We start from the raw sequence: 71,307 nt of genomic DNA, 5'->3' as shown, positions 1-71,307 counted from the left end.
ATTTAAAAATATTTACTTGGGTTGATTTAGTCTTTCACCAACTAACTTCATTCCAATATTAAATTAAAAAAAATGCCAAAAATGATGAAGAGAATTTAGATAAATCCTGGTTAATTGACTTCCATAACACTACGTGGTCTATTAAATATAGAAATATCAGTTTTGATTTGGTCTGCACAGTCACTATTCATAGCCAATACCCTTCAAACAGAGCAAAACAAAACAAAAACAAAAGTATACTAAAACCAGTAATTGAATTGAAATCCTTAGTTGTTTATTGGGAGCCACATTTCATGATCCAAGAAATTTGATCAATTCTTTATATTTCTTTCCCTATATAATCTAACTCTTAAGTCAAACGTTTTCTGTTTATATAATTAGTTAACAAAGGCGAAGCAATGTGGCTCACCTGATTTTGTTCCCTTCATTTGGTCGGTCTTTTATAATTATCACTCGGTTCCGTGAATAACAAGAGAATATTAATGTAGTATATCTTTATAGAATTTCCTATTTAGGCAACCAACTATTTGATATTCTGTATTTGTTTTGTTTAACATATCTTGTCTCTGAAGTTGAATGAAAATCAGTGACACTGTAATTGGATCTGATGAAACAGTTCATTCATATCATTGATTAATTAATTTATAATAAATACATGAGTACTTCTGTAGTCATGCATGTGCAACCTCCCCTGTCCTCCGAATTAACAAAACAAAATCTTTTATTAATATAATGACGGTGTCAATAATGTAATCTCTTCCATAATTCAGATTAAAATATGAAAGCATGAATCAATGTGTCATCTTTAACCATGTAATCTTCCTAGTTGACTTATTGTGGTCTGTCATTTCCACAAAGGGATGGGGAAAACGACATTATAACTAGTAAAAATGTACAATAAAAACTAAGATAGTGTATTACATATTTTTTAGTATTTCATTGATCTGAAGAAACTTTCTATTGTTCGAATGAGTTAGAGACTTGGCACCTTGGTAGTTTTAGTTACATTTGCATACATCCAAATATATAATTACTTTATCAGCAACTGGTTTATGTGTGTTTGACTTCACAAAATAATTTGCTGTTTATTTTCTTTTCCTAATCAATTAATGTTGTTTATTTTAAAATATATATCATCATGTAATTGTGGATAACATGGGTCCCCTTTCCTAACATGGACCACCCCTCTGTATTTCTTTCATAAATGTTCTCCAATCTGTTACTCGAATTAAAAACTCTAGCCTAGAGGAATATATACGAACAATTGATCTATATAATAATATCTTTGTCAACTCTCCTAGTAGTAGTAGGGTAGGGACAACCTTCATTTCCAATTGTCTTGCCCGTGTATGTGTCCCATTTATTTATAACCAATCAATCGATCATATAAATATTATCTATTTAAGATTGATGGATTTTAAAACCTATTTTTCTTTAAAAAGTCAGAACACACATCTTTCATAATAATGACGCTGACTTTTCTTTCTCGTTACAGACTCTGAAGGCAATGTACCACTATGGGAAGCAATACAAGGAGGGCATGACCATGTAGCCAAGCTATTACTAGAAAACGGAGCTGTTTTGAACGAAGGTGATGTGGGGCATTATGCATGCATTTCGGCCGAGCAAAACAACTTAAACTTGCTCAAGGAAATAGTTCGATATGGTGGTAATGTCACAGCTGCTCGAGCTAATGGCACTACTGCCCTCCACGTGGCAGTTAGTGAAGACAATATTGAAATAGTCAAGTTCCTTTTGGAACAAGGTGCTGATGTTGACAAAGCAGACCATGATGGTTGGACCCCAAGAGCACTAGCTGACCAACAAGGTCATGAAGAGATCAAGTCCCTTTTCTTGTACAAGAAAGAGCAGCCTAAAACTCAATCTATAATTCTCATTCCTGAGGGTGAGAGAGACAACAAGGTTCGGTTTTTGGGCAGATTTACAAGCGAGCCTACCATCCGGCCTGTGGTTCAGGAGGGCTCATTCCCTGGCTCGGAAGGTTCATGGGGCCGTAGCCGGCCAAGGAGGAGGACTAATAACTTTCACAACTCATTGTTTGGTATAATGTCTGCTGCTCACAATGTAGATAAAGGGCCATTATACTCAGTTAGCATGACAAAGAGTCCCAGAAACACAAATGGGATTACTAACCCTCCTAGAGTGACCATTAGTTGCCCCGAAAAGGGTGAATATAAAGGCAAGCTTGTTCTTCTTCCACCAACATTTCAGGATCTACTTGAATTCGGTGCCAAGAAATTTGGTTTCTCCACAGCTAAAGTGGAAAGTAAAGAAGGAGCTGAAATTGATAACATAGAGGTAATTAGAGATGGTGATCATCTCGTTTTTGTTAAAGGTGATGACAAGGAAAGTGGACTTGAAAATCAAAATCCTCCGACGGAAGGAGATTTGTAGTACATACAGGCTGGATTGGATGTTGTTTAATTTTTTCAACAAGTTACTGCCACATGCCAGATCAATCAAAGTGTTGGGAAGAGATGTGGTTGAAAAGATACTAACATTTTTTTTTCTTCTTATTATTATTAATATTTCTTTTGAGGAAGGAAATATGTGTCCTTTTTTTTTTGTTCAATTCAAAAATGAAGGATGAAACGAACATAAAGATGAAGATAATAGAGGGTTTTATGTACATGCGAAAAATGTGAAAGCAATGCACAAGATTCCGTGAAAAGAAATATACGAAAAGCTTACTCCATTACCAAATCCAATGGAATGTATGTTATGATACGAGTACATAATTTAATGTGTACATAAATTTATTATTACTATTTTCGTATTTTCTCTCTTCTATGCCATATTATCTTATTCTAATTTTACTATTACATACCGAATTGCCGATGGTTCTATCAATCAAAAATAATAATTACGCAGCTAAACCAATTCCATTCAACTACATAATATATATATATATATATATGTGTGTGTACATTTATATATCTCTGGTAACTCATGACTATAATTATGTAAATTCAATCTTTTAATCACCTTCCTAAAGTTCCTAGTCATGCATCATCAACATAGATTTTACTCACTACTCACCTCATTCTCTTGGTTCATACTGGCAAAACATTTATGCAACAAAGACCACTGAAGCTTTTAAATCTACTCTTCTGAAAGCATCATATGTTCTCTACCTCACTTTCTTTATCCTGACTGATGTTCCATGTCTTGCTTTAGAACTGAATGCCACAATTGTAAGGTGGAGCTGTTGAGATTCATAACATATTAATCCATGTTGTACAAATCACACCAAATAATTGCTGTAAAACTAAACTCTTTTAGGCCTACTTCAATCTTCAGCTAAAATATATATATAAGAGGACTGCAATAATAACATCCTATCATAATTTCTTTCTCAACTTCTATTTTTGAAAATAAATACTGAAATATTTTTTTAAAATTTTTTTCACAGTAATATTTGTCATAATTACGACATCGTTCTGCTTATAAATTTTTGAAAAATTCTAAATAGTTTACAGTGTCCATAACAGATTTGAAGTATTTTGAACACGCGTGGTAAACTGAAATATTAAAAACTTTGTTTTTGACACTGTAAACTATTCAGAATGATTCAAAAATTTACAAGGATAAAATTGTAATTATAATGAACATCATCATGAAAAAAAAAATCACATATATTTTTGAAGATGGAAGTTGAAAAAAATTGTTATTATTAACACTCCTTTATAATCATATACATAAAATTATACTATACTATGTAAAAAAAAAAAGAATATATTAATTTATTGATTTAATCCAAATATTAGAAAAAAAAAATATTTTCTTTTTTCTTTTTCAAACAAAAATAAAATTTTTTGAAAGACTAATTAAAATTTGTGTCCTCGAACTTTGATATATACGAAATTATGGCCCGTAAAATTTAAATTGATAAAATCATGCCTCAAAGCAACATAGTAAATTGTATATAATAAAATGATTATGACTTTGTTTGAAGCTAGCATGGAAAGAGTTGGATAATCTTTGGATACTCTCAGCCTCAGCCATCCCATGCATCCAGGAATCAAATCACACTGAAAACAAAGGAAAGCCCAAGCCTCAAATGTATAATTGATGTCTAAAACACAAGATGAGAAACAGACCTTGTTTAACAAGAGAATCATATTTTTGTGTTAGCAATGCCATTTCAAATGATTTCCCAAGTGATAACATCTTGTACCTTGTGGGTCCTCGCATCCAACTCTTGTATTAACAATTATTTAACATCATAAGATATGGTATGGTAAGACAACAGAAAACTAGCTATATACTATACTAGAAGATTTAATGATTTACTGAGAATGCTTCTATATCACCGATAAGTAAGAACCGGTTACTATATTTACTGACAAGGCTTCTTCATTACTGATAAATAAGAACACTCTCAACAATATCTAGGTGGATGAAGAAATGAAATTGATAGGAATTTCTTCTCTACCCAAGATGAATCTTGAATCAAATCTCAAATTACTTCTCTTATTGCTTATAAATATCTTAAAATACAAATAAAGTTCCAAACTTTCAACGGTTCGGAAATCTCTCCCAACTAGTGCTAGAACTATTGCTCCTAACTAAAATAACAGCCATAACTGCTCAACTACTAATCTCCCTACACATACCAATATGCCCCAACACTACATCTTATTCTAACAATATCCTATTTTACCCTATTGAGGATGCCTTGTCAGAAATTTAGAGGAAGAGTGATTGAAAAAAAAAAAAAAAACATTCAATAGTTTACTGACAATTATTAAGCATGATCATACATGGTAAGACAACAAAAACCTATTTGAACCTACCCTTTTAAGAAAGCGGATATAACACTCTATTTAGTGATTTACTGATAGTGGTATTCACTCATAAGTGGGAACTGTGACTGTAGAGTTTGTAGATAAATGAAGAAAGATTCTAGAATATCAGTGCCCATTTAATAGGAGAATTGGCTTTAAATTACATGATCGCTATATGAAATTCCTGAATCCTATATAACCATTCCAGGATGTATCATACAAAACAAAACAAAAAGGTAAAAAAGAAAGAATGAAAAATTGGCATACAAGCAATTGAGACGATATTTATTTGAAGATGAGCAAAAGTCCAACTTCAATAAAATTGAAGTAAAACCTATTCAAATAATGGACCTAGAGAAAACAGACCTGGACAACAACATCTGAAGAATCTATTACTTTGTAGAATTCGCCCTAAAATAATACATTTACTTCAACCGACCGTTCTCAAACATATTATGTCAAACCAGGTCTCTCAATCAGTCCCCTTCATTTCCTTCAACATTGACATCACCGAAATGCTTCTCCTCAAATGCATCTACACATTACCACAAAAGATTATTTTCCAAAGCAAAAATAATCTTATTCAGAAAAGTCATCGGTATTAAATAGAATCTAACATAAGAAGTCCAATGTTTATATCACGTTGTTGACTAATGAATTTGACACTAAATTGAAAGCCTAATTTGTCTCTACCGATTAAAATTTATCTAAAAATCCACAAAAACTTATTTGGCCATAGCAATGGGTTCAAAAATTTATAATTCTTGCGATTTTTAGGTATTGTGAATAGCTCTTTTTCACCATAGAGCCATAGAGGATGAAGTGAAAAGTTTCCTCCCAACAGTTTCTTTTATATCAAAGACTTCTTAAACAGTAATAGAGTTTAAGGGTTTCTTGTTTACTGAGTTAACTACAGATGGAGTTTTTTCAGACTTGTATTTACTTATAGACATTAATACAACTACAGCTTCTTATCAGACCAAAAAATAAAAAAGATGTACGCTTCACTACAGCACATACACCAGCAGTCTTTGATACAAAAGTAGCACAATAATATGAATGCCATAAAAACTGAATCAACTAGTTAGTTTACAAAGGCACGAGGAAAATTCACGATGAGTGTTCACTTATAGACTTTAACCTCCTATGACGTATTTTGTTCAGCTTAGTATATTATTAGGTAACTAATCAGCTAATCATACATGAAAAGTTGTCAATGAAATAAATATTTTGGTTGCAATGTCTAACAAATAGTCATAAGGAAGACCGTTGGTCACCTGACACAAACTATCCTTTGGATCTCTAATCATCCAGCTGTAAAAATCACTTTAATGTGAGGTTGTGAATTGTGACTCTGCAAGTATTCAAAAAGTAGTAGTACTGCCATTCTTAACAGTATCAGGTGCAAAATATATGTGGAAGACAATCTAAAGAACGCATTAAAAGATAACGACCAAATGAAATACAAAACTATTTATTAAACGGATGTATAACATTCCAATACAAACTTATATAACACAGTAACAGACATTCTTTTCTTTTTCATTTTTTTTTTCTTAAACACTCGAAAGGCATAAATTCATGTTCTTATACATAATTACAACAACTTAAGCATTTTCAAACGTTCTTCATTTTCTGGATCCAACTTCGGTGGGGTATAACATCCATGAAGATCCTCCACTATGTACTCCTGCAAAATTTCAGAAACAACCCCATTATGTGCAAGTATTCTTAGCCACAAAATCAAAAAAACAACCATGCAGAAGTAAACAGAAATAGAAAACCTTCAGAACCTACCCTAGTGAGTTCCCTCTTCGTAAGGATGTGGTAATGTCTCTGCCAAATCCTCTGTATAGCCATGGTGGCAGCAAGAAATCCATAAGCTATGCCAAGAATCGCAAACACCACAACAAATACAATAACAAGAGCAAAACATGCTTCCATGGATGCTGGAAAGCAATCCAAGATTCCCCAACCATAACAACAGTTCTGGCAGCCAGCCATTCGTGGATCGTTGCTATTAAGTGATGAGCAATGCAGTATAAGCCCGAAAAATCCAAGCATCACAAAAAAGGCCAGTACCCCTGAAAGTTTCAAGAACACAGCACACCATTTCAACAAAAGATCCAATGCGAGAAATTGAATGTGAATTGAAACACTTCTACAGCATTTTCCTTTTCTGGCTCTTTTTTGTCTTTTAAGAGAGAGAGGGAGAAACAAAAAAAATTATTATTACTGCGATTTTCCTCTTCCTTATAATGTAGTAAGTGATAGACCTGTAATATCCTAAAAGCCCAGAAAAAGACATAAGACATGGCCTACTGCCTATGATAACAATTATAGTAAGATAGCAATCACAAGTGCAGCATAATCCCTCAATGCAAGCAGGAATAATTAATAAGACTGTATAACATGGTTTGAAGGAAATAGTTTACCTATACAATAATAAAAAGGTATAGGATGTTTTGACAGAATGCGATCCCAGCCATCGCTAAATGAATTTCTGAATGCTCCATCTTTATCCATTAGATATGCGAAGCCAGCCATGGCAGCAATTACCTAGAATTACATGTGCCACATTATGCATACTTCTGTTATATAAAAAATGGGGGGAATGAAGAACTAAATTTCAACTGAAACAATAATGCATAATCAATATAGAAGGCACTAACATTTTTATCAAACCTACATTTGGCTATGAAGCACAAACCTTGAAATCAAGCGCTAAGTTAATAATTGTACCTCATAAAACAACCAACATATCACACACAGTACCTTATTCCATTAACAATATCAACATAATATACCAAACGACTCTGTCCACATTCTGAACAATATACAAGAAGCTCACTTATAATAATTCTGAACAGATGACATAATTCATTAAAGATCTCTTTCACATATTAACAATATAAATGTCCTATCTACTAGAGGTCAAAATAATATACATTAACATGCTTCAACAAGTTAAACCGCAGTCAAGTTCAAACAAATAAATTAAAAATATGAAAGAACAGATGTGTACTTTATTAGCAAATTAAGTTGTATGATCAAAATTCAAAACTATAGAACTAGTGCCTTTTGTAGTAAATAAATGAAACTATAGAATTTACACAAACAGTTCCATGATTCATGAAAATTCAAATAGTATAATATCTTACAGTTTGTACAGCCAAAAACACAAGAACAACATCTCTTGCAACAAACAGTCGAAATTTAACTTTACGCCATGAATTGTCCTCAAATGATTCAACTCGTAGGTGAAATTGAGCTTTACAAGTTGTGCAATGAGAGAAAGCGAATCCTTCCTAAAATAAAAATAAAAATACTCAGAATGTTGCCAGATTTAGATTACCGCTGAAGCTTAGCAACACAACATTAGTAATAAGTGTCAAAAAAGAATTACCTTAACAGAACGCCAATGGTCAAGACATGATCGATGAACAAATTGCTGGGTGCCTTTGCACATGCAAGGAGAAATCATTTCGTCCTCTATAAGATTGAACAACAGGATTTTAGGCTGAGAATATGGACATGTGTTTTAGTAGCAATTACATTTTCCATAACCTAAATGGACATATTAATTATTGACATGTAATGGGTATGATGGATACAAAGGTAAAACAACAACACTAGAATGAACATACCCTTATGAATACATTTTAAATTTTTAGAAAGGACACTTCCTAACGAACATACCCTTTATTTGGGGGATGCAAAAAGTTAGCAACTAACTGTTTAAAATGCCTAGCTTTTAATTTATGTGGTTTGCTACCATCTCAGAAACTGATAAAAAGCTAAGGAAAATTGATACCTGAAACAAATAAGAAAAAAAATTAAACAAGAGCAAGTGAGCTCGACCAATCTATACCAATTTTACATCTCAAGGTTCACATTATTGAAGTATACTGTATACCCAAGTTTTGCTATTAATAGCAAGATAAGTCCAAATTCTACTTGTTCCCCATTAAAACTTCCGTAACTCCTACTGAGCTATTCTAACATTTTACAAGCTAACAGCCAAATTTCAGCCTCAGATACAGGAGCAAGAAAATATCAAGAATCTCCATGCTTCTGTTAATAGACATAAATACAAAAGATCAAATAATACAATTTGTTTTTTTAATGTAACATGAGGTTCAAATCACCTGGTTCAGCATCACTTTCAAGACAAATGCGGCAACAAGGAATAGAGCCAGCCTCAATATCATCTTCATCCTTTATTTCATTTGAGCTCCCTGAGGAGGAAGAAATAGAATCAACCTGCTTCCCCAGCAAAGGGTCTGAATCATCATGTTCCTGAGCCCCCATTGGCTCTAGCTGTACTTCCCCTCTCATTGATCGCAACCTAATACAAGTTTTAAACAAGCAAAGAAATAAAACACACCACTCAAAACCCTGGAGTGAAAAAAAAAATAAAAAAATCTAATTTAATCACGAAACTCCCAGAATATCAACACGAACAACTGCAGAGTCTAAAATCAAAATCCATAATTGAGTATTCCGTTATGTAAATTTTATCTATGTGAGGTTTTCCAAGCGACCAAACAGACCGATTAACGAACAGTGACAGACTCGTATTCATGTATCAGATGAATATATTGATCATGTAAAATTGAGAAAGAGTACCTGGATTTTTCAATCTTGGGACAATTGAGAGATAATTTGGTGAGTGTAGAACGGTGGAAGCGAAGAAAAAAATTGGATAAACTTTTTGGTGAGAATGGGATGTGATGCAACGAGGAGAGAAATGGGAGAAAAAGAAAAGAAGAGGACTATGCGCTCAGTCGTACGACGCACGATCATGATTCACCTTCATAATTCATCTATTGCACGTCCGTTTTTGGGCTTGGGTAGCTGGGCTTCGAGCTCCACAAAATTTTTCATGGGCACACTTCCCAATATTGATCTGGGCCTAAGCATATTGGACCCAATTCAGGTAGTTGAAATTCTGTTTTATTATGAATTTTTCTAATTTTTTTACATATATATGTGGAATTTTATTTAGTTTTTTTGTAATAACGAGTTGGAGATGGAAATTTACAAAATAGATCTAAAAATAATTTTCTTTTACATTTAATGAACTTTTATTTTATTTTATTTACATTTTTGACAGTTTTGTATTATTGTAACATTATATTGATGTTGTCGCATCGTTATGGTAAATTTTCACAACGTATAACAACAGACTGAAAAAAAAATCCGTAAAAATATATAAAAAAAATTAAAATTCCTTAAAAACATATACTTTTGGCTGTTTGTGGGTATTTCTAAAATAATTCCTATAAAATATATATTTCCCGTAGTTTTGTATATGTTTTTTAATTTATTTTTATTTTGATTATCAATTTAGTATTATTAGCTTTTATATTTTATGTAGGGTATTTTTGTCAATTTGATCTAAAGTATTAAGAATGTATGTTTACTTTTTATTTACTCCCAGCTGCATTAGATAATTGATTTATTTTAATTTTTTTAATGAAATTCATCTTCCTTTAATAGCTAATCACTCAAAATGATGGCATACAGTTCACAAGGAATATCCCTTCTCTGTTTATGACCAATATAACATCGAGATTGTCTCATAAAAAAGAGAAATGCTAAAGGGCACTACTGGTGCTTAGCACCCTCCTACGTGTCAATATCGCTATTGGTGCAATTAAGTATCGGGTCCCATATAGTTTAATATAATAATTTTTATAGAGTATCGCTAGCCAATTGTAAGTCGACACATTTAGAAGGTGCTAGGCACCACTGGTGCCCAATAGCAATGCTCCATAAAAAATAGGCAAGTCAATTAGTATACCATTTAAAAAATATATAAAACAACATTAGTTAAAGAACACAATAAATATTTACAATCTTAAACCATTAAACTAAAACCATTTCAAAAAAAAAAAAACCATTAAACTAATACTATAAAGCATTACAAAAGAACTACGAATAGTTCGAATCGTAGCAAGACTATCTAATTCAACCTCTACTCTCGAATAACTCTTAGTTTTCAACTAACTAAGAACCTCACTGATCTCCGTTCTGCCAAAGAAACATACACAACCCCTTGCGAACAAGAATTGTAGTTGCTATCAATTCTCGAACCACAAAAGCAGGACCAAACTGCCTATCTTCTTCAAAAATAGTTGTATATAAAACTGTATGATTTTTCTCTTCTCACTACTGTAGCTCTCCTATTTTTGTTATGTTTTCATATGTATTTATATTATGTATGAAAAACAAAATTATATATGATTATTATTAATTTCCTTTCCTCCCCCAATTTTATTTTTTTTCTTCATAATTTACCCTCAGTCAGTGGATAATAATTAATTTTGTAGAAAAGACTTGTAATTAAGTTTTAGAAAATGAGATGAGTATTAGAGACGGACGAGTATGCGATGCGTGTTGACTGCAAGCTAGAATGTACCACTTTTTTTTTAATTTGTATTTTTTGGGATATATATATGTATCGACGTGACTGCATGCATTATCAATGCATTGTTAGATTGTTTGCAGATTAAGTTCATGCATTCACACTCATGATGCAGACATGCATGGTTATAATTATAAACATATCCTACATGCCATGTGGGAGTGGCAGGTTGTGGGCTCGGTCAACTCCACCCATAACACATGTATCATGTATATATATAAAAAAGTTTGATATACTATATCAATAAATTGGTAGTTATTATCACCAAAAAAGGGTTAAAAATTAAAAATTAATTATACAATATATATAATTTTAAAATGAATGGTAATTCATTACTCAATAAACAATTAACTATTATAATAGATAAAAAAAAGTTCAATAAAAGCAATTCTCCAAATTAAAATTTACTATCTGAATTATAAATAAGAATCATGAACAATACAATGAACAATCTGCAATACAATGAACAATCTTGTTAGCAGAACGTTTAACAAAATATAAATTGATAAAATATAAAAAAGCTAACAGAAACTTACATTCATGAACTATTTGACCAAAAAAAAAAAAAAACAGCATATTCAACGAACTAAAAATAATTATTTGAAATGCTACCAACGAATTTGTTTCATGCTTCACACTCGGCCACCATTTCGTCTTAATTCAACTAAGATCACTTCTTTGATCCTCACTACCTCTGCTAAAGCTAGTTCCACATGACCGGTTCTACACAACAAGGTATCTTCCACCAATTGGCCAGCACTATCCCAAGCCACTATTCTGACACCAAAATTGCTTTTCGACATAAAAATTACTCCATCAACATTCACCTTAATCATATTAATATCTGATTTAGTCGAACGCTCAAGGTCTTTATCCAAACCCATAAGTGAAAATAAAGAACTCCTCATTTCAATTAAGTTGACGTCCATTGATTAAGGGCTACACGAGCCAAGAGAACCACTTCAGTCGCTGGAGTACTTTTGTTCTGCCAAAACCAAAGTGTTACGGGCTTGCCACACTGCCCAAGAAACCATGTCCACTAGCCTCCTCTCGAACCCCAGAACCAACAACATGTTAATGCATTAAATTACCAAACTAGGCCCAAAAATCAACCCCCTCCCCTCCCGCACCACTAGCATTCACAGAAGACCAAGTCCAACATGCTTTAGCAAATAGACATCCACCTAACAAAATGAAAAATAGATTCATCCACTTGATTGCACATATGACAACACAAATCAAAAGGAACATGTTTAAACACTAGTTGTACTTTGGTGGCTAAATAACCACTAAGAGCACGCCAAAGGAATTGGTGCACCTTAGAAGGAATATAAAGGCTCCAAGAAATCTTTCAAGTCCTACCATCATCACTACATAACCCAAAATAATTAGCCTTATGGTGAAACTAATAGGCTTCGTTAACATAATATAAAGCTTTGATATCCAAAGATCAATACCAAAGATCTTTAGCTGCCAAAGAATTGAGTTGAATACTAAAAATGAGCTCTTTATCCCTTTCATTAAAAGGATCTTCAATAATCTCCAAATCCCACTCTCTTGAACCCACCACCATGAGATCTACCACCTTACAACCATCCAGCCCCATTAGTGTAGACGGGATATAAGGAGACGTAGCATCTGGCAGCCATAGATCCTTAACCACGAAAAATATTAGTACCATGACCAACCGACCGCCTAGTCCCAACCTTTATCAAATCTTGGGTTTTAAAAATACTCTTCCAAATAAAACTAGTATTGGGACCAAAAGAAGCTTCTATTGATTTTTATGGTCCATATAAAAGTTAGAAAAGCGGAAGCGGATTGGATTAAAAATAATTTAATCCAATATGAACCATAAGGCCAAGGATCTCAACATAACGTATATAGATAAATCTAGACTAATGAAAAGAGAGACAATACCTCTTGTAGCCTATCGAGAAATTTTTACTATCTTTTTGTATTTTATCAAACATCCAATCTAAGAACTTGTTGAAGAGTTCACACCACAATCCCAGGCCAACCTCAACACTCAGGAATAAAGGGCTATTAAATTCTATTGGTATTGGATGAGTATAATTATGAAATCACACTATGCTCAGCTCATGAGATACTGTGAAGAGATAAGAATGAACAAAGCTCACACCACACTACAGTGTGTGTGGCGTGTGAGTAGAGGAGAGAGAGAGAGTGAAAAACAATATTATCTTTCAATTATATTCTCTCTCTTAAAAGTATCGCTCTATCTATACTGATATATATCATATATATAAAATTATAAACAAACTTTTTATGTAATTTTGTAAAATAAAAGATAATATTTAATTTAATTCAAATTAAAAATTCAAATATAAATATCATTAACAAAAATTAGTTAAATCTTTTTATTTTATTATTATCCTTTTAATTAAATAGATCATCCAATAATTTATATAATTTAATAATTAAAAGATAATTAATTAATTTAATTTGAATTATTTTAATAATAAAATAATCAAATAAAATTAACATGGGCCTTTATATTTCACCCTAGACGTGTGGGCCTTTATATGCCACCATCCCCCACCGAAATCACCACTTCATTATCTATTCACCAAATCGTACCAAAAACATAAAAAAAAAAAAAAAAAAAAAACAACCTAATTTCCAAACCACCTTTATTTCTTCACCTTCTTTATCTTCTTTCCAACCACCACCAGTACCCACCACGCAAGAGAGAGATTGAGACCGAGAAAGCAAATCTGAGAGAGAGTCGATGAGACCAACGACAGTCTCGGGTCATTTTGTAGGCAAAGAGAGTGAATCGTGCGAGAGAAGAGGACCGCTTGAGAGAGAATTGTTCTCTGGATTGTTAGAGTTTTGTGGTTCTCGAAGGTTTTGGTGTTCTCATAGGGTTTTTGGGGTTCTGTGGTCGGTCTAGTTTCTCTCATCCGGTCAGAGATGGCTATTGCAGCCGGACGGTTGAGAGGGTGAGATAATCAACCTGGTGTCGTGTTTAGGGTTTACAAAAAAGAAATGGATAGAGCGCAAAAAAATAAGGAAAGGAAAGAGAAAATATATTAAAAAATCTTTTGTAATTTATTATTTATTTATACATTTTTATATTTAAAATAATTTTAATAATAAATAAATAATTTTATGTGGACTAGTGCTGTAAATATAAGTTGGGCTTTTTGACACGGCACGAAACCAACATGAGTCCGATAGCTAGGCACGAGCACGACTAGGTACGAAAAAATATGGATTAGGTATGATACGGCACGATGCTACAAATTGGCACAACACAGCACGAAAAATATATCCTTAAGCACGACACGACACAACACGAGAAACACGAAAGGCACAACACGTAAGCACGAGACCAGCCTAAAAGCACGACACGCGACAAATCTGAAAAGCACGACACGACATATTAAAAATCTTATAATAACAAATTATGAATTTATCAATTATAAATAAGTTAAAATAATCATAAAACTTAAATATAATACTGAATTTATAATTATATAACTAAAACTATTAAAACATAAAAAATTAAAATTATATATTAATTTATTTATAGAGTGTGATAAAAATTTGAGTATTTATAATTATATACTCAATTTCTAATAATTTTTCAGTATGATTATCTTTAAAATATTGTTCAAAATTTATATAAATATAACTAAATCTATAAATATACATATAATTTAACAATTGTAAAAAAAATATATGAAAAAATAAAGCACGAATTTAAGTTCAGATATAAAAGCGTACTGACCTATTTAAGAAATACGTGTCGGCACGAGCAAAGCACGGCACGAACCCAAGCACGATACAAAAGTAGGGTCTACCGTTTAAAAATATTGGCACACCATCACGACTCATATTTTTCTGTGGCACGGCACGACACTACCCGTTTTTCAAAAAGTACGAAAAAAGATATAAGTCGAATCAGCACGACACGCAGGAACTTAATTACAAACTCACATGTGTATATTGGTATACACTTTGGGCTCGTTTGGTACGCCGTATAAGAGTCGTATTGTATTAAATAATAAATAACACTATGTTTGGATAAAATAATGTATTGCATTAATTATTACGACCAAATTTTTTAATACAATGTATGTTGTATTATTTAATACATAACAAATGGTCTGTATTAACTTATATTATAATATTTACAAAGAATTTGGGGTCAACACCAATGTCCGACACGGACCCGGACCCAGACCCAGAACCCGGACCCAGGATCGGGACTCGAACCCAAACCCGGACCCGTCCCCGAGCCCCAGCCCCGAACCTGGACCCAAACTCCGGACCCGGACCCGCACCCCGATCTTGGCCCCAGCCCCGGACCCAGACCCAAACCGGGACCGAGACTCGGACCCGAACCTGGAACCCGAACCCGTAATTGGTGTTGGGATCGAGTGTATTAAAAATATGTTATAACTTTACACAATCAATTAATACAAGTCAATACCAAACATTGTATTGTATTAAATAATACTAATACAATACAATATAATACAACACAATCTAACACAATATATTACAATACGGCGTACCAAACTAGCCATTTACGTAATTTAACAAGAGTAATATTTAGTGATATGTAAAGAGTTTTATCACCCAAAAATCGGTTAAATCGTATAATTCCATGAGATAAAACTACTTATTAAGCATAATAGGCTCCAAGCCCTAATCTCCTATAGCTCAATAATATATTTTTGTACCAAGTACCAACACATCAAACTTGGACTTAGTCCAAAAGAATACGATATACCAAAACAATAAGTGAGACAACGTAAACATACGTGGTGGTACCTACCATTAGGCCAGAGAATCCTCCAAAACAGGAAGCACACACGAAAGCTCGCTTTGCTTGTAATTGCGAAACGTCTAATACTTTATTTATCATTAATATTAATTATTATTTGAATGAATAATTATGAAATCCATCTGAATCCAAATAAAACCCACTTCATATTTTTATATAATAATAAACCCAATATTTGTACATCAAAGATGACAATAATAATTACAATTTCCCCTATCGAAATTACATATATAGTGCTCCAATATTCTCAGCTTCAAATTTCACCCTCTCCTTCTCCTTTATCATCATATTCATACCCTGCATATACACATATACATACAATCAAATGACTTTCATTGTAATTAATGAAAAATTAATAAAAGTAATAGGTAAAAGTAAAAGACTTACTGCTGAAATTCAATATTGATGGAGGAGGCAGTTGGATTGGCAATTGCAGCGAAAGCGGTTTGGGACAAAACCATGGTTGTGCCAGTGGCTGAGGGAGCGGAAACCAAAGAACCGGCGTAATCGACAATCTTGACAAGGATAGTCTTATCCGGGATACAAGTACCAGGTTGGGATGCGCTGATGCACCTCACTTGGTACTGTCTTCCGCACGAGGCCCCATTGTCCCAGATCGCATCTCCAGCCGCCCCAAACAAATTACTCGACGGAAATTGCGATGAGTCTCTGTCGTAACACGCCGTCGCTATACATATACATAAATAAACAACATTAATAATTTACATTAGAGAGAGAGAGAGATGGATTACTTAATTACTACTTACGGAGATATGGAGGAGAGTAATGAGCTGAGGTGCCGACGTCACCATGGGTGGTATGGAGATTAGTCTGGAAAACGAACAATACGATAAGGATAAATAATAGTGGGCGTGGCCAAGTTTTAGTTCTCATTTTATTCACCTTTATTAATGAAACTTTTACGGACAATTGTAACTCTGAATCTCTCATCATCATCATCACCTCTCTCTAAACTATATATATATATTTGTTTGAAATTTGAATAAAATATATATAATTAGATTTTTTAATATTTAATTTTAGGGATTCTATGTAATATTATAGTAATAGTCAACGGCTGGACCCTGATTTGTTTAATATGGTAGTTCCAGTTGGACCATTAGTTTTATCAAAAAAAAAAAATTGAAAGAGACCAGGTAGATCTTTTCTATTATTATTTATTTCTTTTTTTAGAGGTCACTCTCTCCTGGCCAGCCAACCAACGCGTTTTGAGCCGTAATTATTCATTTTATTTTTAAAAAAATATATATATTTATATCGTGGGTAAATATGTGTTTTGCAAAAATTACTGACTGAACCATGTGTTTTGTTAAATGACAAAATAGACCATGTATTTTCCAAAACAGTAAAAATAAAACCCTGAGCTTAATTTTTGATAACTTTTTTTTTTAATATAATCTGAAAATAATTTCTAATACGAACAAATACAGAAAATGTAAATAATTTTATCATACCACTTTTAGATCGGATTTTAATTAAATTTTATTTTGACAAAAAATCAATTCAGGGTCCTATTTGTACTATTTTAAAAAATACAAGGTCTATTTTATCATTTAACAAAACATATGGTCCAATTCATAACTTTTAAACATATTATCCAAAATGGTATTTACCCTTATATCTTTATACTTTTTCTACCGAATTGGCTTGAATAAAATGTTTTATTTTTCACATATTTTATATCGATCCTCACCAAGAAAAAAAGTATTATTTATATTTATATATGATATAGATCATACAGTTAATCAAGTTAAAGTTTTCTTGCGATAATGAAGGCTTGACATTCAAATACTCTGTACTCAAAGATTTTATAAATTAATCCCATGCTGCCATGCACGATCATAAGTTAATTGATGACCAGATTACTTCACGATCCGTATCTTTCTCTTTTTTCAACACCGGCTTTTATATCATAGATCATTCTCAAATATACTAAACTAAATTATTAAAGTCACAGGGTAGCTCAGTAGTGAGGTAGGGATGAGAAAATAATATTATGCTTATATATGTTTTATGGGGCCAATTAATTGAGTCAAGACTCCCACACAGTGATTCAACCTATGTATACGAAGTTCTCCATTTGTACTACTTTTGGCTTAATTATTAATAATGATTGTATGTGCGAGCGAGGTGCCGCGTTTGCAATGTTTAAAAAATACTGTTTTGTATATTATTTGTAAAACAATTTACAAATAAAGTTGATTGCTAGCTTCCACCATAAAATTGATTTTTTTTTTTTTTGAAATGATAAAATTAATAAGATTAATAGTGGCGTATATTTTAATTTAATAAATAACATATAAAAATTACTAATTATTATTTATAATGCATTAAATACTTTAAGATACCTAATAACAATACTACACTCGTTACAAAGATCTATGATGAAGATAAAGCTAATTTAAATGTAATGTACATTATTAAAACATTACTGGGTGAGCTATTTCTCATAGATAAAATATTTTAGTAAATTAGCAAACGTGAAGAAAAAAATCCCTAATATAAAATGAATTGAAGGAAAAGATCAGAGAAATTTTTTCTTTAAGACAAAGAAATACAAAGCTAAACTTAAAAGTTTTTTTTCCGCTTATTAACAGCTAAACTTAAAAATTAAAACAAAGAAAGAAATATATAAAACATACATCATTTTCATAGTGTATGAATTGATTAATGAGGCACGTCACCAAAATACTTTATACAATTATGAATTTGTATATAATTTGTATATTTATATTTAGCTCATTATGTTAAAAGAATACAATTGGTTGGTACAATATTAATTTGCTCATGATTATTATATATGGTATTGCTTCTGGATTTATTTTCGACCTAAGCACAAGAACCACTCGCTAGAAATTAATAACTACCTTATTTTCATCTAAGTCATCTACATTACCTAAAGAGAAATGCTTGAGGTTATTATCTGGTTTTATTTGAAGAAGGCTGGGTTGAACTTGGAGAAAAGAATTGAGAGTAGAAACCAATTATATAATAATAATAATAATAAGTGGCATATGATTTGGTAATTAGCTTAGCCGCGATCTTAAATGTTCACGTTTGAAAACTTGACTATCTCCTTATCATAATTGAAAAAAACAGATGTGGTGGTTGCCAAACTTACAAATTACGTTGACTATTGACTAAATTATTGAAAGGGGTCACTATTATTTGACATTTCTCAATATGCTCCACAGTTAATAATTTTTCATATAATTATTAAATTAAAATATACTAGATTTAATTAATATTAAAATACGTTAATAATAGTATATACCATCTCTTAATAGTATTTAGTATCTTAAGATACTCCTTAACATTTTCTATTATTAAATTATTCAAGGATATGTTTATGGCTATCAATTATTGACTCATAACACAATGAAATGGTAAAACCATACAAAATAAAGACAAAATTATATATTTTTTTATGAGTTTTTATACAATGGGCACAAAAATATAATTTATTTTCAGAAAAAGTTATTTAATTTATAGAATGGAAATAAAAAATAAAATTAAAAATATGGGAACGGTAACCAGTTACTTCATTATAGTAACCAATGACCTTATTGGTTTTCTTATAATTTTTCTATAAAGTAACTATTTGTAAACTTCTGTCTTAAAAACTACAAAAATAAAAATACCAAAATAAATAAATTTAAATGATACATTTAGTTTTTGTGTTATAACCATGTCATACCAAGACGTTTTAGCTTAACCAATGTAAATTTATCACTACAAAAAACTGTTAGTTTTAATCACAATTTTTTAGTCACAACATAATTTTTTTTTGTAACTAAATGTGAGTTTTAGTCACAACAAAATATTATTTGTGACTAAACATAGTATTTAGTTACAAGTTGTCACTAATTTAGTTTTAGTCACAACAAGTATTGTGACTAAAAAATACATTTAGTCACAACAAATAATTGTAATTTTTGTGACTAATACCTTTAATCACGGACCTTTTAGTCACAACATAGAAATAATAATTTATAATTAGTCACAATTTTTGTTACTAAAAGTAAGATTTTTTATAGTGTATATATATATGGAACACTTCTTAATGGGCATTACCCATGAATGGTTACTAAACAAATTTAACTATAAATATTAATTTTAAAAATATCAAACTGTCGAATTTTGATCTAATAACGAATAATGAAATCACAAATTTGAATTTCTATGCTTAATTTAACTACTTAATTAAAAAAAAATATCAAAAAATATCTCTTTTTACACTATATCAAAAATATGTTCATACAAAAATATTTAACTCAAACTCAACTTTTTTTTTCTTATTTTTCTTGCTAAAAAAAATTTTAAAAAAAATATTTTTTTACCGATGGAACAATCTCAGCCCATATGATATAAAAATGAGAGATTTTTTTAATTAGATAAAAAAAATTAAGCATAAAAACTCAAAATTTTCTAATTTTATCCATTCATGGGTAATACCCATTAAAAGTGCACTCATATATATGTATGTATTTTTAATTTTGTATTTTGTAAAGTAAATACCTTCCTATGTTTGGTAGAGAAAAGAAAAGTGGAAGAAAACAAAAGAAAGGAGAGAAAAGTGAGAAGAAAAAATGAAATTGAGTTATTTGTTAAGAAGGAAAATTAAAAAGAAACGAAAAATGAGAAGAAAAATATGGTGTGGTACCCACCAAATTTTTTCCCTTCCAATTTGCGAAAAAAAAGAGTCTAACAAAATAAGAAAAAGTGAAATGACTAAAATAATTTCACAAATAAATATCAGTTAATGCTCACTTTTAAGGATAATATATAGTATTTTTACTATATATACCAATTAATAACAAAGAAAATAGAATCTTATCGGGGCTAAATGGCTACGGTTGGAGGAGGAGGTGGTTATAGGAGGGCTGGTAGTAGGGATGCACACGGGGCAGGGAATTGGGGAGAGTGCTCCACCCCGTCCCCATCCCCGTTAAAGATTTTAATCCACATCCTCGCTTATCTCTTATCTGGGATGGGGCGGGGAATCCCCTAATGGGGGCAGGGATGGGGCGGGGAATCCCCTAATGGGAGCGAGAATGGGGTGGAGAATCCCCTAATAAAAAAATAAAATTTATTATATAATTTTTAATATACAAAAATATTAAAATGCATAAGAATTAAAATATTACACATTAATTATTATTCAATAAACTAATTATTATCCAAAACACAAATTAAAATTCATAAAAAGATACCAATATACTAAAAAAATACAAACATAAATTATAAATTATAAAATATAAAATATTACTAGAAATATAAGATAAAATACTAAACGGGTTCCCGTCGGGGCGGGGAGTGTGATCCCCGTCCCCTCCCTTTTTAACATTCGGAGACAAAAAGTAATCTTCGTCCCTGCCCCGTTCCCCATTTAGACGGAAAATCCCGACTCATTAGGGGCAGGTCCCCGCGGGCCCCATCCCTGTGGAGGAAATGTGCATCCCTAACTGGCAGTGGTACCATCCCGTTAGGAAGAAGGGGAGACAACTCATGGGCCCATGGTTTCACTTGTGGCTAATCACCACAAATCATGGGGCAATTAAAGTATGATTGTGGAAAAGCAGTTTTAGTGATTGTTGACCATGAAAATAGGAGGGAAAGGGGAGGTTTAAATGTGGGACAAGATATTGAGGATGTAGTGTTAGAGGTCAATGGGCAAAGTCAAAGATTAGTTTCTAAAACGATCCAAGTTGTGGATTCCAAAGGAAGTGTGGGGACGGGTTGGAGGAGGGTGAGGTTGAATGGGTGGAAGAGGGCAATGTGGGCCAGGCTTTTCTAAATGAGATTCTTATGGAAGAAGTGGATGATGTGTATGGACTTTCAAAACATGAGTTATTGGCAGGCTCTGGTGTTTAGGCCTGCCAAACTTTATGAGTCTTATAAGTTGAAATTATCGTAGGCCTATGAACAAATGGGCTAATTAATTCTTAATGAACCTAGTGTCTAATAAGAAACCCAATTTATTATTTTTGTGCAAGATAATTTGTAGTAAGGAGGTTGTGGAGAGGCTAAGAGTTAAGTTGGGCTTTGAAGGTTATTTTAGTGTTGCGGCCCAAAGGCGTAGCAGGGGGCTAGCTCTTTTTGAAAAGACAAAAGTGATATTTGTACAGGGGTATTTACATAATTATATTAATGTGGAGGTTAAAATACTGAAAATGATTCACTAAAGATTAACGGGGAATTGTGGGGAACCTTGTAGTGATATGAAATATAAGACGTGTGCACTTTTCCAATTATTCAAAGGTCAAAGTTCCTTGATTTGGTGTTAATTGATCAGTGGTATGAACAATTTGGGAAGCCCGTTAGAGAAGCGGGGTGGTCGTTTATATTCAGAGACTTTGATCATGGATTTTTAAAATACTATTAGATTGCGACCTTATTAATCTTAAGCTTCAAGGTTACCCATTCACATGGGAGAGGAGACAAGATTCGAATAACTGGATTGAGGAGAGGCTAGATAAGGCTTTTGTTACAGTTGAGTGTGTTCAAATCTTCTGTGAGGTAAAAGTTATTAAGTTATAATTTTATATTCTTCTGACCACTGTCCTTTATTGTTAGATTTGGGTGTTCTTAAATCTTTCATTGGTAAAGCACCTTTGCGGTTTGAAAAAATCTAGCTTATAAAGTCTATGTGTGCCCAGATTGTGGGTTGTTATTGGGGTCAATCGGGTGGGTTGGATATTCAAGCTAAAATTCTTTTGTGTGGTAAGGTGTTGTTTGAATGGGGCAAGAATATTACTAGGGGGTTCAATGCTTGAATAAATAGCCATAAAAACTAGTTGAATCGATAAAAGTAAGGTAGAGATCCTTAATCGCTCCAGCACTTTAAGGAAGCGAAGGAAATTCGCTTGAAGTATTTTCTCAAAAGGAAGCCTTTTAGAAACAGAGATCAAAGAAATTTTAGCTAAATTCTTGTGATAGAAATAGTAAATATTTTCATACAAAAGCCAGTTCTAGAAGGATAAATAATACTATTCATTAGTTGCAAGATGGAAATGGGGTTTGGGTGGGTTGGGAAAATGGTTTTATGAATGTGATGTTGAGTTATTTTTCTAATTTATTTTGGGCTTGAGTTTGAGTTGGGTAATATTTTTGAGGGTATAAAGCCATCTATTTTGGATGTGCAAAATTGTGCTATATTAGAACCGGTTAAAGAGGAAAAAGTACGACAGACTTTGTTTCAAATGCCCTCTGACAAGTCACTGAGACTGGATGGATTGAATCCTAGTATTTATCAAAAATTTCAGCACATGGTTAAAGGGGACGTGGTTCACTTTATTCAGCGTATTTTCAATATCGATTATCTTCCTAACCACATAAATGATACTAATATTATCTTGATTCTAAAGAAGAAGAGTCCTTCTCAAATGGATGAACTTAGACCTATCTCGCTTTGTAATGTATTATACAGGATGGTCCTAAGGTGCTAGCAAATTGGATGAATATTGTGCTACGTCAGGTGATTTTTAAAAGTCAAGGTGCTTTTATCACAGAACATCTCAATTTGAATAATATTATGGTGGCTTTTGAAATTATGCATTACTTGAAGCGTAAGAAAAAAGGGAAGGAAGGTTATATGGTGGTTAAGCTGGATATGAGTAAGGCTTACAATAAGGTGGAGTGGCCTTTTTTGGAGTCCATGCTCTTGAGGATGGGGTTTGTAGATAAGTGGGTTGGGTTGGTTTTGAAGTGTGTCAACTTGGTAAGGTATAATGTGGTTCATGAGGGTTGAAGTTTGGGTCCTATTATTCTTACAAGGGGTATTAGGCAAGGTAATCCTATTTCACCTTATATTTTTATAGTTTGTGCTGAAGGTTTCTCTGCAATGATAAAGAATTTTGAGAGAAAACATTCGATCACTAGTTGTCAAGTTGCTCGTGGTGCTCCGTTTATTTCTTACATGATTTTCGCTAATGATAACTATGTGTAATGTAGATCGAGTGTTGCGATATTTTGCACACGCAAGTGTACGTATCGTTTCAAGTAGTAGACTCACTAGGAGTGAGGTCGATCCCACAGGGAGTGGAGTTAAGTACGTTAAAATTAAACTTTTACTTCTATTTGATTAAATAAAAGATAGGAAAAACAATGAAGTATAAGAAAAATAGTTGGAAGCAACGATTCGAGAAAATTGATAGTTAATAAACTAGGGTGTTGATTTCAATTGTTTTTATTGAATATGGCTTAATATGATTATTTTCCTAATATTAATTCCTATGCAATAGCAAGTTTACTAAGGTAATTTATAGTCTTCTCAGATATATAAACCTCAATTACATGTAAACTTTCTACTCTCGTGATAAATTTAACATGCAACAAGCATTAAACACAGAAACCCTATAAGCTATCTAAACCATATAGGTACTCTCGTCCTATATCGAAATTCAGTTCTATTCTACTATATCATATTTGACACTCACTTCTCAGATCTCGCATCAAAATCATAAACAGTTAATTGGTGATCAGGCAATTAAAAGTAATTAAGCACAAATAAAATAGAATACATAGAAATTAGGGGGAAAATAAATCATATTAAAACCATAAACAATGTTAAACAATATCCATCTAACCCTAATTAAAGCGTTTAGTTACTCATGTTCATTGAAGCACAATTACACATATTAACTTTAAGAAAAAAGATGAAAATAGAGAAGAGAAGAAGAGAAGAATGCTGAAAACCCTGAGAAGTATGCCTCCAATTTTACAGTTGATCTCTCCACTCTGTATCTGAACTCTCACTTTTTTTCTCTCTGAGATTGCTTGCTGAAATCAACTCTCTTCTTCCCTTTATATAGGCATTGAAGTCCTAAAAATATGGAAAAAAACGCAATATTTAAATTCCCACTCGAATTTAAATTTTTGGGAAACCTCAAACGAGATATTTTTTTCTGCTGCGTCGACTGATAGTATTTTGGCCATAACTCTCTCAATATTGCTCGGAATTGAACAATTCAAGATGTTCCGGAAAGATAAAAGAGAGATCTAGAACTTTCATGTTTTGACTTTTTCCAAAATCTAATCAGAACACCGTCGAATTCAGGCTTGAAGTTTCGGCTTCCACAATTTTCTCTATTTTAAATATTTTTTTTATCTTTTTCCCATCTTTTTCTCTGATATTTTTCTTATCTTCTTCTATTTTAAATCTGTAAAAATAAAAGATAACAAGCGTAAAAATGCTCCAAACACGATTAAAACTTAATTAAAAATATACTAAACTTAATCTAAAATTAATACTAAAAATAACCTAACAAATTCCCCCAAACTAAGCTTTTACTCGTCCTCGAGTAAAACACTAAATAAACATTAAACAAGTCAATCTCGAAAACATGAGTAATTTTCAAGTAGGTTCAATAATATGATTATGAAAAAATTCACTTATACATACAATCCAGAATTTCAGTTCAATTACACCCTTGACATATTTCAATTTATTTTCATTTAGCTCATCAAACCATAGAATGCAATTAACTATCAATTAAACCACTTTATGTATGCCAATTACAATCATCAATCCACTAACCAAAAATTTCATATGCTTGCAATACTTACTATTCTCCACTAATATAGATTAATGCACAACCAAGAATCAGAAGGTCTTTCTAGGCTTGTAATGTTAGGCTTAGAGTAAAGGTAGTTGAAATGGTCATTTAGGCTTTACTATACCATAAGCTTCTCCAATCATGTCACCCAAAATATTTTTCACACAATCCCAATACCTCTTTTTCTAATTGTATGAAAGAATTCTTTTTTTTTCTTGTTTTTTTTTCAACAAGATTGCAACAGCTTTATATTTATTTATTTTTTTTGAATTTGACACTAGTTGTCAGCTTTTTTTTTTTTTTTTCAAGTTGCTGCCAATCTAAATTTTATCACATTCTCTCAATTTTCACACTTTTTCTCACACACATACAATAAATTTCCCATCCAAATTCCCCCAAACTAAAGATCTACTTATGGTATGACTAGGTTTGAAATTTTGGATATTCATGGGTTTATCTTTTTAGGCTCAATATGTGTAGAACAAAGAATAGGTTAAGGCTCAAAAAGGGTAACTAGGATAAAATTACAAGGATGGCTTGAAAGGTACAATCGATCCAAAAAATTGCCTAAATCACTTTCCTAATCATGCATAATTTATTATTTCGCCTCAAATAGCAAGCAAGCAAGTTCTAGAATTTTCCAAACAACTTTCCACATTCCACAATCAACATGCATAAAACAATTCAATTACTAGCAAATTACCTAATATGATTCCATGCTCAAAATTGAAATTAGTCAAGAATGTAATATCACCAAGCACACGGATTTTTCGAAAATAAGTGAACTTTTTAAATCATGCTATCTACCTACTTTTAAATTGGCTCACATTAAGAAAATTGACTCAAAACAATAAAAACTAAAAACTAAAAATTAAAAGACATAAAACTTAAAAAAAAACTCAAAATAAAAATTAAGTCACTGCTCCCCCAAACTAAAGTGACACATTGTCCCCAATGTGACATTAAAGAAAAAGGAAAGGAAACTTACCTGGGTGCCACATCAATAAGCGGTTGACGCCCATAATAAGCGTCATGCAAGACAACTTGAAAATTATTGTTGTACTTGCCTTCAAGCTTGGCAAGTGATGAGTTTGAATCAAAGTCAGTACCAACAACACAAGACTTTGGATGATGAGCTTGGGGAGAAGCCTTTCGTAGCTCGCAGAGGATGTAATATGGTGTTGATGAAATATATAGATTTATTGGTGGTTTATTAGTCAATATCATTGATGAAGTCGAATCAGTGATGCCATGTTCTTCCTCATCCCCCAATGTCACAGTATCTACTCTTTCATCTAACAAACCTTCTTCTTGTTGCTCACTCTCCACGTGGCTATTCATACCCTCACTTGTGATTTCATATTCAATGAGTTCCTCTTCACAAGGATCTTGATCTTCAATTGTAGGCTCATTATCTTCCTTGTACTCAACTAATGACCCTTCTTCATTGTAGCAATAACTCTCATAACTTTCATCATTGGAATTATTACATTCTGAATCATGAGCCATTGAATTATCACATAAGGATCTCACCATGTCAGTTAAGCGATTAATCTCTCCTGGAAGTGATTGCATAAGTGCTAGTAGTTGTTCATCTTTTTCAGATTGTTGAGATGAATTTGGGCAATAAGGTGGGTATTGGTGACTCCAACCCTGAAGTGATGGATCCCAATGCCAGTCGTAATCAAAATCTGCCATATTATTCAATAGATCGATTACGTCATAGCCTCTCATTAATAGAGGTGCTCCAGTTGCCTCTGCTCCATAATCAACCCAGCTTCTTGTTTCATCATTAAGTCCATTATAAAAGAGCCACGTAAAACACCCACTTGAGAAGGTGGGATAACATCTCTCTCCATACTCTTTAAATCTCCTCCAAGCAGAATAGAATGGTTCATTGTGTTGTTGGGCAAAATCCTCAAGGTATAGCATCTGGATTTACCTTGCAGGTCAAGCTCATCAATAAAATATTAGTAAAATAAAATAAAACTAAATTAGTACTAAAAAGATAAAAAATTGAAACAACAAAATTAATACTAAAACTAAAAAGAAAAACCAAATTAGAAAAAAATTTAATTTTTAATAATATTAACTATCACTCCCCGGCAACGGCGCCAAAAACTTGTTGCGATATTTTGCACACGCAAGTGTACGTATCGTTTCAAGTAGTAGACTCACTAGGAGTGAGGTCGATCCCACAGCGAGTGGAGTTAAGTACGTTAAAATTAAACTTTTACTTCTATTTGATTAAATAAAAGATAGGAAAAACAATGAAGTATAAGAAAAATAGTTGGAAGCAACGATTCGAGAAAATTGATAGTTAATAAACTAGGGTGTTGATTTCAATTGTTTTTATTGAATATGGCTTAATATGATTATTTTCCTAATATTAATTCCTATGCAATAGCAAGTTTACTAAGGTAATTTATAGTCTTCTCAGATATATAAACCTCAATTACATGTAAACTTTCTACTCTCGTGATAAATTTAACATGCAACAAGCATTAAACACAGAAACCCTATAAGCTATCTAAACCATATAGGTACGCTCGTCCTATATCGAAATTCAGTTCTATTCTACTATAGCATATTTGACACTCACTTCTCAGATCTCGCATCAAAATCATAAACAGTTAATTGGTGATCAGGCAATTAAAAGTAATTAAGCACAAATAAAATAGAATACATAGAAATTAGGGGGAAAATAAATCATATTAAAACCATAAACAATGTTAAACAATATCCATCTAACCCTAATTAAAGCGTTTAGTTACTCATGTTCATTGAAGCACAATTACACATATTAACTTTAAGAAAAAAGATGAAAATAGAGAAGAGAAGAAGAGAAGAATGCTGAAAACCCTGAGAAGTATGCCTCCAATTTTACAGTTGATCTCTCCACTCTGTATCTGAACTCTCACTTTTTTTCTCTCTGAGATTGCTTGCTGAAATCAACTCTCTTCTTCCCTTTATATAGGCATTGAAGTCCTAAAAATATGGAAAAAACTCAATATTTAAATTCCCACTCGAATTTAAATTTTTGGGAAACCTCAAACGAGATATTTTTTTCTGCTGCGTCGACTGATAGTATTTTGGCCATAACTCTCTCAATATTGCTCGGAATTGAACAATTCAAGATGTTCCGGAAAGATAAAAGAGAGATCTAGAACTTTCATGTTTTGACTTTTTCCAAAATCTAATCAGAACACCGTCGAATTTAGGCTTGAAGTTTCGGCTTCCACAATTTTCTCTATTTTAAATATCATGATATTTTTTTTATCTTTTTCCCATCTTTTTCTCTGATATTTTTCTTATCTTCTTCTATTTTAAATCTGTAAAAATAAAAGATAACAAGCGTAAAAATGCTCCAAACACGATTAAAACTTAATTAAAAATATACTAAACTTAATCTAAAATTAATACTAAAAATAACCTAACATCGAGTTCTTAGCTTGCTTCATAGATTCGAGTGTGATTCTTGACAGCATGTAAATCCAAGTTTTTTTCTCAACTTGAATACTTCTGGTGTGATTCACTCCCAAATCTGCTCCCAGATGAATATTCGCAAGGCGAATGATGATAGTTTTTATTTAGGACTGATGATTATTATTAGTAGGGATGAGAATGCAGTGCTAGGCTTCTTAAAGGAGAGAATGAGAAAATGTATCCGAGGGTGGGAAGGTAAGTTTTTATCTAGAGTTGGTAAGGAAGTTTTACTTAAATTAGTGGTTCAAGTTGTAACGCCCTGTCCAACAGGGACGCCACGTGTGTGCAATTTATTTAAAATACCAATAATTATATAAGATGTAATTATACTAAAAGTGTGGGTAATTAAATTTTGATAGTTAAAACTCATCCTTTAAACTGTTTAACAAAAGATAAATAACATGGAGTACGGGGTCCCCCTGTTTTCAAAATATTTACAAACTGGTTTCAAAGTATTTTACGACATAAGCTTTATATTTTCCAAAATACAATCAAATTAGAGCATCCTGTAAACTGGGCTGCCTACGGCTGGTATGTACATTGCTGCTGCGACCACAAACTCATGGTTGCTCAACTTTAGCCTTCCCTTTACCTGCACCATAAAGCACCCGTGAGTCACAGAGACTCAGCAAGAAAGTGATCAAAACAATAATTGAAAGAAAAGTGAATATCAACTTTATGCCATCATGTTTACTCACTATACAATTTAATAAGCATTCCTTTAAACATTACACAGTCCTGGTACTTAATAAAGTACCCCTTTTTACCACTCGTCACATACGAGCTGAATATGTCACTATCGTTGCCCGATAAAGCAAACGATAAGTAAGAAACCTAACCGCGGTTTCAAGAGTAATTACTCATAACGGTAATAACCGTTTCCAACCCTAGGTCATAACCTAGGCTCAATAAAAATCTTGATAATAATCAAGATCACTTCCATTCAACCAATAAACTTTAACCACATACGGTGCTTACCACTTTTCTTACCTTAATTCAGAAGTCAAGAATATGGCCGACCTGGGTGGAAAAACAAGCTAGGTAATCCCGGTCCTATGTCACGACAATTGAAACACAATAAATACCTCAATTTAAATTTCTCGGATTAAAACCCTAATTTAAAACCGATTAGACTTAGCCTTCACCAACTTGATAATAATTCAAATAACTCAAAATCATTCAAAGGCAGGTACTAGGTTCAACCCCGAGCCAAAACAGGGTTCAGAGAAAAACCCGAGAAATTTTCCCCTGTTGTAACCGGTCGACCGGTTCTGATACACCATAACCAATCCAGTCGGCCAGGTTCTGTCGTCGTACCGAAAAATTCTGGGTTTTCTCCCCCAGCTCGAACCAAAACCATTTCAGACCTAAATTGCATTTCCAGAACAGTTCAATATACCAAGTATAACATATTCAACACATCATTTAATCACAATTCACCATTTAACTCAAAATCACCATCTTACTTGACAATTTGCACTAAACATCACTTTCAACACCAATTCAATTGAACAGCCCTTAATCTCACTCAATCTTCATTCAAACAAGTTTCAAATCAACCCTAAGAACCTACCTTACCCTCAGTTTATACCCCAGCTCAGAATTCATTGAAAACCCTTACCAAAACCTAACTAAACTCAAGAAAATTAATTAAGAGAAGAATAGAAGGATCATACCTCCACTTAGCTAACTTCTAGGGTTAAGATTAGCTCAGGAAATTGAAGAAATGAAATGAATTTTCCTTGGTTCCCAGCTGCTTCAAGGGTTCGGCAAGAGAAGAAGAAAAAAGGAAGCTTGAAGTTATGTATTTTTTTTTGTTTTCTTGCCTTGGAAGTAACTTAAATAAGGTTTGCCTTTCTTTTCTTTTCTTTTTCTTTTTTTTTAAATAACAATCAGCCCACCAAAAATTCAAAGGTCAAAAGTCAAAAACATAAAATGACTAATTTACCCTTCAAAGAAACCTAAACTAAAATTATAACCTAGGGCATTTATGGTAATTTTACTAATTCCCCAATCCGACATTCTAATAAAATTCTAACTTAATCCGGGATATTCTCAAAATAATTCTTTCATTTAATGTTGTGACATTACTAACCACATAGCTAAATTTCCACAATTGCCGGGTCCAAAATAACGTATTTCATTAAATAATTTCTCAACAATTTACCTAAGTAAGATCATAATCCTACTTCATTTCCCAAGTAATTATATATTTAATAAAATATGTCCATTTAAATATTATTTATTTTCTGGGATATTACACAAGCCTTGCCATCTTTTGTTATGAGTGTCTTCTTGCTCCCTGTGGGTTTATGTGATTTGGTAGAGAAATTAAGAGCTAATTTCTAGTGGAAATCAGCCACTAATAGTGGTGAAGGGAGGGGTATTATTTAGATGTCTGGAGGTCGCATAACTTGTCATAAGCATGTTGGTGGTATGAACGTTCGATGTCTAAGGGATTTTAATTTGGAAATGCTTGGTAAGCAAGGGTGGAGGCTTATGGTTAGGCCTAATTCGTTAGTTAGCAAAGTATTCAAAGATCGTTATTTTTCTAATAGAGACTTCCTTTCATATGTGCTTAGATCAAACCCAAGTTTCATTTGGAGGACTGTGTTTGTTGTCAAAGATATTCTTAAAAAGGGGCTGCATAAAAGGGTGGAGAGTGGGGTTTCGATTAGTATCGCGAAGGACCCCTGGCTGCCTGTGGTGGACTCTCCTATTCCAATTCCCCTTGTCTTGGGCTTGGAGAATTTTTTAGCTAACAGATTGTTGCAAGTGGGGCCAACGGCGTAGGATTCTGAAATGGTGGGTGATTTATTTTCTAAATTGCTAAGGGGTGATTTTAGGTATCCCTTTGAGTGTTGACGTTGAGGAGGACTTATGGTATTGGCAATTTGAGAAAAATGGGTTTTACTCAGTTCATAGTGCTTATAATTGTCTTTAAACTCTCTCATGTGCTTATCCTATGGATGCTAATTTTGGCTTTTGGAAACGCTTATGGCAATTGAAAGTACCTCCAAAAATTAAAGATTTAGCTTAGTGATCATTGATGAGATTTCTTCCTTCGTGGATGAGTTTACAAAAAAAATATGTAGATGTGGGAGTGAATTGTCCCATGTGTAGTGTATTTGCGGAAGCAAATTTTCATTATTTGATTCTTGTCAATTTGCATGGAGCGCGGCTGAGAAATTGTAGGCGTGAGGAGAGTTGGAAAGAATTTTGGTTTTATGTTGGCTTGGATTGAGGAAATGGTTAAGAGGGTTGATGGAAGTAGATTATGTCAGGTCTTAATGGTGTTGTGGGCGATTTGGTCGGCCAGGAATGACATGGTTTGGAACTAGCATAGAAGGGGTGTGTTGGAGATTGTGGAGTTTGTTGATTTTAGTCTTGACCAATGGATTAAAGCTCAAGATAGGGGAAATATTCCTCTGCTGCATCTGCTAGCGGCAAGTGACGGAAATGAGCTTTGGACGAAATTAGTTTTGAACATCAAGATAAATGTCGATGCGACTCTATTTGAAGAAGAACGAAAGTTTGGTTTTGGCTTTATTGATCGGAATATGGCTGAAAAGTTGGTGGTGGCTTAAGCTCGGTGTAAAATGGGGAGAGTGGAATCGATGTTAGCTGAAACCATGGCTTTTAAAGAGGCGTTAAGTTAGCTGAAATCAGACAAATATTCCATAGCCACGGTGAAAACCGATAGCTTGGTGGCGGTGGAGTCTATTCGAAACTCTTGTCAGTGACCACTCTGTTTAGATTGATTATTGAGGATTGTAAAGGGTTATTGCGTTTACTTCATAATGTTTTTATATTTTTCGTTAAGCGATCTACAAATTGAACTTCATTTTATTGTCAGAAACTCTCGTTTGTTAATTAATCGTATGTTAACGAAGAATTTTTTTCCTTTAGATTTATTATCTATTCTTTTGAAGTATTGCTTTATGAATATATATATATTTCAAAAAAAAAAAAAAAAAAAAAGAACAACAAAGAAAGAAATTTATTTCTAACTTTCTTTCCTTGCAACCATACATAAGTGCAAAATCCTTGCATATATTATTTGTTTCACAAAACGGAAATGATAAAACACTTAAATATAGATTTTTTCATTTTTCAACTTCAAAATAATTTTTTTTATAATTTTACAAAGTTCCATATAAAAACTCTCATAGCAACTAATAGAACAACCTAAATCGTAACTAAAATCCACATAGAAACTACGAGAGAAACCCAAACCATAATTTTTTTTTTTAAAAAAAAACATATGAAGTAATTTTCTTAAAAAATAATGAAAATTTTTATTTACATCCTAAAAATTACTAAAGATACCTTATTTTAATAATTTTTATTTTATATAAAATTTATATATTTAATTGAATTGAATGTTTTTTTTCTTTCAAAATATATTCTTAAAAAATATACTTATCAAATAAAAATAAATTATATTTTAAATATTATGACAAAAATTAAAATAAAATTAAAACAAATACTGAAATTAACATAAAGTAATGAAAATAATTTTAAGAAAAAATTAAAAGTAATTTATAAAAATTATTTAAATTTATATATTTTTTTTAATTACAAGATATATTTATTATTTTATAGAGTACAAATAGAACTCCTCAAAATAATTCATATAACATAAACAAGTTTTAACCCTATTAATATTTTCACATACAATTATATTTATTTTTTTAATAAAATGCATACGTATAAATTTTAAAAAAATATATATCCATGCATACCACACAAACATGTACAAATCTAACACAAATATAAACACTAAATTAATTGTCTAGTAATGTTGAAGCGCTAAAATGGAGCATATATATTTCTTCGAGATTGAAAAAGGTGTGAAAAGTGAAACAATTCATGATGGACCATTATCTCAATCAGTGATTCGGTTCAATCAGGTTTTCACAATTTTAATGGGTCATGTTCGAGCTTAGAAATAGAATCTGTGAGAACATGAAATGAAAGCACTCGAGCCATTAAATTTCATAAAAAGTATAACCCCTAATAAATCCATCCACAGAGATCAGACCGTGAAAGAAAATACCCAGTTACCAACTCCGAAAACAATAAACACGCACAAAGTCGAAGGTCAGCACAGTCGGAGGGCTTGAGAACTTTGCATACGAAAAAAGTATTAAGCGCGAGTAAATCTTCTTGCCTGCCTTGTTGCCTTGCAGCATAATATTCGGCTAAAGAACTACTTCCATAGCTTGCGCAACGACATGTTTTTGTCTGTATCCTTCTTCATAACCTTGGCCACTGCCATCTCAAAGTCTTCTTGGGTTACATGAACCCTTCTCTCCCTCAAAGCAAACATCCCTGCTTCTGTGCATACAGCCTGTAGACAGAACCAGACATTGCATGTGTCGAATGTGTATAATTTTAGTATTAAACCAACTACACTGTATGGTTGGAGACCCGTAATTAAAGAATTAATGGAAATGTTCTACACCAGTAGATGTGCATTTGACGAATTTGGAGAGAGAAGTTTACCTTCAGCTCTGCACCAGATGCCCCATTCATCTTCTCTGCAATTTTTTGCAGATCAATCCCACGCATTAAATTCATTCTCCTTGAATGAATTTTCAAGATGTCGAAACGAGACTGCAATATTGTCAAGAGTGAATAAGTATTGCATCTAGAAGACTTATTAGCCAATACACAGTTCTATAGAATAAAGCTGAACAGAATTTGCAAGCCAAAAATGCAAATAACATAGTAAAATGTCTAGGCTCCAGGGAAACAAACCAGAGGACTATGTAGATGCAATAGAATAGTAGCAAATCATTCTAGTTGACGAAATGAAGATGCTTGAACAAAATTAAAAGCCTTTTCAACCTATACCACTAAAAGAATTCACCTCTCCATTAGGATTTGGAAACTCGATCTTTCTGTCAATTCTTCCTGGCCTGAGAAGGGCTTGATCCAAAATATCGATACGATTCGTTGCCATCAATACCTGTAACAGGTTCAAGTAAGCAATGAATCCAGAATTATGAAGGATAATACTTATATATAATATTGATATATATATACATCAAAAAACAATAACAGCTCTTTTATGTGTGTAAGGAATCAGAATCTATGGAATACCTTGATCTTGTTTGATGCTTCAAATCCATCCAACTGGTTGAGAAGCTCCAACATAGTCCGCTGCACTTCACTGTCTCCATTGCCACTTCCAGACTCCATTCGAGCAGACCCAATACTATCAATTTCATCCATGAAAATGATTGATGGAGCATGCTCCCTGAAACAAACAACACATGCTCATTTAAATGGTAATGTTAATATGAGCACAAAGCATGCAATCAACCAGAAGAAGAGCAAACATCAGAAGTTCAAAGACACAAAGCTTCTAGATGCCACTAGCTGGGGCACATAGTTGTTGCATAATAGTCACTTCATACATATATACAACTGCTTCAATTATACTGCATCAATATTTTTTTACTCATCAGTGGAGAAAAAAAAGGATTGAACTTAAAATCTTTTCTAGGGAGATCCTATAGAAATGGATAAGATATTTCGCCACAATGGCATTGTGATACCACCGGGAAGGGTGAAAAAAAAAAATTAAGGAACCCAAAAATTGAAAAATTGGATCTATGTCCAATGGATCACACCTACCAAGAAAAATTAGATATATAAGAGCCTCACAACACCAGCAAAACATAATGACACAAACAGAATGGGTGACAGAAGTTATTAAGGCAACATATTAAAACTATACCACGTGAATGAAGGAAACTAGCACTAATACATGGACTAAAGAAAAAAATCAGAACAAACCTTGCCATAACAAAAAGTTCCCTAACCATTCTAGAACCTTCTCCAATGTATTTCTGAACTAATTCAGAACCAGAAACTCTGATAAAAGTACAATCTGTATGATGTGCCACAGCTCGGGCCAACAGAGTCTTTCCTGTACCAGGGGGCCCATAGAGAAGGACACCCTAAAATAAGATAACAGAGATTTAGAATGATAAACATTCAATGATTACAAGAAGGGTGTTGCTAACCAGATGCTAATGCTACAACTTGAAATCCAGCATTACCTTCGGTTGAGCTATTCCCAGACTCTCAAACAATTCAGGGTGTTTAATTGGAAGCTCAATAACCTGAAACACATCATAATTTACAAATCAATGCTGTAATAATCAATCAGAAAACGATACAGCATATGCGACGAATTGTATACTTGAAGTAAAGAAATGGAACTTAAGCAACTAAGGATATGGCAAGAAGTACCTCTTTAATTTCTTTGATCTGCTGGTCAAGCCCACCAATCATATCATATGTTGAATCTGGAACCTTTTCAACTTTCATAAGGTTAACCAAAGGATCTACTTTACTTGGCAATACCAAATGAAGAACATAACTGTCATTGCGGAGAGCAACTCTAGTGGATGGTGTGATCTTTGTGATATCAATGCTTTTATCAATATCAACAACGTATTTTCCTTCCGGATGAACCTGCAATAAGAAAGAAGTAAATATATGTCATTAGGTTGAACAAATTTAGAATAAACAGCCATTACAGTAGGAAGATTCAAATAACACAAACTTAGCAGAGAGTCCGGAGACCATGTGAAACTTACCTTAACTAGGACCTTGTTTTTTCCCATTACTTTGACTACTTCACCAACATAAGATCCAGGCTCCTGAAGCAGTTGTAGCTCTTCCCTAAGCATCCTCACTGTTGTACACATTTAAACATCTTTCACTAATGCAACATTCCAAATTTAAAACTATGCCCATAGAATCAAAACTGTAATAAACCAACTCTGAATAAAAACAAACTACCAACATATATCCTATGGAATTTTGAAAAGAAACACTAATCAGTTGCACCTAGATGTACCGAAACTCACCAAGAAAATACTTACTTGCTAAAGTACTTGTTCGATTAAAACAGCACCAAACTAAATAAAATATTAACCGGATGGGTTTTCATTCACGTTACCACCGATGTCAGTAACACAAAAATTCGTTCTCAGTACCAAATTTAAACAGGGGATGGTGATTTATAAATCAGAAAACAGGAAAATGTAGCAAAATTTTAGCATGATACTTTATGTATGTACCAAAATTTGCTCAGTAATCATTCTAATCGAAATTCAAATTGCTCATACAAAGGATCCCTCCCAAAATCCCCATTTTCAAATACCACTTTTTAAGCGTTTCCTACACAATATATCACTTCTTCAGAGCGACAAACAACCCTATAAATTCCACAGTTTACAGACTTCAAATGGAACAAACCCTATGAACAAAAACAAAAACCCAGCCCCAAAATTCATCATAAAACAAGCAGATAAAATCAGCACCAAACGAACACCACAATTATCGTAACCAAGAATTAGGGTTAGGCCAAAAAGCGAACCTCTTGAATTGAGCTCATTGCGCTGAGCTTCGAGACGATTAAGATTGTGGGTTTTCTGGCGGACCTGGAGTTGGAGCTCGTGAATGTGTTGGAGGTAGTACTGTCTGAGACCTTCCCCTTGCCTCGTCGACTTGGCTGAGCAAGTCTCCTCCGGCATGGCCTCTGGTAATTTAGATTCCACCCCGACTGTTGCCATTGAAAAGGGAACTATGAGTATGGTTGTACCTAAAATATTCCAAGGAGAGGAGAGTCAGTTTCCTCTTTGTGCTGCCTTGCCTTGCGTAAGAAGTCGGTCGTGATTTGGGAAAGGTGGGTTTGAGTGTTCGGTCTCTTTTATTCTCTGATCATTTTCCAACTTCAAAATGGGCCACACTTAAATCATAAACTGAATTGGGCCTTATGTGAAGTTAAGAACACAAATACCACTTCTATAAAAGATGCAAATTTACCAAAACTAACACAATATCTGAGGCTAGCAGATAAATAGCATTTTCAGGAATCATAAAACAGCATAACACATTTGAAATATTTCTTTTTTCTTTGGAAAAGATCATATTCTTTTTAACCAGTTAGCACCTCCTGTTGGATTGTTAAAATTAAATGTGGATGATGTTATTTATTGTGAAAATACCAGTATTGGTTTTGGAGTTTTGGTTCGTGATTCTGATGGCTTTCCATTGGGGTATTTTGCTAAATCTTTGGCTGATTTTTTCTCCTCTAAACAAGCTGAAGCGTCAGTAATCTCGTATGCTGTAAAATGTTGTGTTGAAATCATTGTCAGTTCAGTCAATTTTCTTTCTGAATGTATCTTCTAATGGAGTTGTATTATTAGATCTATTAGGTCTTTATTATTTGTCTTTTTGAGTGTATATTTTCAATATATGATGCAAAATGGTAATAGCAGCATATATGAGTTAGCAAAAATATACACTACAGATAGAAAATAAGATTTCTTGGTTAAAAGAAACTCCTCCTTATATAATAACGAATACATTATTTAACTCTCAACAACAAAATTAGTTATTATATCAAAATAAATCATATTTTTTCATACTTATACATTATCAAAATTCCACATTTTAATATATCAATTCAATATAAAGTGTTTTGAAGTCGAATTTCCTTAATATTTGTTTGGGCAATTAGAAATGGGCCCGTAAGCCCGTATTTGACGAAGCTGGTTGTAGGCCCATAAGAAAAAACGAAAAAGAGGCATGAGGTGTGACCCCTAAAGCAACAGTCCCAGTGGTACGGCCCCTGGTGGCTAGTACGATACACACAGAGATCCGATTTAGGAAAAATAAGGCCCAAAATTAGTCTCTATAAAACCGACTCACTTGTTCTTCCATCTTCTTTGCGCCTAGCCCTTTTCTTGCAGAGAGCTCTGTTCTCTTACTTTTTATTTTCTTTTTTTTTTTAGTTTTTTCTTCTTTCTTTTTTTTTTCACTTTTCTTTTTCCTTCTTGATTTAGAACTTTTTAATTTTATTCTGGGCAATTTGGTTTAAGATTTTATCATAATCAGAGCCATTGTCAAGGGTTAGGAGGTGTGGATCGGTTCTTGAATTTCTCAAAATAACTCGTGTTTTCCCACCTGTGTCCAAATATACCGCCAATTTCTATTTGCACTGAAATTTCTTTGTACAATCCCAGATTTATCAACGTAATTCCTATTCTGTTTAGCTGATCATTTTGTTTCTATTTATTGCCCATTTTGCCTTTGAGATTGATTGTTTAGGAGAGTAAAAATTGAAACTTTATGTGTGTTGGTTTTAGGGTTTTTTCGTTGCCCTGTTTAATTGGAATATAGATCAGAAGAAGGATTAGTTTTGTTTTTGGTATTTGGGTTTTTATCTGATTTGGAGTTTTGAGCGATATGGATAAGAAGAAGGTGGCTGTTCCACTTGTTTGCCATGGCCATTCGCGTCCCGTGGTCGATTTGTTTTATAGTCCCGTCACGCCTGATGGGTTCTTCCTCATTAGTGCCAGCAAAGGTGCGTTTGATTTATAATCTTAATGTTGTTTTTAATGAATTAGTTTATTAGACAAGTGAATAACTATTTGATGTATAGGAAGATATTGAATTGTTTAATCCAACTTTAAATTTTCTTACTTTATTAGTGCATTGCAAGACAGTAGGAAAAATGTGTAATGAAATTGTAGTAATGTTTTAGTTAAGATTGAATTCATGTAATGAAAAGTCTTTATGGGTGGTCGTGTGATTTAGATTCTAGTCCCATGCTGAGAAATGGGGAGACTGGTGATTGGATTGGAACATTTGAAGGGCATAAAGGGGCAGTGTGGAGCTGCGGCTTGGATACTAATGCTCTTCGTGCTGCAACTGGTTCTGCTGACTTTTCTGCGTACGTCTGTTTCTTTTTTCCTCTAAAACATATTTCAGTACGATGGCTCTTTGTTGCTTTCTATTTATATTCTTAGCTAGATTCAGCCACACAATATTTAAATGAACTAATATCTGGAAAGTGGTATGATTTCATTTGAAATATGCCTAATTGTTAAATATTGACTGCAGTTGGAGTTGGAATGTAATCATGTATGTGTTGCTGTATGTATATTTGAACTGAAAGCGGTCACTTTCTGTCTTTTGTTTTTCAATATTTTTACTACGCTTCCCTTGCATGTATTGGGAAGGTTATTTTGTCCTTAGGAAAAGATACTTCTTAGCAATTTTAAGAATGTTTATAAGGCTTGCCTCATAGTGAGGCTTTCACAAAAAAGTCTTAAGCTTTGAGCCTTAGGGGTGATGATTATGTACCCTACTCTAAGGACCGTTGCAACATTTTTTTCATTTAAAGGAAAGAAAATGAAAAAGACAGTACATATTTGTTTCTTAGAATTGTGGCAGTAAGAATGTGAGATACATATGGGGGCATCCAATAAAATTTGAATGGTATAGAGAAGATTAGCATGGCCCTTGCGCATGGATGACACGCACAAAAATCAATTTCTTATAAGTGAAAGATAAATATTAATGAGGAGCAAGTGCACTTGTGTAATACAACACTTGCTTTAGTTCTTAGTTTGTATTACTTATTTTATCATCTGCAACTCTGCTGCATGCATATTGATTTCTTAAGGGTACCTTGTTATGTCAATTTTATTATTACTTTAATTTATAATTTAGCTAAATTCAGAACATCCCTTTTGTATTAATTAGGTCATGATATGCATTATGATTTTGATGATCTCTTAGATTTCACACAAATTATAACATTTATTCTGATTCATGGATGATTTTTGTTAGCGTTTAGTTTATACTGAACTAAAAGTAACTGAAGGATGGTTGACTTTTCCTTCTTTTGTTCTTTATTCCAACCCTTTTTATTAATGCTTGTTGGTGGAACATCAAGCTGCGGAGAACTACGAACCCTGAGAAAGACACTCACAAAACACACTGATGTATAATTCATTTTTGTTGTTAATTCCCTAACTGTGTTGATTATAGTAGTTACATATCATTGTGTAACTTTTATGTGTCTTTAGCATTACTCTAAAATTCCGGATCGGTAAATTGAAAAGAAAAAAGATAGTAATGGTAAAAAAAAGTTGACATATTAGACCTGACTTGCAGGAAAGTTTGGGATGCCTTAACCGGGGATGTACTACACTCTTTTGAGCACAAGCACATTGTCCGAGCCTGTGCCTTTTCAGAGGTGGCTTCTTCTTCAAGCTAGTTTCCATTTGCTTACCTTTTTTCCCCTTTATCCTTCATAGTTTGTAAATGTTTCACCTTCCTGTCTTGATAGGTTTAATGCTTCCACATAATGTGGAAGTCTCTGAGATGTTTATTTTTTATTGCTTTGCTTATAGATTTATGTAATGGCTATTGTTTGCATTATTTCTAATGGTTAGTTTTATGGTTTTTCTTTTCCTTTCAATATACATTTTAATTATCATATGAAATGGGCTACTACTAAACGTCTCTTGAAACCTTTTGTTCTAAGACTGATGGTGTACTTTTACTAATAAATATTATTCTCATTAATATATTTTGTAAATCATATTTAATGGCTGACAACCGCAATGCAACACAGGATACACACCTTTTATTAACTGGAGGATTTGAGAAAGCTCTTCGGATCTATGATTTGAATCGGCCAGATGCCCCTCCTAGAGAAGTGGACAAATCCCCTGGTTCAATTAGAACTGTTGCATGGCTCCACAGTGATCAGACAATATTAAGTTCTTGTACTGATATGGGTGGTGTGAGGTATGCATATCTCTGTGAAAACACTCAAAGTTAAAAACTATCATATTATTTTAGAGGCCTGTGCTGTGTCCCATGCTTGGGTTTTTTTTATTTATTTAACTTGTGACTGTTGATCATACAGATTATGGGATGTAAGAAGTGGTAAAATAGTTCAAACGCTTGAAACCAAGTCATCTGTCACTAGTGCTGAGGTTAGTCAAGATGGTCGCTACATAACAACTGCTGATGGGTCTACTGTTAAGTTCTGGGATGCAAATTAGTAAGCCACAAACTCACTCGCTTTTGTTTTTGCTGGGCATGAGTGTCTTTACCGTTGCTTGGTTTATGATGTGCTTTTTCTGTTGCTTGGTTTATGATGTGTTTTTTCCTGCTTACGTGTATTCAGTTTTGGGTTGGTCAAGAGCTATGAAATGCCATGCACGGTAGAGTCAGCTTCGCTGGAACCAAAATACGGGAACAAGTTCATTGCTGGAGGAGAAGATATGTGGATCCATGTATTTGATTTCCACACCGGTGAAGAGATTAGTACGTGCTCCTATATCTAAATTCTTTCTTATTAACAGTATAAAGATGAATGTGCTGAGATTTACATGAAAATAGATTTGAGTTAGGTTTTAATTCACAAACATTAATGCAGCATGCAACAAGGGTCATCATGGTCCTGTTCACTGTGTGCGTTTCTCTCCTGGAGGGGAATCATATGCCTCGGGATCTGAGGATGGAACCATTAGAATTTGGCAGACTGGCCCTTTGACAAACGATGACACTGAAGCTGTTACAGCAAACGGGGCAGCTGGAAAAGTCAAGGTAACCGTAGATGAGGTTTCTCGAAAAATTGAGGGGTTCCAAATTGCTGATGAAGGAAAATCTGCAGAGAAGGAAGAGGCAAGAAATGAGTGATAATCCTAAGTGATATAAACCAGACTTTTTGTTTTCTTTTTGTACCATTTTTAGTTGCTGCTGCTGCTGCTGTGGTCAGATGTCAAAAATTTCCATATAAGATTTTAGGTGCTGCATTCCTCTCTCCTTTTACTTTTCTTTTTTGTTACTTTATATTCTGGCAGAATGTATATGCAAGAAGACGACAGGTATATCTTTCTTATTGAAACAGCTTGATGTTGGAAACTTTTTGAAGATCAATAGAATTAAAGTGTTTTGATTGTTCCTACTCTCTCCCAATTTTCAATCTTCGGTAAAACACAAAATTTCCCAATCTCACAGACGCATAACAGCTTTAAATGATTTGGAGTCGCCATTTTCTTCATTCTTTTCTTTTCCATTTTTTATATGAAAGGGGTTATTTGATCAAACGTTTAAATAGACCAAGCGTGTCATTACAATGAAACTCCATTTTGTATTGAAACTAGATCAATAAAACCATTGGAGGAAACAGCCAATTCCCATTTGGCTACCTTATGTGTTACGAAGTTTAACTGTCTGGTGTGTTGGGGTTTATCAAATATAGATTTGGTAAGATGTGTATTTAATATCGTAAGGATAGCACAGGTTGGTGGCCTAGCTATCCTTTATGTATTAAAAATTTTGTTTTGGCTGATGACATGAATTAATGATTTTTTTTTTAGTTATTGGCCTCTTTGAATTCTTTGTTCTTAGGTGGTATTCTCTGAGGCTATTCTTTATTTTCCTATCATAGTTTGAAAATAATTTAATATTTTCTATTTTAAAATACAGGTAAGTAAAACATAAGGGTAGATTTAGATTGGTATTAGATCATTTCTAATGAAAAGCTAAAATAGTGTCATAGTGTTATATTTTAATATTCTTGAGAAAGTTAGTTCTCCACTTTTGCTAATAGTGTGTTAAATTTTGCACATGCTAAAAATTTCATATATTTTGATGAAAATTCCAAAATTATTATTAAATTAAAGTTTCATCCACCAAACAAGGTAGCCAGTAAAATCGAATATTCTCCAATCTGAAACGACAATCAGAATAGAATATAGAGGCTTTAATAAATGTGTGAGTCACTATATTAATTGATCGTTAAACAAATTTAAAACTTTTACAATCATTAATCACTTAGTCAATAATAGAGATCATCCTAATAGAACTTCATTAAGCTTGCATAGCCGTCAAGCAATCAGATTTAAGAGAGACATGTTGCCATTGATGATCTTTAATCCAATTGAGTGTCTCACGTATATCCATTTCCTCTACCAAAGCTGGTGAAACAAAACCCATGAATGAGCTTTGTGCATCCTTCCACAAAGAAACCTTTGTCGTCCCTAGCTACAAAATCGAAGCCATAACAATTGAAATCCTCAAATAGAGTTGTATCCACATTGACTTTAATACTACCGACTTGAGGTGAACTACATTGCTCCACACCATCTCCTTTCTGAAAATTAAGCCAAGATGACTCGAAATCCGAGTTTTGAGAAATTCTCCACTGATTAAGGTACCCCTTAGCAGAGGCGACAATACTAGTAATTCTCAAAGATTTTTGCTGCCAAACACGCTCATGTTTAGCATTCCAAATAGCCCAACAAATAGCTGCCATCAAATATTTTTTATCCATATCAAGCATTTGGAAACAAGACACACACTAGTCAATAAAAGTATCACTTAGTTGCACTGACGTTCCAATACATTCGCGATTCTAACATAGAGAAATAGAAGGACGAGTCACTAAAGCATGTAAAATATACTCCTTCCCAATATTACAAACTAGACACATACTACTAATAGCCACTCTTTTTATCCGTAATTGTGTCATAGTAGGAAGACATCCCTTACATCCCGCCACAATAAGTTCTTCATTTTTAGAGGAATTTTTAAACTCAAAAGCTTCCTCCAGAATTAGAAATCTGCAGTAACATAAATATTCCAATTCCCATTAAGTTACTGAATGCTAAAAGTTATATCAAATCTGGCTAATAATATACTTTTTTAAGCAATTTTTGAATTACAATTTTACAATTTATCATTAATGATATACTTTAGTATACACTTTAATTACAATATTGCTATTAAGTATTCTTTAAATATTTAAAATATTTAATTTATGAATGATTATTAATGCTATTTTATATTTTGTCCTAATTTTCACCTTAAAATGTTATTGTGCATGGAGCACAATAGCAAATATTATAACAAATATAGCACTAACTCATATTTTTGGCCAAATTTATTACAAATTATATACTATGCATTGGAGATGGTCTTAGGCACCGATGACGTCTTACAAATAGTTAGTGCGATATTCCATAATAGTTATTAAATTAATTATGTGGAACTTAATCTTTAATTGGACCAATACTTATATTTTTTTTTTGGTGGTGCTAAGCACCATAAGTGACTTTTTAACATTTTTCATAAAGAAAACGAGAAATGCTAAAAGGCACTACTTGTTCCTAGTGCTGTAAATATAGGCTAGACATTTTGACATGTCACAAAATTGACACGAGCACGACTAGACACAAAAAAATACAGATTTGGACACTACATAACACGATGTTAGAAATTGGCACGACACAACACGAGAAATATATCATTAAGCACGACCCGACACGAGAAGCACGAAAGGCACGACACGTAAGTACGAATAGACTAGTCCAAAAATTACAACACGCGACAAGCTCGAAAAGCACGACACGATATATTAAAACATGAAAAACTAAGGGGCATTTCGACACAACTATAGTTGTACTGTGAGAAAAATAACTGCAGCAAAATTGTGGAAAAGGCTGAGAAGCGTATTTGGTAAATTATATATTTTAAAGTGCTGTGATTTGTTAAGATTCTATTATAAATGATAATGATAATATTATAATCTATTCATAATAAATATATTAAAATTTATGTTATATAAATTTTTTATTTTTTTTTACATATTTTTAATTATTTTCTCTAAAAAATATAAATTTATATGCATTTAAGAAAAATAAATTATAGTATTTTTAAATTATATTTTTATCATATGTAAAAAAAATTAAATTTATAAGAAACTCTAAGTTAATGTGAAATGTTAATATTAAAAATTAAAATATTAACATAAAAAAAAATTAAGAAATTTAAATATTATTTATTTTAAATATTTTATTATTTTAATATATAATAAATACGTAAATATATTTTTAGTACAATTATAGGTTTTTAATTAAAATAACTTTTTCAAAAAGTTGGTTTATACTAGCTTTAGATTTTAACTGTAGCTTCTCTATAAATTCTTCCATAAGTTGTTTTTAAACTATCTACCAAATATTTTTTTATCACAGTTTTTTTTTAAAAAATAGCTTTTAGCTTTTCCAAAAGCTGTGCCAAACAAGCTTTAAGATTATACATAAATTTATTTATAGGATATGATATAAAAATTTGAGTATTTATAAGTAAATATTCAAATTCTAACAGGGCCGACCCTGAAAATATATGGGCCCAAGACGAATTAAATTTTGAGGCCCTCAAAAATATATATAAAAAAAATATCAAAAAAAGAATGTTATGGGGTTTGAACCCATGACCTTAGACATTATGTCATCCATCTCAACCAACTAACTATGAATATTTGTTGCTTATAATATACTTAAATTTCACTTAAATAAAAGCCTAATAATTATTTTTTTTTTTTATTTTGGGCCCCTGACAAGTGTGGGCCCTAGGCATGGGCCTAGCCCGCCTATGCCTAGGGCCGGCCTTGAATTCTAATTATAATTTTTTTATAATATAATTTATAAAATATTGTTCAAAAGTTATATAAATATAACTAAAACTTTAAAATATACATATAATTTAGTAATTGTAAAAAAATATAAAAAAAAAGTAAAGTACGAATTTAAGCCACAATATGAAAATGAATTGGCCTATTTAAGAAATACGGATTGGCACGAGCAAAACACGGCACGTATCCTAGCATTGCATGAAAATACTGGACCTACGGGCTGTGCCAGGCCTACCCTTTAAAAATATTGGTACGACACGATCCATTTTTTGAAAAGCACGGATAAATATGGGCCTAGCTAGCACGACACACACAAACTTACACAGTGTTGGTGTGTCTATCACCATCATCAGTGTCATACCACTGTTGATATAATTAAGTATCAGGTCTTGTATACTTAGTATTTCCAACCATGTTTTCTAAACACAATATTTAGTTGAAATAGGAAGCGAGACTTGAAAAAATAAGCTTCAACCATATAAAAATCACTCTCTATAATAAAAAAATGGACAATAAGCTCTCTAAATATAGGGAGTTCTTTTTTGTTAAACTTTTTTAATTTCAAAATACTATTATTTTTACATTATTTTGTAAATTAATTTATATTTGTTAAATTCATATTATAAAATATTATTAAAATAATTAAATATTAACTATTTCCAGAGAACATAATGATGAGTTACAAGCTACTTTCATGATTTGTTTCGCTCTTCGGGTATCAACTTGGGCTCGGTTTTGAATGGTATCCGCCCATCTATTTCCAGAGAACAGAATGATGAGTTACTTATTCCCATCTCGGAGGATGAAGTTAGGAGAGCGCTCTTCCAAATGCACCCGGATAAGTCACCTGGGCCAGATGGTATGACCCCAGCATTCTATCAAAAACATTGGAGCATTGTTGGGGCTGATGTTGTCCACTTTGTTCGGAACTTTTTCGAGTCAGGTAATTTCCCAGATTCAATTAACAATACTCACATTGTCTTAATTCCGAAAAAGAAAAATCCTACTCAAGTGAGTGATATGAGACCTATCTCCCTTTGCAATGTGCTTTACAAAATTGCATCGAAGGTGGTGGCCAACAGAATGAAGAATGTGTTGAACAATGCCATCTCTGAAACTCAGAGTGCATTTGTTTCGGGTAGACTGATTTCTGACAACGTCATGGTGGCTTTTGAAGCTATGCACTACTTGAAAAGAAAGACTAATGGAAGGAAGGGTTACATGGCTCTAAAGCTCGATATGAGTAAGGCATACGACCGAGTTGAGTGGGGCTTTTTGGAATCGATTCTTCGGATCATGGGTTTTCATGAGCGGTGGATTAGACTGGTCCTTAGTTGTGTTAACTCGGTCCAATACCATGTTATTAATAGTGGTCAGAGAATGGGGCCGATCATCCCAACTAGAGGCATCTGCCAAGGATGCCCGCTATCACCATACTTGTTCATCGTTTGTGCGGAAGGATTCTCTTCTTTGATCAGACATTTCGAGGCAAGTAGATACATCACTGGTTGTAAAGTCGCAAGGAGTGCACCTACTATTTCCCATCTTTTGTTTGCGGACGACAGCTATGTCTATTTTCAAGCCTCGGAAGCCGAAGCAAGGCAGGTTCTTTCTCTCCTTCGGTTGTTTGAAGAAGCATCAGGCCAAAAAGTAAATCTCCACAAGTCCTCTGCATTTTTTAGCTCCAACACCAGAGCGGACACTAGAAACCGTATATGTAACTTGATGCGGATCCAAGAAGCAGGAGAAGACAACATGTATTTGGGACTTCCAAGTATAGTGGGTCGCAATAAGAACGCTGTGTTGGGGTTCCTTAAAGAAAGAATGAAGAAGAGAATCAACAGTTGGGAGGGTAGATTTCTATCCCGAGCTGGGAAAGAGGTGCTAATCAAGAGTGTTGTTCAATCTCTCCCCTCATATGCTATGAATGTCTTTCTCTTTCCCATTGGCACTTGCACTGAAATTGAAAGAATGATGGCCAGCTTTTGGTGGAAGTCGAATAATTCCAATAGTAATGGGAGCGGAATTACTTGGATGAGTTGGGATAGAATGACCAAGCACAAATTTGATGGCGGTATGGGCTTTCGTAGCTTGAGGGACTTCAATTTAGCCATGCTTGGTAAACAAGGTTGGCGACTTCTCTTTAATGTTGAGTCCTTAGCTAGCAAAGTCTTTAAAGCTAGATATTACCCACATGGTGACTATCTAAACTCGGAGCTTGGATCGAACCCGAGCTTTATATGGAGCAGTATCTTTGCTGCAAAAGATACCGTTAAACTTGGCTTGAGGAAAAGAATAGGGTCTGGTGTTTCTGTACAAATAACATCTGACCCTTGGCTTCCTGTTCTTGAAAACCCGATACCAATACCTGTGATGGATGGCCTTGAAAACTTTACTGTTAGTAGTCTCTTTGAAGCAAATAATAGAAGATGGGATGAAGACATTGTGAAGGATTTGTTTTCTTCTGAAACTGCTGCTATCATTCTCGGCATTCCTCTAAATCAAGCTGGTGGAATTGATTCCTGGTATTGGATAGCAGAAAAGAATGGGTTCTACTCGGTTCGAAGTGCATATAATTTGCGTCAAAGACTTAAACTCCATTCTGATGGGTCTGAAGCTAGCGTTTTCTGGAAGAGATTATGGGCTCTTAAGGTTCCTCCTAAGGCCAAGGATCTAGTGTGGAGAGCGGCTTCCAATTGTCTCGCCACCAAAAAGAACTTGTGCTTAAAAAAGGTCTTAACCGATAGCTCTTGCCCTTTGTGTGGAGTTTTTACTGAATCCGAATGGCACGTTTTGGTCTCCTGCAACTTTGCTTGGTCTTGTTTTTGTTTTGCTGGTCTTGCTGCTGTGGAGAGGGACTCTTTCTCTTCACTACTGGTGTGGTTGGAAGCTACTGCTAACCGAGTTAGTAGTGAGGATTTAAGCAAAGTGGTGATGCTGTGTTGGGCCATTTGGGCTGCGAGAAATGATCTGGTTTGGCAGCAGCGTGCGAGAAGCGTGAGTGCTGTGGTGTCATTCGCTACATCGAGTCTTGATCGTTGGTTGAATGCTCAAGGAAAAGGAAATATTCCCTTGTTGTCTCCTCTCAAAGATGGAGATGGTTCAGAGCGGTGGATTAAACCGATTTCAGGAATCAAACTTAATGTAGATGCAGCCCTTTTTGCTTCTCTCCACAAACACGGCTATGGCTGTGTGATTAGGAACCCCGCTGGTGAGCTGATATCGACTTTTGCAGGGGTGAAAAATGGCTCTGTGGCTCCTGAACTGGCTGAAATAATCGGCATTCGGGAAGTCTTGAGTTGGCTCAAGAACAACCCATTTCAGTCGGCTGTTATAGAGACAGACAGTCTCGTGTGTGCAGCAGCAATTAGAAGTGCAGAAACTCTTATTTCTGCTTTCGGTTTGGTTGTGGACGAGTGCAAAAACAGTTTTAATTCTTTGTCCAATGTTTCTCTTGTGTTTGTTAAACGTTCTGCGAATCGTGCCGCGCATTTTATTGCCCGCCATTCTGTTTATCTAGCTGAACGTATGTTTCCCATTAACAGTGTTCCCTCGGACTTATTGTCTATCCTTGCGAGTAATTGCTCGAGTTATTAATAAAGAACACTTATTCAAAAAAAAAAAAAAAGAAACTATAGTAGAAAGTATGTTGAACAAATATTTTAAAGTATCATTAAGATGCTCTTATTATTGGTGATTAACATTTTCGTAAATTAAGTAGATCTTAAAAAAAAAATAAAGAAGGTGGTAATTCTCTTATTTAATTTTCTTTTACGAAATTCAAGGAGTCAGTCAACGACTCAAAACCTCCAGCTTTTCCACTTAAAAAAAAACAAAAGTTAAGGAATACCATATTAGTAAATTAAGAAGGATACTAGGGTTATTTTAGTCAAAAGGGACACATAAATAGGCAAATAGTCCTAAGTTGCAGTTCGACTCGACCATTAGCGACCGTCTTTGGTTTTGTTTCTCATCTCTCTATTCCAATCGGTTTGGTGAGTGGGTCGAAGAGTGATTGTGTTCGGGAACAATCTCATAAATCTAAACACAGTTTTGAGTTTGTTTTTGGCGGTAAATCAAAGATGTCGGGCAAAGGCGCCAAGGGTCTGATTATGGGCAAGACCGCTGCGGCCAACAACGCCAACAAGGATAAGGACAAAGACAAGAAGAAACCCATCTCTCGTTCTTCCAGAGCCGGTCTTCAGGTTTACCTTTTCTTTCTAATTTCTTTCTGGGTTTCGATTTGTTTTGTTTTGTCGATTATTGAGAAGGAAAATTTCTGGGATTGTTCCTTTCTTGTTTCAGAGTAGCTTTCGTTTATGTTGATAATGGGCCCTACGATATTGTCTTTTCACTTTAGTGAATATTACGGAACATGTTGGGAAGAAAGAAACGAGAAAAAAACTACTTGTTTTTCTTTATTTTTTTTTTTCCTCTAATCAAATTTAAAGCTTTTCATTTGAATGTTCAGAGGAAAGATTATATTCATTATATCTGCGAGTTTAAAGCATGAAAAATTTATTATTTTTCTTTCTTTTTTTTTAAAAAAATGAAACATATTATGCAAAGCTAGATCTTGCTACCTGATTAACCACATTACCCTCACCATTGTTTGTATCTTGATAATTTGATCCTGGATCTCGATACGGAGTAGGGACAGTATGATATTCGGTGTCACTCATTGTCTGCCTTTCCGTTTTTTTTTAAAAAATTCTGGTTAACATAGAATTCCTGTTGATATTTGAATTGGGATGTTTTTAGTTTTTCGTTAAAACTTAGTCTGAATCCTGATTAAGAAGTGTCTAAATTGTGGGTTACAATAGTACCATTCAGTACTGGCTATTTTTTCTTTACTGTATTCCACTATATATTCTTTTTGGAGAACTGTATTCCACTATTAGATCGCATTCTTTTTAGAATCTATAGTTTTGGGTGCAATTACAGAATAGTCTGAATTGTATTATTTTTTGTGACTAATGAAGAAATAGCCTTTTCCTTTTCATACACACCAGAATCTCTGCATTGGTCTGTCTAATTACTATTGGTTTGTGCTTGCTTCTCTAAACAATAATGTATTAGTGTTGCTATTTAAAGGGCTTCTAAGCTTTTTATATGTAATAATCAAAAAGTGTAACATATAATCATTCCTTCGAAATATAATTTTTTATGTGTTCTAGTTTGAAATACCCGAACCACTCTTGAAGAATAAATTTAGTAAAACCTTTGTTGTGACTTTTGTTTCATGTTTTGTATGCATACTGTTATTATATTTGAGAGGTAATTCACTAATTTCTGCTTCATGTTTGACAATCAACTTGTGCGTGATTAGTGTCACATGCACCTTATTGCTACTCTCTCTCTCTCTCTCTCTCCACCCTAACACTTTTAGTCCATATTTGCCAACTCTTGTCATCTTTCAAAATCACTGATTTTCATTTATCCCGAAGTCTAAATAGTAATTGTCATCTTTCATATCTCCCTGCAATTTTGTAATATCTTTTCTCTTGTTTTAAATGTTTGTATAGTTGCCTGATCATTTCCTACTCGGATAGCTACATATTAGTAAACTTGAGAACATATGGAACGTCAATTTTGATACTGTAGTTTTTTAGGAAACTGAAATGTTCAGCTTGTTGTAGTATTTATTACCATTGGAAGTGATGTAGTGGCAGGATTTGTATCCATTCTTGATTTGTTTTAACTTTTAACAATGTATGATTTTCAGTTCCCTGTTGGTCGTATCCACCGTCTCTTGAAATTGAGGACCACAGCCAATGGGAGAGTTGGAGCTACTGCGGCGGTTTACTCTGCTGCAATCCTGGAGTATCTGACTGCTGAGGTTTTGGAGTTGGCTGGCAATGCAAGCAAGGATCTGAAGGTGAAGCGTATCACTCCAAGGCATCTTCAGCTTGCCATTCGTGGAGACGAAGAACTTGATACTCTGATCAAGGGAACCATTGCCGGTGGAGGAGTGATCCCCCACATCCACAAGTCGCTCATTAATAAGTCATCCAAGGACTGAGCTGACCATAGGTTTTTTGGCGCGACTTTTTCTTCCAACTACTGAAAAACACAAGTTATTCTGTCTTTTATGGGCAGGATAATGACTGTGCTTAATTTGCTGTTAGGGATATTTTATTGTGGATAATGAATGTTATATGAGATTATTTAGTTAACCTTACTTTCCATTTACCAATCAGCTTATCTTGTGATGGTTTCCTTTTTCTTTTTCATGTTTCCGGTTAGAAAAATTACAGGAGTTCACGTTCCGAGTCTCCTTTGTTATTGATTTAATCACGATATATGTATTAGATTTTGTAGAAATTGCACGCAATGACTTAATCCTTTATTAAAAATTTTTATCGGATAAATTAATCAACGTGGAACTGGAAGTCCGAATTCAATAGTCTTCAATTGGTTTCGATGAGGGGTTTTCACAAAGTATCCGATCCAATCCAATCCGCAAAATGCGAATATCCGCACTTGTGCGGATTGGATTGGATTAAAAAATCTAAAATCTGCACTTGTGCGGATTGGATGTTGTTTGACCTCAAAAAGTAACCGATCCAATCCAATCCGCACTAAATTATATATATATTTTTTAAAAAATATAATATATAATATATATTAATTAAAAAAAGACACAAACTTCTAATTTATTAATTTTTTTTAGTAATATATTAAGTTGGTGTATTTTATTTATTTTGTAATAAAAAATACAAAAAGAAAATAATTCTTATTCACATAGACACATACACATAAAGTTTAAACATATATATACTAGTTTATTTATTTTAGTAATAGATACATATATATTTTAGTGTAAATCTAAAGATAAGTATATATATAATAATATATATGTATATTGGTTTAATTTGTATATAAATAGAGATGAAAATAGATTATTATTGGAGATTAAGAAACAATAGTTTTTTTTTTTAATTTTTTTTCTATGAAATATTAAATAATTTATTATGAAAAAAATAACCGATCCAATCCGCACTATTGCCGATTGGATTGGATTTAAACTCTTATGCGGATCGGATTGGATCCAAAATATGAAATCCGCACTTAGTGCGGATTGAACGTTGTTTGACCAAAAAAGTGCGGATTGGAGCGGATGAACACCCCTAGTTTCCATGCTTGAAAAACTAAAATTTTGTCTTATAAATCAATCAAACTCGAAGTCCAAAAATTCAATTGGTTTTCATGCTTGAAAAACTACAACAAACAACCACGATTTGTCGAGTGATATCAAAACAATTAAACGATAAAAAGCAACAAAAGGATAAAAAAGCTAGTGATGTAAAATACTTGGTCAGTAAAGAATACACAGCCATACATAATTAATCGTCAATGGTTCTAATTATATTGAACAAATGTTGCCCACTAAAGACTACACAGCCAAACACATGGTCTCTGAAGATCTCATGGTGAAAGACCAAAACCAATACCCACAACCCAAATGAATAAAAAATAAAGCATCCTGCTCTCACCATCACCACTATGAAAATCAATTAGAACCTTTTCAACATCTCAAATAAAAAATGATACTTCATATCGTCTAAATAGAAGGCGAGTGCCACCGATTTTGTAACATTTTCTACTTAAGTTTATATGGCTGAAACCTTTGGAACTTCAACTGGGAACTGATGAATTTCATCAATCCATGGGCTCTTTTCCTTTGCTGGATTTATTGTCCTTAAAGCCTTCCATACAGCACTGTTACACTTGAATCCTGATCCAAAAGCTATCTGCCATGTTCTATCTCCTCTCTTGATTCTTCCCTTGGCTTCAGTGTAAGCCAGTTCATACCAAAGAGAGCTGCTTGAAGTGTTTCCGAATCGATACAATGTCATCCTTGATGGTTCCATATGCCAATCGGATAGCTGCAAGTTCTTCTCCAATTCGTCCAACACAGCTCTTCCTCCAGCATGAATGCAGAAGTGCTCAAAAGCTAGTTTAAAATCTGGGATATAAGGTTTGATCTTCATCTTCAGAAGCTTCCTCCCAACTAAAGTAGCAAAGAAAAGCAGCTGCTCGGACATTGGCAAAACAATAGGCCCTAATGTTGTGATGTTGGTCTTCAAAGCATCACCTGCCACTGCCATGAGATCCTTTGATAGAGAAACACCAACCTTACCGTTGGCGTCTTCTTCTTGGGTAACACAAGCAAAGCACTTGTCATCAGCACCCTTGTGAGTGCGAACAGTATGTACCAACTGGTATTTTGATCTTCTTCTGTCAGACCTTTTGTTGGAAAGAAGTATAGCAGCACCTCCCATCCGAAACAAGCAATTTGAAACAAGCTTTGATCGATCATTACCAGTGTACCAGTTCAATGTAATGTTCTCCATGCTGATAACCAAAGCATAAGAGTTAGGATGAACCTGAAGAAGATCTTTAGCAAGATCAATTGAGAGAAGACCTGCACTGCAACCCATCCCGCCTAAATTATAGCTAGTTATATTCCCTCTAAGCTTGTAGTGGTTGACAATCATTGCTGAAAGAGATGGAGTTGGATTAAACAGGCTGCAATTCACCACCAAGATTCCAATATCTTTAGGTTTCACTGCAGTTTTAGCAAACAGCTCATCAATTGCACCAAACATCACAGCTTCAGCTTCTTTCCTAGCTTCTGCCATTGTGGGGTTTGGAGGAATGTGGAACACAGCCGCAGGAAGGTAAGTAGATTCCCCAAGACCTGATCTTTCAAGGATCTTGCGCTGAAATTCCAAACTCTGTTCTGTGAATGTACCGGCCAACCTAGAGTGATCCATGAAAATCTTCTTTGTGCACTTCCTGGACTCATCCGGCTTGTAGCAGGAGAAGTTGACAAGATAAACAGGGCGAGGACGGGTAACAAAATAAAGGGTGCACAGAAAAACTAGCAGGGTCGAGCATATAATCACTGAAATCAGGTTGAATTGAAGATTCTCCCAGATATCATAAAGATCCTGTATAGAAAAAGTGGACATCTGAGCGGCAATTACCACCAGAAGAGGGGAAAGGAAGAGGTACATCCCATGAGTAATAAGGTAATGGTAGCCAAGCTTCACATATTTGAGTTTAATAGATTTCTTAAAGTCAGGGAGGTTACGGGTTGAAGATGGTTGGAGCAAAGGGGTATATGGTTTTGGTTCTGCCATAGTTTCCCTGATTAAATATGAATTATATATGTCAGTAAACAAAGCACCAAGAATTCACAACAGCCTTAATTCAAAGATTCAAACGTTGCCATATGCAAAAGAAATTAGAAATGGGAAAAGACTGAAATCAGAAGAAGTGCTACAACCTCAAATAATATCATGATTAAGAAAAAGAAATAAACTTTAAGGGTATCTTAGATACAAAAGTAATTAACTCTTTCTCATACAACGATTTCCTAACAGATCAAGAAAGAAGATCATAAAACAAAACCCATCTTGAAGCTCATAACATGCATCGGAAATTATCAGGATTAGAAGATAAACATGGAGGAAACAACAGTAGAAAGAATCTAAACATAAAATCGAAAGGAGAAGAATGCAAATCCCAGATCCAAAAACTAACCCTTGAGATGACAAATCCACCAGAAGTCGCAGGAATCTCACCAGAGAACCAAATAATGAGAGAGAGATAAGCGGTAATAAAGAGTTTAAAATTCAAATGGAACAAGCGTAACAACGTAATAGTTAATTATTAAATAAAATTAATGAAGAGTGCGCAGCGAGTGGTGGGCTTAAATTAATTAATTAATATAAATATATTTATATCATATGTATTGTACATACAGCATAAATAATGGGAAAGGATTATTGCATTTCCTATGTCTCAATGGAACATAAACATTGTAATTAATTTTGTATAAAACAGACGAAGATGTCGAGGACACGCGCTTTCTCAAGACGGCTGCATTTTATGTGATTCTTTTTTTAACCTAATATACATAATAAATATTTTTTATTTTTTTGAGGGAATATGAAAAATATTTGTACTGAGTCAAAACAAAAATAAAAAAAATGAAGCTATTGACTAATAAAAATTTCACAAAAAGATGATGAGGCACAGGCGACGAAGTTGAACTTAAATTGGTCTTCTTTTTTTGAAACACATTTATTTACAATTTAATAGGAAAGAATATTTTCTACTATTAAAAAAAGAATATTGCAGCGAAAATTCCACCTCATATAATATTAATTAAAGATATATGGTGTTAAATATCTTAAAATTACTGGATAATGATAATAATATTTCACATATATTCTTTTATCTTAAAAATTCACCAACAAATATAGTGTACTTGTTTTGTTCCTTTTACATGAGCTGAATTTATGTAATTTGGTTAGAAAACGGAAAACAATATTAAATTGGATAAATTAAACACCCCTATTTTGAAGTGACCCAAATAGCTAGTTTGTTATTTTTCCATTTTCCTTGGCATCACAATCTGATTTACACTAATATATAATATATGGTTAAAGCATAACCACCCATTTGGCTATTTGTTTTCATTTTCAGTTGGCTCTCTTGGCTCCCCAAATATCTCTACGAAATCTAGAAGGTATCATAATAAAGACATGTATATTTAATTGTTTTCAGTATGTTAAATTGAGAGTGTTTTTGATCTGTGGTACACATATGGTGTGCATAAATGAGTTAAGAGCCATATATGCAAGAGTTGCAAGAGACTAAGCTAGTGACATAATTTAATAATGATTTTTTTTTTCAAGTGTTGCGTAACTATTGATGAAATATGTAAAAGTCATTTGCTTGAAAGTGAAAAAGGATGCGTTTATAAGAAAAGAAAAAACAGTAAAAGGAGTACGCTAATAAGTTAGGTGTGATATTTATAACTTCGTTATCTAGAGTTTCAAAGGCCCCTTTTTTTCATGTATCCACATGTGTCTCGCAATAATAATATTGCAATAATGAATTATACTAGTTTAAAAAGATTCTTGCGCAGATTGCTAATGTATTCTTTATATTGTATTAACGTGATCATGATCACTATATACAAAATAATAATAATAATAAAAGTATGAAATAAAATTGTAGAAGTGAGAATTTGATCCCTCAAGAAAAAAACCATGAAGTTTGATGTAAAAAATCTAGTTGCAGAGGTGGAAAGAGATCCTTCTATGTTCTATCCACATGTGCCGTGCTGTTAAGGATGGGGCCATGGGGGCCACCAAAGCCCAAACCCAAAGGCATTGATTTTTTTTTTTTTTTTTGAGTGAGAAATGTCAATGATCGAGAACGAGGCAACAAATTTTGAGAAAAAAAAAATTGAATTGTCCATTAAAGATGGGCAGAATTGAGAAAATTCTTTTAATTTGTTTCTATCCCATAATTCATTAATTGTGGTCAAAATAATCCTACTAATGACCTGATTCTCAGGAGAGAAGGCATTATAATTGGATGGTCATATTTGAAAACATGAAGCTTCAATGACTCCAGCTCATTGGCAGCCAAAACTTGCACATGTCCACTATAAGAATTCCAGCTGTTTTTTTTTTTTTTTTTTTTAATAACTTCCCATTTTGCTTCTTTTGGAGAAAGTTATGTCTATAATGGGGCATGTAAACTTTACCAAAAAATATGTACACTCAATTAAGGAAAAAATAAAAAACAAAGATTTATTGATTGAATTATTATTTGTACAGTTACCCATCACCATCATTATTGACTCGTTTTATATACGACCAAGTTTTGATGTAACGTATAATGAAGAAACATCACTCCAAGTTATCTTCGCAAATTGGGAAATTTATATTTTAAGGTGTGAAAGGAAAATGATCAACATGGATGTATCATGTAGGGAATGAGAGAAGATCGAAGCTAGTCCATTGAAAAATCTTCTAGCCATATAAGCAATTCATTCTCCTTCAATTGCAATCAATCCCCCCCCAAAAAAAAAACAAAACATCGTTAGCATTTTATATGGAAGTAGTTGATTAAGTTTTGTTCAATAAAGAGATCATTGAAGCTCAATTATTTAGGGAGAGTACCATAGTTAAAAAAGAATTGGCAAACCTTTTCACAACATACCGTTGCAAAATTCCAAGAACCGGAATCTGTTGAAGGAGATAGTAATAAACACCCGGTCTTTGGTCTGAGGCCATCTAAGACAAGTTTTGAAAAGAGAGTTTCCAACTTTTCTTGAACAATATCTTTGGTAGCTTTTCCACTGAACTTTATAGCTGCGGCAATGCCTCCTTTCGTTACTCTCAAACCATTTGTTAATTGATGAGTATCCGTTAAACTATCATAAAAAATGTGTATCAGTGTAACTTTTGAAAACTGGTATTAAGAAAATATGTACTAGAGATAAAATTCATTAAATTTGTTGAGAACAAGCTCATGATACATAAGGTAAGAATTCCTTAAATTTGTTGTTTAATACTTACTCTGTTCCATTTACTGCTAACGAGGGGACATACTTTCTCACCTGCAGAAGCAATTAGCCCATGTAAGAGCATATTTAGTTAAAACTTCCAACTACAGACCCAAAACAACACCACCTAACCTATTTGTATTGTACGCTTATATGTATATAAAAAGTTAATCAATGAGACCTCATAATTTGCCATTCTTTTCAATATCTGATATTTGGGTTTTCCAAGAATATCCTTAGTTTTGAAAGTCGACATCTGCATAAGAAAACAGAAAATCAGCTCTTATCACATAGTTTTGACGTATAACCAACCAAATGAGCTTTTAACATAGGTACGTACCTGCTTCATTACATGCCAAAGGCCTTCCAAAGAGAAAAAATTATTGTCCCTTATTGAGTCCCACGTATCCTACAAACAAATTAAAGGTAGTATTATGAATTAGTTAAGATACGTTTCAGATTTCAGTGTATAGGTTTTTTGATAATGAGGCATAAGATGTTACCACATGGGTACAGAACTTCCCAGTCTTTGGGTTTATCCCCATGGTTGAGGTTCCTGTGATGACCATTTCTGGTTTCCACGGTGAAATCATGTACTCCATAACCACAGTCCACCTTGTAGTTATTTCAAAAGGACCTGTCTATATATATAATTAATTAACCTCTCAATCAGTCACAAATGCCAAGATCAAATTTTACGTTTCTCATTACAAATTCTAAATAACGTATTGTACTATAGGCTGCTTAAGATTCAATTCAAACAATTCAGTTCAGTGAGTTAACGTTAAATGTCTAATAATTACAGTATGTAGATTAAAAAGTTAGATTGGAAGTAGATTATATATTCGATTGCCATATTACAATAATAAGACTTTTTTTCTTTTTTGAGAAATACAAATATTAAGACTAATAATTGCCACCGTTCCAATTATCAAATTAGAGCTATGTTATTTTTCCATTTTCCTTGTCAAATTAGAACCAGCTGATTTCCATTATTTGTTTTCCTTATTTTTATTTTCAAGATAGTCCATCGTAGAAATAAGAAAAATACGAATGATTTAAAACAGTACACTTAAACCTGTTTGACGAAGTGTAACTGGAATTGAGGCCTAAAAACAGTCTTCAAGAGACTTATGTTAAACAGATACGCATTAAGAGATTCGAACTTGGTGATTGGATCCTCGAATCTTATGCCTTCATCGTAGACCCTTCGATCAATCCCTTGATCATCAAACACGTGGCCCAGATCCTCGTACAAAAAATCCACTAATCCCTCCACGTTGAACGTTGATTTTGGCACCGTCACTAATGATCCAACGGTCAACTTGGAGGAGTTGAGGACTCCTAGCCTTTTGTTTTCCAAACTCTTGTAAACTGGGAAACCCCAGTAATTAGGGGCGGCGGAGCTCCGTCGCCAAACACTGATTGGTACGGCGGTGTTTAGCCTCAAACTTTGGTGAGCTAGTTGTGTGCCTGCCATTTGTGTGTTTATTTTTTGCTGCGATACAGGCCTTATTAAGTCTTGAGTTTGAATTAATGTGATTCTTCATTATTGAGTTTGAGTTATTTGACCTAAAAAAGAAAAGAAATTATATAAATTTAATATTTGAGAAAGAATAAAATAAAATAAAATGTTTATCAAACCCCAGAAAAGTCCATTGAATCCGGTTGCTTGTTCAAATGTCACATGTACGTACTACTACTAATCTAATCTAATGCAGAGTTTTTGTTGATGTGGTTTTGGCTTGGTATGGGCACTTGTGTCTCGACGTTTGCGCAACGCAATAATTACATGCAGGGTATCCAATTGAAACTGTTTATTGTCCCAATCGATTAAATTAATTAGCCTCGAGTACAAATTTAAGTAATATTACTACAAGCAAAGGCAAACAATCGGCCTCATATATTAATATTATAATTTAAAATATGAAAACTCTTTCAATATGACACCACTCAAAGATGCACTTCAAATAATCATATATTAACATTATAAAAATAAAATTCTTCTAATAAATCACGTATAACAAGTCTACTTTGCCTCCTCAAATCCACAACTATAGCTAGTCCAGTGTGAACTCATCGACCCATATTAGAACTTCATTCCTCTTCAATGTCATCAAATCACCCCAAAACAAAACTTGTTAGTTAGTAGTACAATAATGAAACTGTAGAGGTGCAAAAGTTACACTAAGCATGATTCCAATAAGCTACAATCATAACTCTAATAATGAAATTTGTGTATATTGCCTAAAAATGGTGTAAAAAACATAAAATCTCCAAAAATTAACATTTATTCTACTAATTCTGCGCTATCATCAGTTTTTTTCCTATGGAATGACAGTTGTTTTCCTTCACTAAATTAATATTCTTTATGAGTTTTATGTATTAGCTAGAGAAAATCTTGCGTTAAAAACAATTCAGTCTGGATTAAATTATAGGAAATTAACAAGAAGAGGCTAGCTCAAGTGCGCTGGAAAGGGGTGTGTGTGAGTTGGAATATAGTACAAGAGAATACAAGTTTAACATTTCTATAAATTGTTTAAGTTGCTATCTTAAAATATTCCTACTTGTAATGTCAAATACATTAGTTAAGAATCTAGTTTCTATCTGAATTGAGGGATGAAATTAACACTAGGATTCAGCTGTTGAGGTTATCTAATCTACCAATACCAGACTAAATTTCTTTTGTCTCAAAATGAATTGTATGTTTAAATAACTGGATTCAGGTTCAGGGATTTATTATTTGCGATAAAAATTGGTTTAAGACCATACCATTACAAAACTACTATTCAGGTTCATGAAGTAGAAAAGTAAACAAGGGACTATGAAACATACCATTACAAAACTCCAAGTTCTTCCGGGATCATTGTAACGAGCCAGCAAACAACCAACTCTTGGTTTAAGACCATCTTTGATGAGACATGATCGCAGGAATTTCTCCTTTTCTGAAACAACATCTTCAGTTGGCTTCCCACTGAACTTTATCACGGCTGCAATGCCTCCTTCCACCTTTCTCAAGCTTATTGTGTCTTTATTTGGATTGGGTAAACTGGTCATGGATACACACATCTATAAGGAATAGTGTTTGCAAAATGAATTGTTGAGGCACATTTGTTGTTGATAGTTCATCTAAAATAAAACACTACAGTTTAGTATGCTTGAATCCATAAATACATAGATATTAACCTGTTTATATCTTTGTCAAGTGGAAGAGCTACTTGGATGGATACATTGGATAACTCTGAATCAAAAGCTTCAGTGAAGACAGGAGTTGTCATTGGTATCTTCTCCATGGCGGAATTCTTTCCAAAAATGTACCTGTCAGGCAGACAGGATATTTTACTATCAGTTTCATTTGAAACTTGAAAGAAAGCAAAATGAAAAGAGAGTTTGCAAGAGTATTAACCCGGTGACATCGTTGAACCCAGTGGAGCCTGAGAGCTTGTCTACACTTCCTTCTACAACTACAAATGGTTCATACTTCCTTACCTGTTGAATCCATCCAAGAATAACGTGAAGCATCAGAATTAAAAATAACGAAAATATAATTGCATCGAGTCAATTCAACCTCTATACTTTAGTAGTATAAATCATAGTAGTAAAACTGTTTGTAAGTATTCATTGGTTTGGTTTTCTATGGTCTTTGTTAACAAGGGATCTCTCACTACTTCTTGTGATAGCAACATCAAATCGTGCTGTGACAACCACCTGGCTTTTGGAAAATGACCCCTTCTCCTTCTCCTTGTATCTTTCTTTGTTACATTACTCAAAACTTGTTTCACTCGTGTGCTTCTTTCGTTTGAATAAGGGCAAGGAAATTTCTGTCTTGACATTCGTTAAAATGTTTTCATGACATCCTTTCTCACATCAGTAAAACAGTTATTACTGTTTTAGCCTTCTTAGCCATTTTTTCCCTCAGTCAGGATTCTCTAACTAGTAATTTCCTGGAAACAGAACAATTCCATTCTCACAAATCTTTACACCTCTACTGTAACTGTGCAGAGTATTCATTTGATATTTTTGTAGACCTACATGTCAAGGAGAGAGAAATCTTTTGAATTCTTCTAGACTCGTGTCTTTGATTTTCTATTCTTAGCTACCCTTTCATTTTTTAAAGGAGTTTAAGGATGATCTAGGTCCAATTGGGATTTTATCTCCATGGTCACAAGCGGGTCCAAAGTACCTCCATTAGACACTCGAGCAACGAGATTTCACTAAGGGTATCAGCTATCTCTAAGAAGAGAGTTCTAGCTTATATTGTCTTAGTTCTTGCTGTGTTCTCTTAATGGATCCGCATTCTCTAAACTTGGTTCTGTGGATATATATATATATATAGACTTAGTTGAAGGACACCACATCTTTCGCCATTTTAATTCTGATATTTTGCCACTCAGTAAAACCAAACCAAAGTAGATTCTAATTAGGTGATAACAAGAAAAATATTCAGTATCAGCATGTCAACAGCTTATTACAGTTACTGATTTTTCCTTCACTTTCTCTACTAGTTGGGCAGACTATTCTACACATGTTAGTTGTTACTAGAATTCAGCATGAGCAACTTCAAATTCAAATTAGATCATACTGATAATACAAGCTGATATAGATTATTACAATTCATAACAAGCAAACAGACCTCATAGTTTGCCGTTTTCTTCAGTATTTGATATTTGGGTGTTCCCAGGTCAGGAGTCTTGTAAATTCTTAGCTGCATACCATTAAAAACTAAGATGAAAACTTTCATTTATTTTGTTAATTTTGAAATTAGCAACTAATGCAGTGTTTATTATTTGAACAAGGAATGAGTACCTGCTTGAACACCTCCCACAATCCTTCTAAAGAAAAGTAATCATTGTTTTTTATAGAGTCCCAGTAGTCCTACAAAGTAAAGGAAAATCAATTACATACTAGTTAGAATAGCACTTAGGACATAAATAAAATAAGGAAAAAAGAAGCCCCAAACTTATTCATTCCATACCTTGATATGAAAAGAAAAGCTGGTCTTACCAAGTGGCTGCAAAACTTTCCAGTCTCAGGGTTGATGCCCATAACAGAGGTTCCTGTAAAAACCAACTCTGGTTTCCAAGGTAAAAGAATGAACTTCATAACCATAGTCCACCTTGTTGTTATTTCATATGGACCTGTCTATATCAACTCAATCAGTAACAAACATCTAAAAAGAAATTAAACCTAATAACCAAACAATCAAAACCTAGATCCATAATATATCAAAACTTCCTAACTAACCTGTTTGACCCAGTGCAAAAGAAAGTCAGGCCTGAAGAGATTCTTCAAAAGGGCAATGTTATACAGGTACCCACTAATGGAATCGTGCTTAGTAATTGGGTCCCTGAACTTGACACGTTCATCATAGGCCGTCCGATCAATTCCCTGATCATCAAAGAGATGGGGTAAATCCTCATACAAGAAATCAACCAGCCGTTGGATATTTACAGTCGACTTCTTTGGGCTCTGCTCCACCAAGCTTAGTTTCACAGCCCACTTGGAATTGTGGGCAAGGCTAAAATTTCTCTTGGAGGCTGGGAATGTAAGGGTAGTGGCTCCTGAGGTGTTAAGTCGCCGAGAAGTGGCACAAAAAGCAGTGTTTGGCCGGAGAATTTGGTGGCAGAGCTGTGTGCATGCCATTATTATCTGTGTTGTTTTTGCATTTGGTAGAAAGGAAAGCTTAGCCAAAAGATGATGGGTGAGTGAGTGTTCATTTGGGAGTGGTGGCCGTTTTCTGGTATTTGTGGTATATTGTCATCCACGTAGTTCCCCATCTAAATTAAACGGAATTGAGTGATTCAGTCTTTTAAATATAAAACAAACTATTGCAATGAAATCAAACTTTTACTACAGAAAATTAAAGAAATATGTTTTCTATTGTGCTTAATTAATTCTATTTTCTCTACTTATATTATTAGATTAATGTTAGGTTAAGTGTGATTGAAATCTATAAAATTAAAATAATTTTATTTTTAATTCACACTATTAACAAAGTGTCTAATACTATTGTGAACAGAAGTAACATTTCTTTTTTTTAAATGGTTTATAAATAAATAATGATAATCTATAACTCACAAGTTAGCCTTTAACATTTCTCAATTATTAAATCATTGGCACTAGCTCCGATTCAAACTTCAATAACTAATAACTAAAGGAGCTAATTTACTTTTTCCAAAAACAGTGAGAATTGGTCATTATAAATTTAACAAATTTCTAATGATATAGACAATGAGAAAATTATGAAAAATTTTCTTTCTTTTTTTCATTAATTTTTTACTCATATATTATTTTAATTATGTGCCGAATTCTTACATTTGATTTTTTTTTTTTTTTGCTAGAAGTCTGATTTGAATTTGTTATATACAATATTATACATTTGGTGAGCTTTTCAAAGGTTGACTATTGACTCACTCGGTGAAAATATAAAGCTACTTTTTTAGTGTGAATATTGGAGAATAACATTTTATCAGATGTCCCAGCCACAGAATAATATATAACAAACAAGTGGCTTTTCTACTATATACCTTCTTAGTTCTTAAGGCGAAATTAATAAAGAGAAGCTAATCAGAATGGAGTTCGATGATATCCCCCGGCTATTTGATGAAATGTGCCAATTCACTTTAAATGTCCACGTCTTCCTTACTCATACATATATCACAAGTTCTTCGCACACACACAATTATACCTTATATATGCATGCATGATGCATCCCAGCACGCGCATGCAACAACACCTCTCCACGGTCCTAATATGTAAGTACGTACACATTTATTTGTTACCAAAATATAGTTTACATTTTACAGTAGTACTACACCATATTGTTTTTCTTTGAAAAAAAAAACGTACTATATAGTACTACACTATAATTCTATCAGAAGAATCTACCAAAAGGAGCCAGTACCCACCGTTAAATATGATATGATATGACCAATGCCATGTGTAAAGCATCAATACTTGCCATGTCTACGTAACGTACACACATAAGCCGGCCACACTCGACCCCTCTACGAGCCACCACATCACCACATAATGGCGTACGTCAACAGGTCTTTATTGCTCACCTATATATTTATGCTTTATAATAAATTAACCACTACTACTCCAATAAGTCCATTCAGAACCCCACATTCCTATATTCTTCTTCTCTACTCTAGTATTATTTTTTATTATTACTACATCTACAAAGTACGTACTTTTCTCTATGATGCTTGCTGATGATAATGTCACTATGACTACAGTAATATTCAAGAAGGCTCCATGGATGGAGATGACGACGACGATGATGATGGTTATGATTATGCTCCAGCTGCCTGATTTTATATTATATTATATATATAATTAATGCCCTAAAAACTATAATTAAGGGATCGATTTAAAATCAGAGCAAAATTTTCTTATAGTAGGATATGCTACGCAGTTGAGGAGGATATGCCCTCATGAGCTCCCTGCCTATACGTAATTGTTAATGAGAGAGTGACATCTTAATTAAGAACTGTGCTGTCTGTCACGATTGAATATATCTAGGATCCATATATATTGGCCATATTCAATTTTTTTACAAATTAAAATAATATCGTACGTGTATAATGAGTACTATAATAATATTTCCAATACTTCATGCATGCCCAGTAAGCTTGATCGTCTTAATATTTCCCATCGATCGGGCGGCATTATTTTTCTATTTAAGGAATATTGCGGGCGCAGAGATGTTTAATAGCAGCGTGCAGCTATATTATATATTATTTTATATAATATAATATTTAGATTAATATATAATTAAGTTATAAATAATTAATTATGGAGTTACAAAATGTGTAGAATGATCATAAAATAAGAGTTGCAAATCTTTTAAATTTGATGATCACTTGAATAACTCTCATCTTTTTTTCACTTTTAAATTAGAAAAAGATGTTACTAATTGTTTATGAATGTGAATGAATATGATAGCTATTAAAAATATAGTTGCTGAAGACTTGATTTATTCATTTATAAGGTGTATAAATGGTTCAAAATCAATTGGAAGTGATTTGGAACACTTTGGAGAAGAATTGGCTATAGCTGAAAAAATGGTAACTAGTAACACTACAAGAAATCCCCTCATTAGCGGCGGGGATATTAGCGGCGGGGAGGAGCTCCGCCGCTAATAATGGGGGTATTAGCGGCGGAGGCCCTCTGTGGTAGGGGTGTTCACAAAGTATCCGATCCAATCCAATCCGCACGATCCAATCCAATCCAATCCGCAAAATGCGGATATCCGCATTTGTGCGGATCGGATTGGATTGAAAAATCTAAAATCCGCACTTGTGCGGATTGGATGTTGTTTGACCTCAAAAAGTAACCGATCCAATCCAATCCGCACTTAAATATATATATTTTTAAAAAATTATAATATGTAATATATATTAATTAAAAAAAAACATAAACTTCTAATTTCTTAATCTTTTTTAGTAATATATTGAGTTGGTACATTTTATTTATTTTGTAATAAAAAATACAAGAAAAATAATTCTTATTCACATAGACACATACACATAAAGTTTAAATATATATATACTAGCTTATTTATTTTAGTAATTAGATACATATACATTTTAGTGTAAATCTAAAGATAAGTATATATATATTGATATATATGTATATTGGTTTAATTTGTATATAAATAGAGATGGAAATAGATTAGTATTGGAGATTAAGAAACAATAGTCTTTTTTTAATTTTTTTTTCTATGAAATATTAAATAATTTATTATTAAAAAAGTAACCGATCCAAAATAACCGATCCAATCCGCACTATTGCGGATTGGATTGGATTGGATTTAAACTCTAATGCGGATCGGATTGGATCCAAAATATGAAATCCGCACTTAGTGCGGATTGGATGTTGTTTGACCAAAAAAGTGCGGATTGGATCGGATGAACACCCCTACTCTGTGGCCGCTATTGGTGGGCTGATTTATTTTTTTTTAAAAAAAATTAATAGCGGCGGGGTCTCCGCCGCTAATACCCGCCGCTAATAGTAATAGCGGCGGGGTCCGCCGCTACCCCGCCGCTAATGAGTGGGCGGGAAAATTCCCGCTCGTTAGGTTTGAAATTATTAGCGGCGGGGTATTAGCGGCGGACCCCGCCGCTAATAGTTTTTTTTTTTTAAAAAAAAAAAAATAAAATAAAATAATTACTATTAGCGGCGGGGTCCGCCGCTAATACCCCGCCGCTAGTAGGCCTATATAAACCCATTCAGCCCCAACTTTCCCATTTTTCCTCTCTTCTTAAAAAATTCTAACCCTAATCCCCATTTCATTCCCACTCCGAACTCAGCCTCCCTAACCGCCCAACCCACTCCGATCACCCATCAGGCTCCCCAACCGCCTCCGCCTCGACTGACTGCTCCGCCTCCGCCTCGCCCACCGTTTCCGCCTCCAACACATGTAATAATCAAAACTTTCTATAATATAATGTATATTTAGATTGATTTTTTTTTATTTTGTGTTAGAACAGTATATATATACTTGATTTTAGTATATATATAATATAATGTATATTTATAGATATATACTTTATTCGAGTTTATATATATTATTTTGTGTATATATATAAATTTTAGGAATTATATAATATAATTTTTGTATATATATATTTGATATGAGTATTTATTAATTTATTTGTGTATATATGTTTACTGTTTACATATATATATATATATTTGATTTGAGTATTTATTGATTTATTTAGGTATATATGTTCACTGTGTATATATATATATTTGATTTGGGTATTTATTGTTTTATTTGGGTATTTAGTTCACTGTGTATTTAAATATATATATATATAATTTGGGTATTTATTATTTTATTTTGGTTTGTATATTAACTGTTCATATATATATAGTGTAGGAAGAGGTTTCAATGGTTACATTTTTATTGTAACCATCATGGTTACATTTTTTTTAAGCCATTGGATTACTATTAAATGGTTGTGATTAATTTGGAAATTAAATAAAAATAAATAATTAATAACTTGTAACCTGAAAGTGACCTAATCATTTATTTCCTTATAAAACTTTAATTAAGATTAATTATATTTTAAAATTAAATTAATTATAATTATTAATTAATTTTTTGCAATTTATTACTATATAAGGATCTTTTAGCAATTTATTTTTTTATACTTAAATTATTTAAAATTTTATAGCAAAACTTTTTATAATTTAAAATTATATACATATAATTTCATAATTTAAATTTTATTATACTTGCAATCTTAATTTTAAATTATTACACTTAATTATTTAATTTTTTTTGTTTAAATATTTAAAAAGTAAAAAATAAAATAAGTTGAAGGATTTTTTAGAAAAAAAAAATGGCTGCACTTGTTATCGATTGATTAGCTTGAGGCCTCATACTTAGTTCATATAATTGCTACAAAATAATTAAATATCATTTAAAAATAATTAATCATGTGAAAATTTATTATAAGAAGAGAATTTTAATTTGTGTCAAAAGAAGTTTAATCTTTGTAAAAAAATAAATTTTATTGTAAATATTATAATTAAATGGCTAAATTATTAAAATAATTCAAGTAAGGATTTAAATATAAATATTAATTGCTAAAAGAGGTCTTGTTAAATATTTAATTAATTATTTTAAGAAATAGTTAATTATAATTAAATAATTCTAAAAAAAGAATATCTACTATTTAATTAATTATTTTATAAAAATAGTTAATTATAATTAATTAAATCTAAAAAAGGAAAGTCTACCTATTAGTAACCTGCTATTACAGGTTAAAAAAAAATGTAACCATATGGTTACAATAAAAATGTAACCATTAAATAGTCACCCATATAGTGTATATTATAAATATAATAATGTTATTTGGTTATATTTTTAAAGTATAGTGTATTGTTTGTATATTATATATAATAATGTTATTTTTGTTTATATAAGTGTATATTATATATATTATATATATATATTATTTTGGTAATGTTATATATGCTAAAAGATTATATTTTGTATGATTTATATAAATATTTTATTGCTGTATTTTGTTTTACTTTTTTAATTTATTTTGTGGAATTGATATTATTTATTTTGGTTATTTTCAAATTAAGTGAAAGGATTAATAAAGTTGACACACAATTTCTTTTGTGAACTGTATGTATTTATTATTGTTTATTTGTTGTTATATATTATAATTTTTATTTGATGTAATTAATTTTGTTTGGTATGTTAAATATGTAATATTATCATAGCATAGTGAGAATAGTGAAAAAATTATTAAATATAATTTTAGGTTATTTTTTAAATAAAGGAATATAAAAACAATATAAAAAACAAAAAAGTATAATATAACATAATAATTTAAATATTAAAAATTAAAAAGTTAAATAAAATGAATTTTTTAATTTTAATATAAATTGTAATTAAATTAGTAAACTTTTATGTTTTTTTTTTTAAAAAAAACTTGTTAATAGAATTTTATGTTGTGATAATTTTATTATTATAAAAATTTGAGATTAATAAACTATAATAAAAATGAATTTTTTAATTTTAATATAAATTGTAATTAAATTAATAAACTTTTATGTTTGGTATTAAGAGAAAACATGTTAATAGAATTTTATTTTGTGATAATTTTATTATTTTAAAAAATTAAGATTAATAATGGAATTAAAAAATTATAATTTAATATAAATTTATTTTATAAAAAAAAAGTTTTAATTTTATAAATTAAATACTTCCCAAAAAAAAAATTTAAAAATTCAATAAAAAATTGAACTTCTAATTTTATAAATTAAATAAAAAAATTAGTTTAAATTATAATATATTATATAAATTTTGAACTAATATATTTTTTTAAAATAAATAATTCTTAAAAAAGAGATTAATTATTTTTTAAATTTAAAGTTATTGATAATTAAATGAATAAAGTTTTTTAAATAAATTAGTTTAAACTATAATAAGTTATTACTTTTTTTTTATATAAATTAATAAATAACATAAAAATCAAAATATTTTTAAAGAGTAATTTGTTCATTTTTTTAATTTAATTTGTAAATATTAATGAATAAATTTTTTATTTAAATGTGTAATTCATAAAATATGTAAATCATAAAATATTCATAAAATTTTATTAATGTGTAATTCATAAAATATGTAATTCATAAAATATTCATAAAATTTTTATTTAAATGTGTAATTCATAAAATATTCATAAAATTTTTATTTAAATGTGTAATTCATAAAATATTTCATAACACTTTACAAATTATTCAAATTTGTAACACTTTATTTGTCGCCTAAATTGTAGATGGCGACAATTGATAAGTCTTGGACCAAAATCAGAAATCGTGGTTGCCATGAATTTTGGAATGGTCAATCGCAGTCGCCTGGTGGTTCGTCTTCTCAGAGTCATGCCGCTCCTCCGGAACAGCAACAACAACCTCCTACGCAACCACAATTTCAGCCTTCCTCGCAACAACAATTCCAAAATTTGTCACA

The 71,307-nt window shown here is 32.7% G+C and overlaps 8 protein-coding genes and 1 pseudogene across 15 annotated transcripts in view; 4 read left to right on the top strand and 5 right to left on the bottom strand.

Moving 5' to 3' along the window:
* LOC115706197 (potassium channel AKT1) overlaps positions 1–2,797 on the top strand; it is a 6,648-nt gene extending 3,851 nt beyond the window's left edge. For both annotated transcript variants that reach the window (XM_030633762.2, XM_030633763.2), the window contains exon 10: positions 1,496–2,797. In XM_030633762.2, the coding sequence (XP_030489622.1) occupies positions 1,496–2,415 (920 nt within the window). In that variant the 3' untranslated portion in view covers positions 2,416–2,797. The remainder of the gene's footprint in view (positions 1–1,495) is intronic.
* A 3,469-nt stretch (positions 2,798–6,266) lies between these two features.
* LOC115707005 (uncharacterized) lies at positions 6,267–9,620 on the bottom strand. Of its 2 annotated transcripts, none has more exons than XM_030634800.2 (7): positions 9,438–9,620; positions 8,957–9,156; positions 8,215–8,300; positions 7,970–8,116; positions 7,244–7,367; positions 6,606–6,892; positions 6,267–6,498 (listed from the first exon to the last, which is right to left on the bottom strand). In XM_030634800.2, exons 2-7 carry the CDS (start codon positions 9,144–9,146, stop codon positions 6,406–6,408), a joined length of 927 nt encoding a protein of 308 aa, XP_030490660.1. In that variant the 5' UTR covers positions 9,147–9,156; positions 9,438–9,620; the 3' UTR covers positions 6,267–6,405. The 2 variants fall into 2 exon arrangements, with proteins under 2 accessions (XP_030490660.1, XP_030490661.1); XM_030634801.2 differs by having other exon boundaries at positions 8,215–8,328; positions 9,438–9,617.
* Positions 9,621–16,126: 6,506 nt separating this feature from the next.
* On the bottom strand, positions 16,127–17,051 carry LOC115704767 (EG45-like domain containing protein). Its single transcript, XM_030631972.2, has 3 exons — positions 16,825–17,051; positions 16,445–16,745; positions 16,127–16,354 (listed from the first exon to the last, which is right to left on the bottom strand). The coding sequence occupies exons 1-3, from the start codon at positions 17,015–17,017 to the stop codon at positions 16,348–16,350; spliced, it is 501 nt and encodes a 166-aa protein (XP_030487832.2). The 5' UTR covers positions 17,018–17,051; the 3' UTR covers positions 16,127–16,347.
* Positions 17,052–33,925: 16,874 nt separating this feature from the next.
* On the bottom strand, positions 33,926–37,888 carry LOC115706196 (26S proteasome regulatory subunit 8 homolog A). The gene is made up of 9 exons (XM_030633761.2): positions 37,523–37,888; positions 36,738–36,835; positions 36,388–36,612; positions 36,195–36,257; positions 35,929–36,092; positions 35,230–35,386; positions 34,997–35,095; positions 34,630–34,740; positions 33,926–34,474 (listed from the first exon to the last, which is right to left on the bottom strand). Exons 1-9 carry the CDS (start codon positions 37,716–37,718, stop codon positions 34,334–34,336), a joined length of 1,254 nt encoding a protein of 417 aa, XP_030489621.1. The 5' UTR covers positions 37,719–37,888; the 3' UTR covers positions 33,926–34,333.
* An 897-nt stretch (positions 37,889–38,785) lies between these two features.
* On the top strand, positions 38,786–42,917 carry LOC115706194 (uncharacterized). Its single transcript, XM_030633760.2, has 8 exons — positions 38,786–39,183; positions 39,297–39,514; positions 39,748–39,883; positions 41,113–41,194; positions 41,576–41,751; positions 41,873–42,010; positions 42,137–42,276; positions 42,389–42,917. Exons 2-8 carry the CDS (start codon positions 39,397–39,399, stop codon positions 42,649–42,651), a joined length of 1,053 nt encoding a protein of 350 aa, XP_030489620.1. The 5' UTR covers positions 38,786–39,183; positions 39,297–39,396; the 3' UTR covers positions 42,652–42,917.
* Positions 40,398–40,491, top strand: LOC115708525 (U6 spliceosomal RNA; annotated as a pseudogene).
* Positions 42,918–50,323: 7,406 nt separating the features above from the next.
* Positions 50,324–52,753, top strand: LOC115706193 (probable histone H2A variant 3). The gene is made up of 2 exons (XM_030633758.2): positions 50,324–50,634; positions 52,155–52,753. The coding sequence occupies exons 1-2, from the start codon at positions 50,512–50,514 to the stop codon at positions 52,449–52,451; spliced, it is 420 nt and encodes a 139-aa protein (XP_030489618.1). The 5' UTR covers positions 50,324–50,511; the 3' UTR covers positions 52,452–52,753.
* Positions 52,754–53,718: 965 nt separating this feature from the next.
* LOC115706192 (3-ketoacyl-CoA synthase 11) lies at positions 53,719–56,503 on the bottom strand. The gene is made up of 2 exons (XM_030633757.2): positions 55,982–56,503; positions 53,719–55,585 (listed from the first exon to the last, which is right to left on the bottom strand). The coding sequence occupies exon 2, from the start codon at positions 55,576–55,578 to the stop codon at positions 54,043–54,045; it is 1,536 nt and encodes a 511-aa protein (XP_030489617.1). The 5' UTR covers positions 55,579–55,585; positions 55,982–56,503; the 3' UTR covers positions 53,719–54,042.
* A 1,518-nt stretch (positions 56,504–58,021) lies between these two features.
* LOC115706191 (uncharacterized) lies at positions 58,022–64,634 on the bottom strand. 6 transcript variants are annotated; one of them, XM_030633754.2, is made up of 8 exons: positions 61,641–61,779; positions 59,884–60,377; positions 59,309–59,446; positions 59,146–59,214; positions 58,987–59,061; positions 58,819–58,859; positions 58,445–58,673; positions 58,022–58,294 (listed from the first exon to the last, which is right to left on the bottom strand). In XM_030633754.2, exons 2-8 carry the CDS (start codon positions 60,283–60,285, stop codon positions 58,250–58,252), a joined length of 999 nt encoding a protein of 332 aa, XP_030489614.1. In that variant the 5' UTR covers positions 60,286–60,377; positions 61,641–61,779; the 3' UTR covers positions 58,022–58,249. The 6 variants fall into 6 exon arrangements, with proteins under 6 accessions (XP_030489614.1, XP_030489615.1, XP_060969154.1 ...); XM_030633755.2 differs by having other exon boundaries at positions 58,460–58,673; XM_061113171.1 differs by lacking the exon at positions 61,641–61,779 and adding an exon at positions 61,578–61,589.
* Between the last annotated feature and the right edge of the window lie 6,673 nt (positions 64,635–71,307).

The sequence above is a fragment of the Cannabis sativa genome, chromosome 1 (genome assembly GCF_029168945.1).
Source record: "Cannabis sativa cultivar Pink pepper isolate KNU-18-1 chromosome 1, ASM2916894v1, whole genome shotgun sequence".
NCBI classification, from domain to species: Eukaryota; Viridiplantae; Streptophyta; class Magnoliopsida; order Rosales; family Cannabaceae; genus Cannabis; species Cannabis sativa.
The sequence above is the reverse complement of the archived record's forward strand: the minus strand, read 5'-3'. Positions and strand labels throughout refer to the sequence as shown.

Excerpts from the sequence above, each read along its gene's own strand:
- LOC115707005 (XM_030634800.2), bottom strand. The coding sequence starts at position 9,146 with ATGAGAGGGGAAGTACAGCTAGAGCCAATGGGGGCTCAGGAACATGAT. Across the intron at positions 6,893-7,243 it reads ACCTTTTTATTATTGTATAG|GGGTACTGGCCTTTTTTGTG; the intron begins GTAAACTATTTC and ends TGAAACTTTCAG. Across the intron at positions 6,499-6,605 it reads CGAAGAGGGAACTCACTAGG|GAGTACATAGTGGAGGATCT; the intron begins GTAGGTTCTGAA and ends GAAATTTTGCAG.
- LOC115704767 (XM_030631972.2), bottom strand. The coding sequence starts at position 17,017 with ATGATGATGATGAGAGATTCAGAGTTACAATTGTCCGTAAAAGTTTCA. Across the intron at positions 16,746-16,824 it reads TTACTCTCCTCCATATCTCC|CGACGGCGTGTTACGACAGA; the intron begins GTAAGTAGTAAT and ends GTATATGTATAG.
- LOC115706196 (XM_030633761.2), bottom strand. The coding sequence starts at position 37,718 with ATGGCAACAGTCGGGGTGGAATCTAAATTACCAGAGGCCATGCCGGAG. Across the intron at positions 36,258-36,387 it reads AGATCAAAGAAATTAAAGAG|GTTATTGAGCTTCCAATTAA; the intron begins GTACTTCTTGCC and ends GATGTGTTTCAG. Across the intron at positions 36,093-36,194 it reads TGGGAATAGCTCAACCGAAG|GGTGTCCTTCTCTATGGGCC; the intron begins GTAATGCTGGAT and ends ATCTTATTTTAG.
- LOC115706194 (XM_030633760.2), top strand. The coding sequence starts at position 39,397 with ATGGATAAGAAGAAGGTGGCTGTTCCACTTGTTTGCCATGGCCATTCG. Across the intron at positions 39,515-39,747 it reads CCTCATTAGTGCCAGCAAAG|ATTCTAGTCCCATGCTGAGA; the intron begins GTGCGTTTGATT and ends CGTGTGATTTAG. Across the intron at positions 42,277-42,388 it reads CCACACCGGTGAAGAGATTA|CATGCAACAAGGGTCATCAT; the intron begins GTACGTGCTCCT and ends ACATTAATGCAG.
- LOC115706193 (XM_030633758.2), top strand. The coding sequence starts at position 50,512 with ATGTCGGGCAAAGGCGCCAAGGGTCTGATTATGGGCAAGACCGCTGCG. Across the intron at positions 50,635-52,154 it reads CTTCCAGAGCCGGTCTTCAG|TTCCCTGTTGGTCGTATCCA; the intron begins GTTTACCTTTTC and ends TATGATTTTCAG.
- LOC115706192 (XM_030633757.2), bottom strand. The coding sequence starts at position 55,578 with ATGGCAGAACCAAAACCATATACCCCTTTGCTCCAACCATCTTCAACC.
- LOC115706191 (XM_030633753.2), bottom strand. The coding sequence starts at position 64,448 with ATGGCATGCACACAGCTCTGCCACCAAATTCTCCGGCCAAACACTGCT. Across the intron at positions 63,681-63,809 it reads GAAAGTTTTGCAGCCACTTG|GACTACTGGGACTCTATAAA; the intron begins GTAAGACCAGCT and ends TTTACTTTGTAG. Across the intron at positions 62,295-63,438 it reads AGAAAACGGCAAACTATGAG|GTAAGGAAGTATGAACCATT; the intron begins GTCTGTTTGCTT and ends TGGATTCAACAG.